The sequence below is a fragment of the Gymnogyps californianus genome, chromosome 3 (assembly GCF_018139145.2).
Source record: "Gymnogyps californianus isolate 813 chromosome 3, ASM1813914v2, whole genome shotgun sequence".
Taxonomy (NCBI): domain Eukaryota; kingdom Metazoa; phylum Chordata; class Aves; order Accipitriformes; family Cathartidae; genus Gymnogyps; species Gymnogyps californianus.
Genome location: NC_059473.1, coordinates 111,759,219 through 111,819,819, shown reverse-complemented (window position 1 = coordinate 111,819,819; position 60,601 = coordinate 111,759,219). Strand labels below are relative to the sequence as shown.

Sequence of the window (60,601 nt, the reverse complement as noted above, 5' to 3'; positions counted from 1 at the left end):
CTCTTCATCTTTTTGCTGTCTTTTAAACTCGCAAAAATAACGCAGAGGCCATTTGTTTTTACTAAACACTGACTGCCTTTGCCAAGTCTGAAGGTTTTGGAATAATTAAAGAAACTTTTAGGAAACTCTTGTTTCTGGGACCTCCCTAGGTGCTTTATTTAACAAACACTCACACAGTGCAGGAGTCTGCAAGGTAGCGATGCTTCCTCCCCTGCTGATGCTTCTTCCTTGGTAGAATATAGCTGTGGCTTTTACTCCTTACTAAGTCTTGAGTTTGCCTTACGTTGCCTTAAGCTTCGTTAAGATATTGGGAGTGTTTCGTAGGTTGTGTGGAGTAATGTTCTCCAGAGCCTTCTAAACCAGACATGCTCTGAAGGAAACAAGTGTCTAAACACTTCGAGTACCTGCCTTTGAGTGGCATCTCTGCAAGTGGGAATTTAACCCCCTCATAGAGTACATGGTGCACCCAGTTCTCATTTTCCAACTGAGTGGTCTAATCACTATGCTGTCATGCAGCACTTAGGCAATCTCTCCTATTACTGGTGTTTTATTTTCGTCAAAAGACAGTGCATTTTTTGCTCATGTTTCTGTGTATCAAATGTAAATGAAGCCCCACAAGAAATCAAGCAGAAGCATGCTCTTGTTTTTCCACATGATCTGTCCTAAGCTGAGAGAGTTTGAGATGCTGGGGCCAGGCAGGTCTGGTCACACACAGAAGCAGGGCTCTTGACACTTCCAAGAACCTTAAAGGAAGACCCCTAATGGGTTTAAGTATCTCCAGCACTAGGTAGAAGCAGCTGACGGAAGACATCCTGAATCATAGCCTTGGACCTGGACTGTTCCATCTAAATCATGCTTTAGGTAGCTAACGTGCAGGTCAAGGTCTTAGACTCTAAATTTATAGACTCTTTAGATTAGCCAAGGATTCATCTTCCTTTGCTTCTCTTTAACATTTTTAGTAATATATAAAAAAGTAATACATGTGTGGAGGAGGAGAGTCTCTACTGAAAGCTCTCCAGAAAAAGACACTGAGAAGATTTGTAGCTGAAATAACCACTCTGTGGGGTTTTTTTGCTTGCCTTTTTTGGTTTATTCTTTTTCCTTTCTAGGCTAATTAAACATTCAGTGCTTATAACTGCAATTATTCTAGTTCTTTTCAATCATGGTGTCCCCTAGGGCACAACAAAGGACTTTCCAGAAGTTATGCAAAAAACCTAACATATTGATGTGTGTGATGGCATTCACAGAAATACTGATTATTGTCTGATCTTCCATTTATTTGTTTCTTTAGACTATATGTTTTAATAATGCAAACATCGAGTATGTAGATCATATATTTCTACCCACAGACTAGTGGTCTGAAAGGTACAGTAAACCTCATCACCTAGATAAGGCAGTTCATTCCCATCTCAAACCAAGTACAATTTTCACTGGATCCTTGCTGCAGTCTCAAGCTATGGAAATGCTTTGCGTGATTAATTTTAGAAATGTTACATTCTCGTAAGCTTCTTAAATATAGAATTGTGTCAGTTGACCCTAGTGTTAACAGACAAGAAATGTTACTTGCTGCAGTGGCGCTAGCTGTTGGGGATGCTTCTGTACACATGGATATTATAGTGAATAAGGTAAAATCCAAGCTGAAGGGCTGTCATATTTCTAGATTCTACAATACACGCTATTTCCTTCCTAAATGTTTTTATTGCAGCAATGTCACTTTTCTTATTTTTTCATATGGAATCATTTGCTTTGGCTACTGTTATTAAAGTGGAAAATATTATGCCACTTCATTGTTTTAATAGAAAATTATCAAGGAAACATGATGGTAATGCCTAAACAATGTCCTACTGAATGTTTTCTGTTATCACAGTCTCTGGTTTTACTGTAACTTTTAAATCTTTTTTTCCCCCCTTATACTTTTTTTAGGCTGGATGAAGCAGCAGTGAAGGTGGAGGACGGAAGGAGCATGCAGCACCACATGCTGTGGGACATGGAGAGTGTGCTGCACACTCTGGTGGTGACACAGCTATGACAGCTCACGTCTCCCTGTCATTTCCCTGGCTGGTCCTGCGTGTGGTGCCATGTGATCTGAAAGCTGTCTAATTCCCTCATGATCATCATGTGTCTTTCTGCTCCCTTTGATCCATCAATGCAATGAACCTTTCTGTGACTTTGCCTCTCTCTCTGTTTATGAATACTTCTTCAGCTGTCACAGTAAGGAGCAAAACTCTGCCTCCAAACAGTCATTAAGAGTACTGAAATATCCTACCTGAAGTATCTCCCAAGGCAAATTTCTCTAACAGATAACCAAAATTAATTACCTAGACAATTATGACATTGATACTTGATGGGAAAGCTTATGTTTTAAGCTTGCAAAACAGCAACCACAGAGCTGTAGTTCTCTATAAAACAATTTATATGTCTATTATTATGTGCATTACCTGTTTAGTCTTCTAGTAATGTGGGGGGTGGGCGGGGAGGTTCCCTCTGTTTAGAAAGAAACTTTTAAATCTTCTTTCCTAGTCCTGTGTGTTTTATTATTATTGTAGCAATGTATTTAAAATTATAGTCTAAAATATTTCAATGAAGGAACTCTTAAATAACTTGATAACGGATAATAAAATATTATTTAAATGAAAATATTTTTCTGTGTACTTTTAAGGTTAGTGTGCAACATATAATTCCTTAGCTGTGTATCTCTGTCTTAATTATGTTAAAGAATATTGGAATATTGGTTATTCACTCTCTCTGTACTGTGAAGTGCAGCAGAACCTTCCTGATGAATTGCTTTTATACACTGAACGTGAAATGCTGTTTAAATGTGAATGTACCTGACAACTCGTACTTAACATAATCATATGTATGTATGTACTGAAGGGGCACTGTCTAGTTGTCATTAAAATCAGTAAAGGTAACATTCAGTTTGCTTATCACCATGCTGTTTCAGAACACTGCACCACCGTGTCTGTCACCAGGTAATGCGCACAGCAAATTCTGACACTAGAAAAAGAAAGAAAAAGCAAGCAAAATGATTTGCTCTTGGTTGAAAGCATCCTATATCACACCTATTTGCAGTCAGTCCGCCTACATGCTCATCTATATTCGTTTGAATGGAAAAACCAGAAGTATATCATTACTACATGCAACAAAGATTCATTACATAGAGGAAGCAAAATGCTTTGTCAAAGCTTCTCCTGCATCATTCAGATCCTGACTTTTTAAACTCTGTAGTAAGTGTAACAGGCAGATTTGGCTGCTCTTAAGTTATGTGGATTGAAATTTTAATAGTCTACAGTCTAGCTGATCTCTTCCCCTTCGATTTTCTAAGAAGTCTTAAATGTATGACTGGCCAGGCTCGGATTTATCAACTTTGCCTGAAAACTAAATTTGACTGAAAAGAACAAAAAATTAATTTCAAGCAACTTGAAATAAAACAGTTTCCTGCTGTGCAGCCAGAACCTCTGGGTTCTGCCCCTCTTTGTTTGCACTGTGGTCATTTAAATGCATCTAGAGAATGGACAAGAGGGTCAGGAACCCTTGGGCAGTCTCACCTAAAGAAAGTCACATAATTCTCCAGTCAGTAAGAATCTCCAGTGTTTTACACCTCTAGGAATTCTTTGTAGGTTCAGTCCTCCTGACCCCACCTAATGCCTCTTGAGGTGCCCTGGAGCATCCTGTTGGGCCTTCAGCTGCTGTTCCAGGATGACACTGGTCTTCTGCACATCTTCCGTCACACCAACCAACCCCCTGTGGATGTCTGGGATTCCTTAGGGCATCCTGAATAGCACAAGACCTCTGTGTGTGGACAAGCAAATTCAACTTTAAATGTTTATTAATAGCTAGTGGTGGGCTAAGTAATTAGACAGTGGGACCCAGAACTGATTGAGCTCACCCCAAAGAAGACACCTAGCAGCTACTGCGCTACATTGCTCCTCAGGCCTCATTAACTGCATTTACTAGGGATGAGATGCAGCTGCCTGAGCCTGTAGTGCCACTTGAGATGTCCTTGCACATCCTGCCTGGCCTCCAGCTTATGCTGCAGAAGGGCATGGGTTTTCCGTAGATCTTGTATCAGCCTCATCTGGGCGTCCTGGATACCATACAGTGTCTCAAATGCCACTAGACAACCTACACTTAAGCAAGTGAAGCCTTAGCTCTCTGAAATGGGAGCTTAGACATCTAGCACCCACATAGGCACCTATATTCAGGTGTGTTGATCTCCCATGAATCTCAGCTATAAGGCCCTCTAATACAAACTAGAATAGAGGCCTTTCTAGTCATGATATTGGCATCTTGTTGAGACACATCATCCAGGGAATACCATACGTAAGACTTGCTTGAAACAGCCTCAGTTTGCATCTTGCACCAGAGTTATGTATTGTTGTGATAAGAATTTAGTTGTGATTTTCATTGTTTCTTGAAGATGTATATAGATTGGATACACATTATTTCAGTCCTTGTCATTGCTCTTGTAAGCTAGAATAGGAACGGTCAGAATTTCGCATGTCTGTTCTTTTTTAAATGGTGATGCTACAAAGCAATAAAAACGGGTCTTTTTACGTTTGCTGGCAAGGTTCTGATCAACCAAATCCTGGATTCATTGTTTTCCATAGATAACGGACATGGTTTGCTGCAGGGCGAGAAAATGAACCTCCTCCACCAAGCCTGCAAAAGCAACTCCTGCCTTCGTGATTTAACCTTAGGGCCGCCCTGCATGGCACCACAGCCTGCCTCACAGACAGACAGCGGTCTTCATGGTTGGATGTTACAAGATGGGCTCTTGCCTACCGAGGAGGAGAGCCGCGGGCTGTGCGGCGCAGACGGCTGCCCGCGTTCCCTGCCGCCTCCACAAATTCCGCCGCCCGGCAGCGTCTTGCGCAGGTGCTTTTGGAACGCTAGACACGAACGCCCGGGGAAACCGGCGGTGGCTGTTTCGCTACGGGCAGCGGCGCTGGCAAAGCTTGCTTTCCCATGGATTTGCTTCCTTCCCTAGGAGAAGGATTTGCTCCTTCCCTATGAGAGGGAGGGGGCCAGAGCCGCCGTCACCCGGGCTGCCCCCTGCCCCCGCGTACGAGCGCGGCCCGCTCCAGCCCCGCCGCCGGCCCCGCTGCCCTCCCGCCGCCTCCCGGCACGCCGCCGCCGCGGGCCGGAAGCGAGCCGCCTTCCGCTTCCCTTCCGCCCGGGAAGAGGCGGGCAGGGCCGCGGCCATGCAGGTTTCCAGCCTCAACGAGGTGAAGATCTACAGCCTCAGCGCCGGCAGGAGCCTCCCGGAGGTGAGGGAGCGGCGCGGGGAGGGCCGCCGAGCGGGGCGAGGGGACGCGCCGCGGGGCCCCGGCCCGCCCGCCGCCGCCCGGCCCGGTGGGGCCGCCCGCCGGTTCCTGCAGCAGGAGGCTTTACAAGCGTGTTGGGCGCTTTGGGCCTGAGCTCCGGCCCGGGCCAGAGCGGCTCACTGAGCTGCCCCTTCCCCATATGCCCTTGTGTGGAGGGTGGGGATCGTTAACTAAAACCAGCTATAGGTATTTTTTGAACTAAAAATGCAGTTTGAATGCGTGCATCTCGAACTGTAGGTGTGTTACTCTACAGACCCTTAAAAAACACGACTTTGTAAGTTTTCTTGGTGTGGAATGGTTAAACTTGCCAGTGGAAATTTAAAAATAATTAAAAAGAAAGAATTAACGGCCTAAGTGTCTCATACTTCCAAATTGGATAAACTTCAAGCGATTTTGTAGTTCCATTATGAATAATGAGGTCAAGACTGATTTATGTATTTTCTTACAGTGGCTCTCAGACAGGAAGAAAAGAGCTTTACAGAAGAAAGATGTGGGTGAGTTTTCCCATCACAGGGTCCTCAGTAATACTCAGCTACACATATATCCCATGCAAGTGCAGAGGGAGACATTTTACTAAGTGATACAAGGAAGTTATGCATAGCTCATATTTTAAAAACTACAAAATTAAAGCTATAAATAGTTACTTCAACTTCCTCTATAGCTTTATATGAACAGAATATTGCCAATATTGTTTTAAATTTCAGACATTAAATCTTGGGGTTGTAGATTGTACAGAAACATGATGGATGAATTCCATGTATACCTTACAGTAAAGTCCAACTACAAACTCCTCTATGGTATTATGCTAAACTTAGAGTGCAGGGGCATCATTTTAGCCTAAACTTGTTATACAAAATAAAAATGGCGATTTACATACCAGGAAGTGTTGTATAAGAAGCGCAACCAACAAAAAAATGCGTGGAGTTAACAGGAGGATGGACTACGTTATACAATATCCTAGCTGTGTAAAATGTGTGATAAATCTTTGCTACTACATTATATAATAATTTGTTACATAGTTACCTCAGAGTAGACATCTATTTTGCATGGAGGTAGCCTGCTTCTCAGGGTTAACAGACTGTATTAATCTGCTTATAACGTGTTAATTATACTTAAAAGATCTTTATAATTTAAAAGATCTTAAAAGATATTCCCTATATTCAATTAACGTGCTTCCATAAGAAACCATTACAGGTTTTTGGACTGATACAATTGTGCTACCTTTACAAAAATATATTTTTTTCTTTATAGATATCCGTAGAAGAATTGAACTTATTCAAGACTTTGAAATGCCCACGGTTAGCACAAAGATTAAGGTATCAAGAGATGGACAGTATATTATGGCAGTTGGTGAGTTAACAAAGTGTCTCTCTGTAGCAGAGGCCAAAAGTGCTAGAAAATCTTGACTGCAGAATGACTTAGTACTTCAGGTAGAATTGATAAGCATTCTTTTTAAATGTAGCATTGAACAGAGTTTTAGAAGCTTACTCTTAAGATGTTATAGAGTGGCTGTCTTGATAGTGGTATTGTGAAACACTTTTTAGAATACAGATGTTCATAGAATCATAGCATGGTTTGGGTAGGAAGGGACCTTTGAAGATCATCTAGTCCAACCCCCCTGCCACTGGAGGTTTATAATACAATTAAAACCTAAACTGTTTATAATACAGTTAAAAACTAGGTTCTTATTTTTATTGTATGTACGTAAATTTGCTTTAAATAACTTCTGAACATCATTGTTTGAGTATTGTTTTAAAGGGTAGAGGATAATGCTACGTTTTTTAACTGTCAAAGCAGGATCCAAACAGGAATACTTTAGTAGGCATTAATAGCATAAGGAGACTTGGTCTTTCAGACTTACTGGAAGGTACTATTAAATTCCATATGATGTATCTGGTAATCGGAAGAACCTACATACAAGTAGGGTGCTTTCAGGCACCAAAGACAAAACCCAGGCCGTAAGGTTGTGTTACTAAGAGGAATGTTTTTCCAGTCACAGAGACTTTGGTAAGATCAGAATGCTTATAGTTGAAATGCAGTCAAGCCTGTATATGTAAGACATTATGTTTAAAAAAAAAAAAAAAAAAAAATGCTTTAGTGTTATCTTTTTGTTTAATTTTTTTATTAAAGATCAAATTATTCTTTCAGGAACTTACAAGCCAAGGATCCGCTGTTTTGATACCTATCAGTTATCCCAGAAATTTGAAAGATGCTTAGATTCTGAAGGTTAGTATAAGCTATGGCTGTTAGTACAAGATATCTTTCATATATAATTCAGGTTGGACTCAAGTAGAAATTTCCCTCCCTGTGCTGAGGGGACAGAATGTACTTTGGGGGAACACAAGAATCTAGAGTAAAATGTCACCTAGTCTTTATATTTTTCCCTTTTCCTCCTCCTTCAAAGTTCTTTCCTCTTGGAGCAGTGTGAGGAATGTAAGATTTACCTTGAGCCAGTAAGCGTGGGGCTCAGAGACTGAATGTGGCTGAAGTCTGCGCTCTGTTTGGGGAATGCGATGCGGGTACAATGGCTGGGTAGTGGCCAGATCTCGCTTCTTTCCTCTTCTGTTGAAGCAGTAGAGTAGGAGAATGCACTGTGGTTGCACTATTGTTACTGAAATGAGTTCTCACTCTTTTCTCACTGGAGCCCAAGCTCAATAGGTGAGTTACAGGGTAAAGAGAATTCCCTGAGAGTGGGGTGGGTGGGTTGGTTGGTTGGTTTTTTTGTTTGTTTTCTTGGAAATGAGGTACTTGGGGATAGATGGTAGCATGGCCAAGCCCCTAATTACACCTTGTTTGCTACTAATTTGGAGGGAGAACAACTATGGTGAGAAAAACAAGGAGCCATCTAGACAATGGGAAAGGGAGAATCTGCTGGCAGTTAGACTAGGGGAGGAGGTCAGAGCTGCTGTGGCTCTGAGTTTTAGGGTGCATAGATTTGGGGAACAGTGTGTGGGTTTTTTTTCCTTGTTTGGTTTGGTTTGTTTTTTGGTAGAAGACTGGGATGTTAGAAGACTGATGGCAGAAAACTGCGATATAGGGGTGACCAAAGCAATGAGGGGATGAGCATAGAGTGGCAGAAGTCCTAAATCATTATGAAAGAATGAAACTGGTCTGACTGTGATGTGTGGGAAAGTGATGTGAAAAATAAAAACTGAGAGCTACTGAATTAGGTCAGGAAAAGGGGAGCAGAGCATGGTGGCGTTTCTTTACCCTGTGCCTCAGGACTACAAGGAGTCACACAGGGTGAAGGGACAGTGCTACAACATAGGAAGAGGGGAGGTGGTAGGGGCAGGGGTTCAGAGAGGCTGGGGAGAGGAAGGTATGGCAAGAGTGAGACCCGCTTTAAAAGAGTAGGAGTGATTGTAATAGTAAATGTTTGCTGGTAATTAGAGCTTAAGGTGAAATTTTTTGAACTGGCATCTTACTAGACTGCAAAAGTATGTTTAATTTGAAATGTAGCATAGAGTCACTTCAGGTAACTTTAAATGAGCTACCTCATTTAAATGGAACCAATTTAGCTGAAGCAGCTGCTCCCTAATGTTCCTAACCCAGCTCATTTAAAACTAGGCAAAGTTTAATACATTGCAGTGTTCAGCATGGATAGTAGCTTTCAAATTTGTGATTTATTTTTTTTTTAGCCTTAAAACTTTTTCTGTGGAAGTGCTGACCCCTTAGAAGGATCGCATGTGCAGATTTTGTGTGTAGTACATGTATGTCCGAACTCATGTAATTTTTTTGTCATCTTTGACAGATTACCAAAGGTCCATGGACCACACACTCACTGAAAACCATTTGATTAGACCTTCCCCAAGCCAATAAATACATGGTTGAGCATTGTATTGAGGAACGTGTCAAGTATACAAGAACGATAAAAAGATTACAAGATGCTTTGTATGTTTTTAAAGTTTTAGAAAACTACTTACTATTTTGCAAATAAAGTTGTATAATTAAAGATTTTATCACAATGCCTGCATTATGCATTGACACCTGTGGGGAATACTTATATGACTAAAGGTTAGCATGAGTGTAAATGTTTTCAGGATTTATGCCAATGTTTGCAAATAAATTTGCTTACTTAGTTGACTTAAAATTCTCTTGCTCTCTCCTCTAGTGGTTACGTTTGAGATTTTATCAGATGATTACTCAAAGGTATGTTTAATATTTTCAATGTATAAGTGAAAAAATTGTTTAGTATGTATATTAAAATGCATTTTCATGTATAGTAGAGGAAGTCAATCAACACAACTTTTGGAACAGAAAAGTTTTTAAAAAAGCAAACAGGTTAAACATTTTTTGTATCTTCAAAATATTTGTTTTCTTTGTCTCTTTGTATTATAATTTGCCTTACTACTTTTAAAGTCTTTTGTCTGTAGTAGAGAAAAACTTCAAATAATGATCTATCCTACAAACAAAATAACGTGAAAAATGGAATCAGTTATTCTTTCTAGGATAACATTTAGTCACAATCCCTTGTGACAAGAGATACACAGATGCACCATTTTTGAGAGGTGGGATAGCTATAGGTAAGTTAATAGCCTGATTGGTCAGCATTGTTGTAGCCCTGATGATTATAAGCATACGAATGAGGCAAAAATTGTGGAGAGAAGTTATGTCCTTTTTTTTTTTTTTTTTTTAAATGAAGTGCTGTACCTGGAGGAAACAGTTGAGTTCTTAGGACCATCAGCCCTTTTTCAGGCCCAATACAGTTACCGCTTCTAATTGTGTTTCACACCTGGCTGTTTTCTTCAGCTGCAGCAGTTGGTGTAATAAAAGATGTTGCCTCTTTCTGTAAACTTTGCTTTGCTGATTCATCAAGGTGTTATGTTCCAAATTAAATACAAAATTTAAGCATATAATTTTGCTAATTTCATTAGGACAAGCTTTTTTTTTTTTAAACTGTTTATTTTAATACTTTTTTTCTGAGAAGAGACCTTAGCGTTTCCAGTAAAGGTTTGTTTTAATAAATATTTCTATTTGATCAGGGACATTATCATCTAGCCTTCTAGCTTTAGTCTTTTCAAAATTTTTCCCATGTGGCACTTCCAAGAATGTGCATGAATTCAAGTAGCAGAAGAAGGCGACTGATACAGTACAGTAGCCTCCCACTTACCTGTATGTGGGAGAATGTTTCTGGTTGTACAGACCAAACAGTTATTTGGGAGACTGAGGAACACATTGTGTTCGCAAATATGTTTGACTGGTTACGAAGAGTGAGGTTTGTGTATGTTTTCAACTGAAATTGGTACTGTATTTCAGACTGCAGCCCTACTTTCACAACTTAATACAACCTTATTTTCAATTTTATTTTCCTAAAACTTACCAAATCATTAGAAAGAAAACTAATTTCAGGTAGCTGTCATAATGTTTTGAAGATGTTAGAAAGAGGGAACAATATTTGAGAAATTACACTTGAAATGCTTAGAATCATAAAAATACTGATTGGAAGGGGACACTCAGATGTCATTTAATGCTTGAACAGGACTGTCAAAAACTGCAAGCATGGCGGTTCCACAGATTCACTGAGTAAATTGTTGCAATGCTACACTACCTCGTTGTAAAGAATTTTTCCTTCCTGTCCAACCTGCCCAGGAAAATCTGAAATTTTCATTGTTGCTACTGCAAAGAGTTTGACTCTTGTCATTTTTGTAACTGCACTTCAGTTGCTGGCTGCTATTAGATTGTCCTGCAGGGTGCTCTTTGCCTGACTAAACAAGCTAAGATTCTTCCAACCTTTCTTTGTCTGTCTTGGTAGCCCTCTTGATGCTCTCAACATCCTTCTTGAATTGGGGGGCCCAACACTAGACATACTGCCTCATGCTTTAGTAGCGCAGGGAAAATAGCTTCTCCTCAGTCTGGTCCCGCTATCCTCATAAGGTCACCTTTTGAAGCTTATTTGCATTTTCACAGTGAGAGCACGCTGTTGGCTTTCATTCATATTGATATCCATAAGGCCAGTTACACTTTTGTGCTCTCCTAAGTTTTAGACTTAAAAGTTTTAGACTTGGACTAAGTTTCAGATTTAGGAGAGAGTGATATCTTTTTTCCTGCACCCTTTTGCAAAAAGACACATATTTCCACTTAGTATTTTTGCCACACACTGGGGGCTATGCTTTTGCTACCCTGAGGTTGTAGTTTTCTGGTAGTGACTGAAATTAATTTAGTATGAAGGAAAAACAAACGTGATTTACAGTGAGTTGTATCCGCTGCTAATGAAACAGGACACAAATATTTTCAAGTCCAATATTGTAGAAATTCATCTTAAAATAGAAAATTATTAGAGGTAAGGCAATCATTAGCAGAATATTTGGTTGCTTTTGGCAACTATCAAAAACTTTCTAAAATCTTTTTGGAGGTAGGGTGTGTGAGAAGAAAATTCACTTTTCTCACTGAAAGCAAACTGCATCTTCTCTCTTCCTGGTAACAGGTTTTTGATGGCTTACGGGTAGTGAACTAAGAGAATGTGATACTGATATTTTTAAATTAAATATGGTTTAATTTTGTGTTCTCATAGTTTATGTAGTTTACGCATGAAGATGCAGACATTTCTTTTGCAGTGATGTTAGTGAAAAGATTTGATCTGGGCATTTTTTCAAACAGATAAGTAAAAAGCTTTCCTTGTTGTAAACCTCCAGTTAAAAGCATAAAGGCATTAAGCACGCAAAGGATTGATTGGGATGTATATGAAAAACATCACTGTATAACATCAACCGTGCAGCTGCATCTGTAATCTGTTTTAATGAATATAATGTAATCATAGTTACACTTCTGAAATATGATACTCTACTTGGTCGTGGGCCAAGGTGAGTGAGCCCGTAAATAAAAGTTGAAACACTAGGGTTTCTGGTATCAGAAAAAGCATAAGTAAGGGGGGACTTCATGATAAAGAGACATGAAGTACTAGCCCAGGTCAGTACTTTCTCCATGTCTTGTAAGGGAAGAATTTATAGATACATAAATAAAGACGACAGATTCAAAATAACTTTTGTACCTCGCCTTTCCTGAGCTTCTCATCCTTATTTGCGTTGCTAACAATGTAGTCCAGCAGTAGGAAATTTAAAATCTTCATTATCTACTACTTTTAGAAGATGCATGGACTATACATGTTCTAAACTAAACTAGCACTTTTCTGATCTAAGCTAAATAGGGATGAGACTCAGAGTCAAGAGTTAGCCTGTGATTATCCATATCATTTAATTGTTTGCATGCATCGTGGCATGAGTTTGGGCCAGGCCAACTGTTCCTCCATCACACAGTGCCTGGGCATGGTTTGAGGTACAGCATGAGTGTAACAGATGGTGTGGATGACACTCTGTTTGGAGTGGGGAGAGTTCCTTCATATGGAAATGAGTTGTGCCATGTTAACTTGCCATCAGGACTACACGGGCAGGTTCTGGCCTATTTTATTTACTAGTATAGATCTCGCCTTCTTGTAATGCCTCCCTGTGGGCTCTTCCAGGACTGAGATGTTTGTCAAAGTTTCAGAAAGAAACCATGTGCTTATTCAATTGGCAAACAACAAAAAAAAAAGTGCACAAAGGTCGTTGGTGTCATTTATTGGAACGCTGCCATGCATCAGGATGTATAATTCATGTGCTTAATACCTATGAACATATTGGTGTCTGCATGGCATTGTACCTGGAAGTAATTATTAACTCCGGTGTCTGAAAGAAGTACAAATGTTAATTTTGGTGCAGCACACCACCAAGATGACTATGCTGCTTCTGGTTGCAGAGTCACTTTCAGGGTGTCAGACACACTCTTGTGAATATTCATTTAATGTTTATTAATAAAGCTCTTTGCTGTGGCTAGTGAGAATGATGAAGCACTAGTTGATTCTATCATTTCAATAGAAATGGTTTAAATGAGTTGTGATGAACCTGTGTGAGCTTGAAAAAAAAATCACTGGAGTTTGTGCTGTAAGACAAGTTGAGGAGATTGTCATCTGCTTCTGTATGTTTCAGTGCTTTCTATTTTATTTTCAGATTGTCTTCTTGCAGTGTGACAGGTTTGTGGAGTTTCATTCGCAACACGGCCATTACTACAGGACAAGAATACCAAAATTTGGTAGAGATTTCTCTTATCACTATCCATCATGTGACCTGTATTTTGTAGGAGCAAGGTATTGATTAAGTGGATTATTTTGTTTCACTTTTGTTAGCAATGTTTTCCAAGAAGAAAATGAACATTAAAATGCCAGAAAAGTTAAAAATTGGAGGAAGTGGCAATTCCTTCCAAATTAATAATGGAGACTGTTTGTGAAGAGTGGAAAATAGGGGAAGACTAAGATTAATTCAGTTTCCTGTACTGTTTTAAGACTTTTTTTCTTTGATTTTTAAACTAGGTACATCATGTATTTGCAAATTTCTTATAAAAATTGCAATTCAGTGTACTGTTTTAAAAAGTGATTAGCACCTAAGTAAGGAAAATCAAATAACTTTTTCTATCCTGGTTGGTGTTTTGTTGCTGTTAAAGTGTGAGTCAAATCACGTAAAATAATTATTTGAACTTGTGAGAAGACATAGTAAAAATAAAATTAGGTCTTTAGGGTTTCGAACAAAATAAGTAGCAATTCAAGATGTAATGTAAATCATAGGAAATGATCTTAAGAAAGGAATTAATGCATCTTTTCCCTGGAAAAAGAATAATTGGTAGGATATTGCAGTGTAATAAATATCTTTGGTCAACATGCACATTTTTCTCTATTTTTAACACTGAAGGATAGATTTGCCTTATGTTTTAGATTGAGAAGTCTGAAAATTGTATATTTGGTAAAATTAGGCTGTCAGCAAGAATTTTAATAACTCCTCCTAAGTTACAACAGTATTTTTCAGTATTCGTAAGAGAAAGAAGTAATTTCAGATTTTTCCTTTGTAGTTCTGAAGTATACAGGCTAAATCTGGAACAAGGAAGGTTTCTGAACTCCCTGCAAACTGATGCTTCGTAAGTTATCTGTAATGCATGACGTCTATCTGTCTTCTTTCCACCAGGTGGAAGCAAACTACTAGCATGCTCACCATCAGTACTGTATCTGAGTACTGCCCAAACACATTGCAGAGTTGAAAAAGAACATATACCGAGACTGAGCCTCATTTTATTTTATGTTCTGTAATTCTTTGTTCTAGTTTTTTTGCTTTAATTGAGTTTTCTTTTGTGGATATTTTAAAATTGCTTAATATAGACTTGTAATAGGTATTATATAACTTGATCTTAAGAGCATTTCATTAAAACTTTTCCATTATTGCTCAATTTAGCCATCATATAGAGATCTACCCACAGGGTACGTACTTTCCCAGGCTTGTCTTTGTCCTTCTGTTCTTGGAGTAGCCCAAAGAGAATTTTTGTATCTCCAGCATGTGTCTGATTCTTTTGAAAACCCTACCAGAGCAGGAGCTGGACTGCTTTTATGTGGGGAGAAGCAGATGAGAAGAGACTTGACTAGATAAAGTGGCTAGTTTGTGGGCAGCAGCTGGTGCTCTGTGGGTAGGATAGCTTAATGGACGAAGCAATATTTGGGAAGGCACAATACAGAAACTGTGTGTAAAATCTGAATTAGGGAGATGAGACTTGAAGCTGTGAGAAGGTTGCGGGGGGGGAGAGGAGTTGGATGAGTTACAGAATTAGAGGTGGAAGGCTTTGAATGGAAGAAGTTGGAAAGCGCCAGGATGAGTGGTGTGAAGAGAAATATTTGTACTTTGGAAGAATTGTTGGAGAAATACAGGGCTCTTGGGTGCCCTGTTGAGAAATAGGATACTTCGGTGAGGGAAAGGAAGATGGGCCATTCATCAGAATATGTTGGAGATGTAAGCTTCAGAACATAAGTAATTGGGAAGACCTTTTGACATAATTGAGTTGTGTAAGAAAATAGTGGAGCAGAGCGATATGGCAAGGCTTGGTGGTAGGTATGGGCAGAGAAACGCAGAATCATTCAGGTTGGAGAGAACCTCAGAGCCCAGCCTACTGCTCAAGGCATGGTCACACTGAATTCAGATGAATTTTCCCAGAGGGTCTTGAAAACTCCAAGGATGGAAATTCCACAGCCTCTGTGGGCAACTCATTCCAGTGCTTAATTATCTGCATAGCATAAAAATAGTATCCTTACATCTAGTTGGAACCTTACCTGTTTCAAGTAATCCGCACTGTCTCTGATGGCTCCAAATTCTTGGTAAGCTCCTCTTAAGTATGGGAAGCTGCTGTTAGGTGGCCATCCATCCCTCCCCTCCAGCTTTTGCTTTTCCAGGCTGAGCAATAGTGTACGTGATTACAGAAATCTTTTTAGTTGTTCATGTGTTAAATTACTCTGAGGTCATTAAACTTGCTCTTTTTCTGTTTTAGTGAGAGTAATGTCTGTGACATAAATCCGGTACACTTCTTGTTTGCTATGGGGACGGCTGAGGTAAATGTTTGCATTCCTTTTATAAAAAGGGCAGTAGTGTTTGTTTCTTTTTTGTATTAGTTTGCATGAGGATAAGAGGAAATCATGACAGGAACCTAATTAATTAATTTGATCTCATTTGCTATGTTAAGTATAGATCTGTTAAACACGATGACTTTTTAGAGCGTAGTGCAGATATAATTTCTGAGCTACCTTGGTTGCTGAGATGCTTGAGATTTTGCAGATGGGAGAGAAAATAATGTTATCTTGCTTTACATTATAGCCATCTGTAGAAATTAGCTAGCATGTGTATCCTATTAATCTTTGGAAATTTAGTGTTAATGATTTTGAGTCAGATCACAGTTTTAAGAAATATAAATGAAATGTGTGGAGCTTGTATGGCATTATTAGAACAACTCATGTCAACCTAGGAAATTTGATTAATTATTCATAGATTAAATGATTCATAATTTTATTTAAACATTTTCAGAATACCAGTCCTCTGTTGCATAAGCTTGAAACGTATTTTCTGAACTGTTTAGGGTAAAGTGGAATGCTGGGATCCTAGAACTAGAAATCGAGTTGGGCTATTGGACTGTGCTTTAAGCAGTGTGACAGCAGACACAGAGTGAGTAAAGGCTACCTTTTCAAAGTGTGTTCTTCTGTTTTTTCGGAAGTTTTGCTTTTAGAAACAAATCCCACTTTGCATTAAAATGAGCTGCCCATGGTCTTCTCTTCTCATTGCTAGTGTGAATAAAGGGTTTTCTTAGTCATAATTGAGTCTCTTAGTTATTGATCTGAGTAGTAGTGGCTAATTTTCTATACAGCCACAAGTTGTGAATGTAAACAATGCAGCTTTTTGAAGTAGTATTTCTGAGTGATATCTATAAATTAATTTACATTAATTATCTTAGCTATTTTTCACATTTAAAAAATTATTTGCAGCCTTTATTGAAAGAATGTGTAACTCTAAGCATTGTGCTTTGCAGGATAGATGGTTTACCATCCATTTCAGCACTGAAATTTGATGGAGCTTTGAATATGGCTGTTGGAACATCTACTGGGCAGGTAGACTTAACTTCATCTACAACAGTTCTTAGGAGATCTTGTTCTTGCAATTGCCAGTCCAAGTCTATCATACATTGAGTGCACTTGTTGTAATGTAAATATATATTAATACAAGTATTTGTAAGAGCATAAATTACATGTATAGAGTAGTAGTAGTCATTCTTAAACTGCAAATTAATTTTGTCAAATGGTCTTGCTCTTCAGAATACTGTAGGGACCACTTAAAATCATCACAACCTACATACTATATAACTTCAAATTCTGCAGTTTTCTTATGACTTAAGAGTCAAGTATGCAGGGAAGTCACTGCTTTTTGAGACTCTGTCAGTACCATCTCAATGCAACATATATGCTCTCCTTTATCTTGATGGTGGCTAAAGAAGCAGAAATGATTGTCTTTCAACTATTGTTTTTACTGTGTTATCTTCCTATAAGGGATCATTTTGATCTATTCATTGTTGCCATCATATTTGTAAAATGGAATATGGGGATTTTTTCCTGCCTTCATCAGTCTTCTCATGGGTTTAGAAAACTCTAGCTTGCTCAAGAGCAGATACGTATGTAAGAGTTGTATTTGCGATAATGTTAGTATATGTCAGACAAGTTTTATTGGAGATTATATTTTTTTATTAAACAAACTGATAATATTTTTTCCCCCAAATTATTAGTATTCAGACTTTGCATGTGAAAGGTTTAGTGTCTTTCTCAAGTTCCATAGGAAACTTTGGAGATAAAAATGCAGGTTTCTGGAAGACAGGGCCTGTACTCTCTACTTTCCTTAATATAAAATATTACATTCTGTGGTGTTTCACTGAGTGAAAGTGAAGGGAGTCTGAAAATGTACATCTTGTAAGAACACCACAAGAATCTGAAAGTGAAATATTAGTAATTAAGAAATACTAAGAGCCTTGAAAACAGTTCATTTTTTCAGTAGAAATTAAAAAGACTTTAGAAGGATGGTGAGCTCTTAAATTTGCTCTTAATTTTTCTAGACTGAAGCACGTTGAGGTTAAAATATATTGCCAGAATAAACTGGGCTCAATAAGCTGTTTTCAGAATTTAAAATGATTTTGTTTATGTAAATCCTGTCCATGTATTTAAGTAAAAATCTCAAGTTTATTTAAATCTTTAGTGAAGATCTGGTGTGTGTGACTTCCTCTTGATCTTACAATACTGTAAGTTTAATCTGTCTCTTATTCTTCAAGGTTTTATTGTATGATCTCCGGTCTAGTAATCCATTAATAGTCAAAGATCACCATTATGGCCTGCCTATTAAGTCAATTCAATTTCAGTGTCAGTTGGATTTAATTATCTCTGCAGATTCTCGAATCATAAAAATGTGGAACAAAGATACGGTAAGTGGTTTTATGTTGCTGCATTTAGATTTTTTAATTTTTACTTTCTTTTTGTTTTTTCATGCAGCTTGAATAATAAAGCTGAAATTCAGTGTAGGAAGTTGGGTTTTTAATGTGTCCTAATTTACATACGTTTTGTCCTGTCTGACTAAATAAACCAACATCTGGGAAGTTATTCAACAGCCTGTCAGGTATAAATATACAGTCTTAGGTATTTTTTTTTAGCTGTTCGTACATGTCTGCCTAAGATGCTTCTTTCAGTAGAAGGATTTAAACATAAAAAGTAGTATCTTAGCCATTGCCCTGGTTTGTGTATTTCTCACAAATGCTTCTCACTGGATGCTTGAACACATCCAGTTACAATTTTCATCAGAGAAAACATGGTCATTCGAATTCCCTGCTCAAAGGGACCAGGTGCTGCTTATTTTCACAGAAACCTATTTGGATATTGAAGCAGATACTATGCCTAGATCCAAATAACAATGTGTATTATGCTATATTAATGGATTATACTGCAGTAGGCAATGTCTTTATCCCTGCCTTTTGCACCTCTAAGTGAAACTGAAATCTCTTAATTTTCATAACACTTTCTTTCATTATATTATGCTGTTCTTTTTCTTTCTGTCAATGAAGCTTGCACAAAATATGTTACCCCATAGATTCGTAGTAATATTGCTGTAACTTGGCTCGGTTTGAGGGGCTATCTTTAGTCATTATATTCCTTCTAAAAAACGTGCTCCATCTATGCTTTTCTAGCTTTATAGTGAAACGTTTCAAGAGCAGTTGTAGTAGTTTAGAGGCACTTTTTTCTGACTGTTTCAGGCAGTCATTTCTCTATTGTTGTGCTTCTTCATGAACTTTCAACAGCCTTTTTTATTTTTTCTGTGATCGCAACCAGTTTTTTGTAAGCTCCTCTGCAGTTATTTTTTTATTGTTTAAAAGAGCAAATAAATTATTGGTTATTATTTGAAACATCTGCAATGGCCTTTCTCCATTTTTCCTAGGTATATGTATTTCCCTCATTGAGAATGAAACACTGTAAGGTTTGTCAGGTGGCCTCTGCAGTGGGAAAAGGGAGGGTTTCTTACTGCTGGAAGGCAAAGATAGCTTTGGACTCTTTCCTAGAGTATGTTCCAGCTGGCTCCGACTCTCCCAGATGTTGGTTCCTGACTATCTCTGGCTGGGAACCAACTGCAGAGGCAGACTGCGGGGTGGAGAGCATATGGCTTTGATACCAGAATAGCCCCATGCTGAGACGTGCCTTGGGGTGGGGAGCATGAGGCTTTTGTCTGCTAAGACCGGGGTGGGGGAGGACTCTTATTAATCATCGGGGAGAGACCAGAGGTGGGTGGGGTAACAGCATATAACTGGGAGGGAAAGGAAGGGCCCGGAAAGGTAGGTGGGATTGCTGCAGGGAAAGAAAAAAGAGGAACAGGATCAAAATTTGCTCTGTTCCTGTCCCTCATTTAGAACCGTGTAGGCATGTACTCTCATGCTTCAGATTCTGTGGCCCATTTCTTAGAGACTCTTCCTTTACTGGCTGTCTTGTGTGTTGGCTTGTAAGAGCACCTGTATTTTGTCTGGGTTTTTCAGACTCTGTTCCAATTCTTATTTTTTTGAGAATGTTGTTTCCTGCTTTTACCTCTTTCTTAAATAACCTTTATAACTTCAATTCTGATCTAAGCTAGATACCACTGGATGCTTTTACTACTTTTATTTTATATTTAGACCTCTTTAGTACTGAGTTTATAAATTATAAATAAAGTGCTGAGCTATATTTCATTTCATGTAGACATAAGCAGGGTAGAAGAACCAAGCTCCAGAATCGAATTCCACTCCCAATCCATTGTTTCAGCTAATAATACTTACCAAAATAAAATGATTTAAAACTACCACATTCAGAGTTGAACAAAATGAGGGTTACACGGACAATGTGCCAGGAACTTAGGGACCTCACCCGCTCTTTTGCATAAAATAAAATAAAGTAAATCTGACACATATTTTCAACACAGAAGTGTCAGCTGAGAAATTAAAGGTGCCGCTGTACATTGCTGTGTCTTCAGTAACCAGTAGGCTATACTTCCTTCTAAGAGATAGGATCAGAGACAAAATACAATACTGAGTTCCTTGTGTTATGTTCAGATACTTCAATAACATTTTACTGTTCTGCAAGATCTGTTCCATCTTTATTCCATCATATTTCTTAGCTTCTATAATGGCTATTCTTAATGTTTAGATTTACTGAATTTAGTTATATTGTTTGGAGTTCTTTATAATATATTTTCTTCCTACAATTTCAGGGGAAGATATTTACTTCAATGGAGCCAGAATATGATATCAATGATGTCTGCCTGTATCCAAATTCAGGTACGTTAGATATATTAATGTCTTATTAAGTTCAAAAGGGAAAGCTTGTGTTAAGCCAAGCTGTGGTCTTTTTTTCTGTTTAGGTGATACGAATTAGGTCTACTTTCCTCCTTATGACAGAGCTAGGAAAAAATGGTTACTTGTCAGTTAGCGTCATTGTTTCCTCTGCATCTGTATTAAATCGGAGCCTCTTTGCAGTTAGAAGCTGCTGTGCTGTCAAGAGTGATTGACCTCTTTTGCTCTTTCAAATATCTGAAGTGTTTCATTTCATAAGATCAGGAATTTTGGCCTTTTGTCTCAGCTAAGTCCCAGAATGAGTTAGAGCTTGCTTTCTAGAGCTAGGAAAAATATCTTTACAGCGAATTTACAAATTTTCACAAGTGTTTACAACTATTTGATCTTTCCTTGTTTTAGATATAGCATTTACTGTGCCCTCCCTTAGCCTGAATACTTTGGTTTTAAATGTAGATTCCTAAGTGCACAGATTTGCATGCTTTTTGTGACTGTTTTCAAATTTGTTATGTGTCGTAATGTTAGGTTTAGAGGTCAAAACTGAGAGTCACTTTTAACCAAAGTTTCCAGATCCCGCCTTATGAGTAAAAATATTTTACAAAATGGTGCTTGTATGTGCACATATGCTTTGATTGTACCTCAGATTGCAACTGGCCTTAATTTTCCCTGCTTGATCTGAGTTGCTTAGTTCTTAACTACTATGTGACACTTACTTCCTTTTTAGAAAGCAGAACTGAAAAAGATGAAATAAAAATTAGGGCCACTAGGATGGCACAGGGCAAAATTCTTGATCCAGAGAATGCCTGTGTTGCAAACTCTGCTATTATCTTAATTTTAGAGAAAGGTAGGAGCGAAGACAGAGTGACTTGCACTTTGATTCATACTAGCAGCTCAAACTCAAGATTGTAGATAAGTGAGTTTGAGATTTCTAATGAGTTAAAACTGACCTTGTCTTTTCTGCTAACTTCAGTTAAGAATGTGTCCTTTTTTTTTTTTTTTTTTTTTTTTTTTTTTTTTTTTTTTAGATGAGCACTTAAATACTGATGCCTGCTGAGGTGGTGGGCATTTTTGACCTTATGCAGCAGCAAAACTGATGACAGTCTGCAGGACCTTGCTGATGAAAATACTAACTCGCTTCCATGCTGCTCAGGTTTAGCCCCCTCTGAAACAGAATGGTGTTTCACTACTTAGGAATTGGGCTAGGTTTTTCTGGGCCCTCAAAGAGACATTGATACCATTTTTATTTGTGTTCCATATATTTGTTTTTCCTGGATCAAAGTGCCAGAAATAATGTAAGCAAAGAAATGAAGTCTGCCAAAGCAGGGACTTTGTGGCGTGGTGTTGAGAGTACATCTCGTGTGTCCTGATTGTATGTATGAGTTCATTTGGGTGTATTTGAGAATAACTGTGTGGTAACAGTGTGGACTGTGCAACGTGGAGGTAGACAAACCTCATCTTCTCTCATCCATAGTGGCTACAGAGAGAGGTCATTGGAGTGAATTATCTGTAGCATTTCATCCAGGTTTCACCTTTGACCTTACTGATTTGATCCAAAAGAGAACCCAGGAGTGAATTAACATCCATGCAGCATTGCTAATGAAGGGCTCATGGCAGGGAGTGAAACAGAAGTAAGTTATTTGACAGTGTAGAATCTTAGCATAATTTAGGTTGGAAGGGACCTCTGGGCGTTTTATATTTCCTGCTCAAATCAGGGCCAAACTTGAAGTTAGATCCAGCTTCAAAGTCTGATCAGGTTACTCAGGTCATAACCAGTCAAGTTTGAATATCTACAAGGATGGACATCACTCAACTATGGACACTCTGTAGCCTCTGTGGTATGTAGACATGCCTCAAGTGCTTTTGCAGAAATGATTTTCATGAGACTCTGCAGGATGAATGTTGTAGCACAAAGAATTGAATGCACATATCTCCCTAATGTTGCTTATTGGACATTACTTTTTCACGTGTCTGTGATCGAGATCGTGCATTCCAGTCCTGTGTCTCGTGTCGTCTTCTTAAGTCAGTTCTGTTTTTTTTATTGTTCTTTCTTTGACCATGTCTGTAGGGGGGTAGGCTGTTGTCTTTTGGTAGGAACTGTTGTGGGATGAAGACTAGGTTGTATTTTATAATCATATGGAGACAGGGGAAAAACTAGAACATGTTGCAGTGGAAATTAAGAGATTTAAGGTAAGAGGTGGTGCATTGCATGTTTGTCGTAAATACTGTTGCTCCAGAATTTAAGATGCCTAGCGCCACCTCATGCACATTCAGAATTTAAAGAATAATAATGATTGAACATCTGAAAACAAGGAAATAATTTCAGTAATATGAGCTTGCAGTTGTGGAAAACTGGAGATATTATTTAAGTACCAGTATAGCTATGGCTCAGTGCTTTCATTGGTGTCCCAGCATTCTTAGAGCACCGCTGGGTGTTTGTGAAGCCAGCATGGCACAGGAAACCCAAGAGATCTTTGCCTAGCTTGTGTTTTAACACTTCATGTGAAACTGCTGCTCAGAAAGCCCATACCCTGATGTCACCCTTATGAAATAGTTTTAACACTGCATTGTCACAGTTACAAAAAAAATTTAAAAAAAAAATAATTGGAAAAGCAAAACTACATTGTAACATAAAACATTCTGAAATATTTCTGAAATGGTGACTACATCAGTGGACAAGGGAAGAGCTATGGATGTCAGCTATCTGGACTTCCGTAAGGCCTTTGACACGGTCCTCCACAACATCCTTCTCTCTAAATTGGAGAGGTATGGATTTGATGGATGGACTGTTTGGTGGATGAGGAATTGGTTGGATGATTGCATCCAGAGGGTAGTGGTCAACGGCTCAATGTCCAGATGGAGATCAGTGACAAGTGGTGTCCCTCAGGGGTCTGTATTGGGACCAGTACTGTTTAATGTCTTCATCAATGACATAGTGGGATTGAGTGCACCCTCAGCAGATTTGCAGACGACACCAAGCTGAGTGGTGTGGTTGACATGCCTGAGGGAAGGGATGCCATCCAGAGGGACCTGGACAAGCTCGAGAAGTGGGCCCATGTGAACCTCATGAGGTTCAACAAGGCCAAGTACAAGGTCCTGCAACTGGGTTGGGGCAACCCCTGATATCAATACAGGCTGGGGGAGGAAGAGATTGAGAGCAGCCCTGTGGAGAAGGACTTGGGGGTACTAGTGGATGAAAAGCTGGACATGAGCCAGCAATGTGCACTCACAGCCCAGAAAGCCAACCATTTCCTGGGCTGCATCAAAAGAAGCATGGCCAGCAGGTCAAGCGAGGTGATTCTGCCCCTCTACTCCGCTCTGGTGAGACCCCACCTGGAGTACTGCGTCCAGCTCTGGGGTCCTCAGCACAGGAAAGACATGGACCTGTTGGAGCGAGTCCAGAGAGGGCCACAAAAATGATCAGAGGTGTGGAACCCCTCTCCTATGAGGAAAGGCTGAGAGAGTTGGGGTTGTTCAGCCTGGAGAAGAGAAGGCTCCAGGGAGACCTCTTTTCTCTGATCACACGTGCACAGAATGGGAGTAGGGGAAAAAAGGTTTACCACTTACTGAGTAGCTTTGGCTCAGCTTCAGTTAAGTTGTAGAATATAAATGAAACTTAACGGCATCTTCAGTGTATAGAAATCTGTGCCTCATTTAAGTTAAAAATTTTCATTTTCTAAAACTGCTTCTCCCATTTACTACTGCTTCATGCTCATGTTTTCATTTCTTCAAATTGGTGATACTGTATTGCAGACCACTTTCCAAAGATGGTCTTATTAAAACCTCTTCTCTGAAAAGAGTTCTTATTTATTTCCCTTTTAAAGTGATCAAACTAGGCTGCTGTGTAGTTTGTTAGGGTGTGGTCTCTCTTCCCATAAAAATTGGTTAAAATAACAAGCTGAAACAATGAAAATGCATGCAGTAGACTTCTCCTTTCACAGAGTGGTTCCTTTTTTTTATTCTTTTATTTCCCCTGTAGTATACGCCCATGTACTGTTCAGAAGTCTGTTTTTCCCTCCTTTAATTATTGGTGGAAGACTCTCAAAGAGGAGGTTTTCCCTTTACTGTCATCTTTGAAGCACCTGCAGAATTAATTTCTGTCCTTTTATCTCTAGTGATTCATATTCAGTCAATGGAGAAATGCTTTGTATCCTGAAATAGTAGTAAGCATGCTGATATGTTAAGGGAGCATGTAATCTATATACTATAGTACATTGTGTGTGTGTGTATATATGTATATACTATAAATTCTTGCTTTTTCCTTAAATTGCCTGCAAACCTTTCCAGATATGGTTTTTAGCCTCAGTTTGCTGACTAAGCTTTCACAAATTTCTTGCTTTGCCAGAAAAGCAAGCCCCCTTTTTTCTGACATTGTAAGTCCAGCTGCTTTGTGTATTTTTAATAAAAGGATTAGGTAGGAAGGATTACTCCACCCATGTTAATTGCGTTCCTCTACTTGGGTGTAAATTGTATTTCTACCCTCTGGGTGTGTAGTAATTGACCCAATTATTCATAGTCTCAGTGGCATGTTACAGTACTTTTAGATCAGAATGTTATCTAACTTGATTGCTCTTTTCTTCTTCATATTCCATCTCTTGTATTACCTGGTGATCAGCTACGTTGGAAAGACAAAATTGAGATAAACGTAAAAGTATATGCCAAATGTCCCTATTACTTTCTTATGTAGAAGGAAATTGAGAGTATTTCTCATCTTGAACTTAAATGAAGTCTTGTGGCAGTTGGAGATTTTCCATGGATTTTAATATTTCTACAGTAGTTTTTTTATATTCAGAGTATTTACAACCCTTATTCATGGTGTTTCTTAGGTATATTCATAGATATTTCAAATTTTACATTTGCCCTGGTTGGCTAATATCACTCATATTACTGCATTTGAAGCCACAATATCCTGTCTCTCATTTTGTGTTGAGAAGCTACTGTTGTGTTGATTTCCCAAGATGAAATATGAATAAAGGTGTAAACCATGTAATGATTTATGACTTTGTTTAGACTATAGGTGTGTGTTTAAAAACAAAACAAAAACCCCAAACCCCCTCATATTAATAATACAAGTTTATGCCCAAGGTAGGTTTTAAGTGCAATACTAACTGGGTTTGTTCTAAACAGTATTATGGGATGAACTATTTAAATTTGTTATGAAAATTGGCAGCCCGCAGTTGTCAGGACTTAGTGTTGCTTCAAGCGGTGCTGAACAGTTAAGGTAGAGGACAAAAGGGGATGAATGTCGGAAATGAAGCTTTGTTAATTGTGCTGCTGTCAGACCTTGCTTTCCTTAGTATTTGATGCAACAATTTATTATGGGTCCCAATTAGCTGTTCCATTGCAGGCCAAGAATATGTAGCGTATGAGCTACAGGTAGTGTGATTTCACCCCTCCTCCCCTAACGCATGAAGAGTTCTTTCCCTACAAATACTCAGGTTGCCATTCTAATTTTTTTTTCTTTGTGCCAGCAAATGTTCCATTTTTTTTCCATTTCTTTCATTTCTTTTCCTAGAAAGATGTTTAAATCCTATGTACAAATCTAATTCATGTGAATTAAATGCCTCATATATATATTTATTTTTTTTAAAAAGTAGTGTTATGCTCTTGTGACCAATATTTTTAAATGTGGAAATCTCTTTTTAGGAATGCTAATGACTGCCAATGAAGCCCCTAAAATGAATATCTATTATATACCAGTAAGTAATACAAACTGTTGCTGATATTGCTCTTTTAAAACTCAGTTGTTTGGTGCCATTCACGTATTCATGTTGGAAAATTACTTCTGCAAATTCACGTCTACATTCTCTGACTTTTCGTGATAAAGTAAATTTAAGCTAACCATCATTTATTAATGTAACATATTGAATTACTAAAAAAAAAAGCCTGTAATTTGCCTTTTGCTACCAGTTCCAAAACTGGCTAGTGGCGGTAGGAAATTCAAGCGGAGCTTTGCCGGAAAAAGGAGGTTTTTGATAGCTGATCAGAAAAGAATTCTTAAATAGGGACTACATAGCTTACTTTCAAGATAATAATTTTGCTTTGTTGTGAAATGGTTCATTACTGTCTTTAATAGGTGGTATATAGTGACATAGTCATGGCAGTAAATATTCTTCTCTGTTCTGACAAAGAAATGTTATTGTGTGGCTTCAAGTATGGCTCTTGGCTGTAACTTCTGCTCAATGCCCTACTTGAATTGCAGCTTTTCACTTGAGAAGCTCTTCACTTGAAGAGCTTAACTGTAGGTTAACTCTGTTGTATCTCTGCAGTTTGGTTTTAGGGAGACTTAACAGCAAGCCTTCTGGTGTTAGGGAATGGTACAGAAAACTACACCTGCATTTCACTCTTGTTTTGTTTTTGATTCTACAGTGCATTCACTAGGGGTTTTTTGGCCTGGTAGGAGATAAATAGTAGGATATATAAGCGAATGTTACATGCAGAATAGCTGACCAGACTCTAAAAATATGTACAGTTCTTAAGTCATTTTATTCATGTTCTGGACAAACTATAAAACTTGTTAGTTTTGAAATGTATTTTTAACTGTTTTTTAAATTGGCCAAGAAGTCTTCATTCAGATAATCAATTTTAAAATTAATTTTAATTTAATTTTCTTTAGTTTATTTCTGGGTCATATCCCTCCCCCCTTCCCCCCCCGTATGATCTTGACTACGTTTAAGACAGAGATTCATCATTTCACATTTTTCTTTGTGAAATAGACGCTATATACCTGTTGTATGTACATGTCTAAACACAACAGTATACCCCTCTAAACAATTCTATAGTCTGGTTATATTTGCTTGTATTATTAGGTTTTTGCATTTAAAGAAGGGTAAAATTTTATACATGAGTTCTTTGTGTGTCATTTATGTCAGGTTGTTCTTTGGATGTAAATTATCTATTTCTCTAATTCAGTTCTAACCATCTTATATTTTGTTAACTAGAGCTGTTCCATGCTTTAGATAACAAAGGGCAGGGGGACAACAAATATTTTTGTATTTAAGATGAAGTATTAGCTGTAGTTAGAAGCTGAACACTTTGTTTCTATTTACCCTGTCCTTTGTAAGGTTTAAAGAGTAGGTCTCCAAGCATTTTTTTGAACTATCGTCTTTTTAATTGATGGATTGGGGAAGACGAACTCCCATATTTTCAAAGTCTGATGAGTTTTTAAAACTTGAATGGACTAGTTATTCAATTTAAGTAATTCAGATGGAAAAAGCATTCCTTCTGTCAATAAGGATAAGGTTCAGCTTCTTTCTGAACATTGTGCACTGAGATTTTTTTATGCAGGTGTGCATCATATATGAACTTTACAGCTATAGTACATTAGAGGTGCATATCCAACGTTGCCACTTAGCCAAAAAATTATTTCATTGTCTTGATTGTCACCAGCAATGAATGTTTGTTAGAACTTGTTGTAGCCAGTATTAGAATATTCTTGCACATACTGTAAATCAAAATGAAAAATACTTGTTTTTTACTCTGTCAAAAATCTCTCTCATAGAATCCTCTGTGAATACTGAATTAATGTTTCTGAAGTCAGATAAGTAATTTTTAGCTAAGAAATACAAGCACTCTACATTAGATCTCAGATCATGCTTAACAGACATTATTGCAAACCTGAATATTGAGTAATACTATCTAGTATTTTTGCAGCATGCAGGCTATTCCAATGAAAATTAACACAAATCTTTCCTTAAACCATCTTCCTTTGTCACCGTTCTCTGATTATTGGTACCTGAGTCTGCCTGAATTTGTTTGGATCGTACCTTTTTATGTGTTTTACATTGACAGTGGCACATGAGTATGCAAATGGACCCAAATGATGAATGTTAAAGCATGAACCCAAATATCAGTTCTATTTTTTAAATACTGTTGTGTATAAGAAAATTAGTAAATTATCTTTTGGAATAAGCTAAACTTCTCCAATTCGCGTCAGTGGCTTAGAGTTTGAAGGCTGCTGAAGGAATCTTAAATACTGGCATGACTTTTTTTTTAGTCAGCAATCTATAGTTCATTTCAAAACATGAATTGCTTATTTTAGACAATAGAAAAGTTAAAGGTAGTGAGAAGAAGTTACTTTGAAATAGAGACAGAAGTCTCACACTCTAGTAACTGGCTTTTTTACCCTGTCTGCCTTTTCACGGGCAAGACTGAAGGGGCTGTCCCAGATAGTGTTGTATAATTGAAGGGTTTCTTACTGTATTTCCTAAAAATCAAATATGTAGCTCCCTAAATCTGTTTTGGTTGGCTGTTTTGTTTTTTTTATATCTCCTTTTTAAATGAAGAAAATATAAAATGGAGAAGTTTTGTCAGCCTTAAGCTGCTCCAGGGCATTTGTGATTAAGGAAAACTCAATGCTATTAACGTGTTCATGTTACAGTTCTATTCCTTGATCTTTTGGGCTAGTTATTTGAGCTCAGAGATGCACACCTGTCCTTTGGTTTCTATGTCAGTAGATCATTAAGACATGGGTTTTTTCTGTCCTTGGAACACTGAGTAATTTCCTTGCACAGGCAAAGATGAGTTTAGTTGCATGTGTCTTTGGAGCAAAACTTTAAAGAACTAGTGATTTGCTGTATTACCTGATCTCTTTTCATAGTCTCGTTTTCTGGCTTTTTCTAAGAACTAGGATTCACTGTTTTTCCAATGAATAGCTTAATTTTCTGTTTGTTTACTTTGAGATAGATGTGAATACTACTTAAAATGTGTCTTCTAGTTTTGAGATGTTGACAAGAACTGAGTTATAATTCTTGAATTCCACAACAGAATAAATGCCTGGGGGAAATGCAACTACTATAAAGGACAGTTGTGTTTCAGAGCTCTTGGAAGTACTTTTGTGTAAATAGAATCCATTCGATTACCCTAGCCCCTCATTGCCCTGTAGTGCTAGTAATTACTCTCTCTTTTTAAGTCTTCATTGGAACAGCTACAAGGAATTACCATGGCTATGGTCAAGGAGGATACTTAAAATCTCAGATGTATGGTGCTGTGCTCTAGCCCTCTAGTTTACAACATAAGAAAAAAAATATTCAGAAGAAGAGATGCACAGAAGTCGGAGTCTTATAGAGGAGGAGTGCATATGTATGGATGGGTGCAGACAGACCCAGCATCCTCTGTCCTTGATTGAAGTTGGCCAGACAGTGTAGGACTGTGCCCAGCCTAATATACCCTGCCTCTCAGCAGGTTTTATTAGTGTGGGCACAGCGCTGTGCTAACACAGCTACATGACTTGTGAACTAGAGCTGGCTCGTGTCCGGCCAGCTTGGAGTACGGTCTGACTGAGCTCATGTCTGACTGAATTATCTGTGTACATGTGCCCATTCTCTCCATTGTTAATGCCAAAGCTAAATTTCCGTTGCAAAACCAAAAAATGACTGTCTCTTGAACTTCAGGATTATAAAAGAGTTGACAACGGGTATCATAATATTGTCTGTAAATGAAATTGCATGCATCAGCTTTTCCTGCAGAATTTTCAACAAGATAGGTATGACATTTGAGACTAGGAATGTCTGAGAGAACTATGCGTTTCTTAAAAAAACAAACAAAAAAAAAATCACTGCAGTTGTTTCTTTTGTGTGCAAAGCTGTTAGTAGAGGGAAAAGAAGGTGATTTTTGGTTTACTAGAAAGGACAGGCAGGTTTGCTTTTAAATGGCAAGAAGATGCCTTATGCAGGTACACAGTGCAGAGAGTGGGTAAAAGCCAAATTGAATCTGACCGTTAAAATGAAATGCTTGTTTTACATAGGTAACATCTTGAGTTGCTTAGCTTAGAGACTTTGTTTTTGTTTTATTTTGTTGGGCTTTAATGAGGGCAAGTGCCTCTGACTGGAATTGGGCTGTTTGCCAATAGTTTAATAGTTAACTTGCAGTTTATGCAAACATTTGGAACCTACTTCTTGCCAGCTGGCTTCCTGGTATATCACTTTGATGTGTGCCTCGGGAAGGTTGAAATGAAAGTTGTGTGTGCCTTGGGATACTTTTCAGACTACTGACTCAGAAACATGAGTTGAGTCAATAGTGCAACCAGGTCCTGGCCAAAGAAGTGAAGAGAGGAAGAAGCTCCACCGACACATGGTGGTCCACTGGACTGGGATCTAAGATGAGCTGGATTCTCTTAAGCTTAATTGAGGCTGTCAGCTTCCATGACATACAATGTTCTCGTTTCAGGTTGTACAGAAAAAAACCCTACATGTTAGGTCCTGGATGCTCTGGGTGGAAAGCAAGGGGCATAGGTGTTATTTATTCTGAGTGTTTACTACTAGTTACATGAACATGTCTGATCTTAGCACAGACATTTCAAATCAGTCCTGTCTCCTTTATTGGACTTGAAACTTTGGGCTGCATATACATACTGAAACTGAAACTTGCTCTATTCGTTAAGCTGTTAAAAGAAGAAAGCAATTAAGCCTGTAATTAATTGAGTATAATATTCTGTGTTCTGGATTTTTTTTATTTTCCTGCAGTCTTGGCAGAAAACTCCCTGTTGAGGCTAGAAGCAATGTACTTTTGGTGTAGAGAAGATATTAAGCTCTTTAAGAAAAAATAAATCCTGGAGCGTCTCTGGCTTCTTTTCAGGTGGTTTTGGAAAATCATTTGATATCCTAGCACTCTCCTAGTTCAGGGTTGTTGGAGTTATAAACTGGAAATGTTTCAAGGGCAAGTATTTCTTGCCTACTCAATGATTCAGTTTCTCCAAGAATATCTTTATAATGAGTCTGGTTTCTAATACAATACCCGCTTTGGATATGTGGATCTCTTTATTGCTAGAAATATTTATGAATTTTGTCCTCTTCAAATTGGATGGCTTTTCAACTAAACCAGCCATTCCTGGTACTTTCCTTTCAAACATGCTATTTTAAGTTATTTCATTTCTCCTTTTTTTAGGTCCTCTCCTTGCCTGGTTTAATTACTCTTTATCACCATCTTCTTGTTTTGAATATGCCTCAAATATGCTCATTCTTAAAAAAATACTTTTTTTCCTTAGATTTAGGAAAAAAAAGGCTTTAGAAAAATGGTAGAAAAAGCTAGTTTTTCCTTAGTAGTTAACCCTGAAGTAACATAATCACGGATTAAGGCACCAAATTCTACTACCTTATATGTTTTCCTTTAATGCACTGGATATTTGATGAAACAAATCTGTAGAGGGAACTTGTTATTAAGTTGTTGTACTGAAGGAAATACAAGTGAAGGCAATTTTTTAAGGCCTTAGTTCACCCCCTTTATTTCTTTCTTGATACTAGTTTGGAACAGTTCTGGATTGTAAATTAAGGATGAACATGCTTTGGTTCAAGTGTAGGCTTCCAGGTTAGCTGCTTCTAAACCTACTTGTGACTGAAGTGACCAAAGAGTTGTGTTCAGTGCACTCACAGACAGAAAAAGCATTTATCTGAAATAGGTTAGTATTTTCTGTCAGTCTGGTTACAGACTTAACTTTCTCATCTTTTCATTATTTTGGGATCTACTAATTGTCTTTTTTTCTCTCTTGGGTCTTTATATGGTGAGGATACAATTAGAGAAAAACACCTACCCACACCTTGTACTTCATGCCATTAAGACTGATGTTCTGTATAGTCAGCTGTTGTTCAAATGGTTTATGGGTGCTGTTAGAGGTACAGCAAGATCTTCTGAAGTGATTTTTGGCTTCTGCATGGTAAAAGCTATGAAGCAAATGATGGAATTCTTTTTATATTTGTGGCTGGCATTTTGACACTAATAGAACAGATTAGGACTAGAGCGTGAGATTTTGATTTCTTTTAGGATGTTTTCATGTCTTCTGGTTGGCAGTATTAGGTCATTCTGGATTAATGCTGCCTCAACTGTCTTCTTGAAGATTGTATGATGAGGCTGTATTTTTTAGAAGACAGTTCATCTCCTTCAATACAGCCCTTACCTAAGAAGTTTTAGGTAGAGCGGAAAGCAGCCATGAAACTGAATTGTACTAAGAGATTTTTTTTTTTCCTATCCTGAAACAATATATAGTGTAGAAAAACGTTTCATTCCCTGGGAACAAATGTTGTAAAATAGAAATACAGTAGTTATGATGTAGAATGGGAAATGCTGGTCTTAACCTTAGTTTGCTCATTTTGAGAACTGTGAAATGACTGGAAAGCAGAGTTGTTATGAAGTAGCATATTACAGTTGTGCTTTGAGGCTGCCAAGTGTTAAAAGAAAAAAACTTTCCATTAATAAAAAGACACTTGAGTGCATCTTTGGCCTTTAAGCTATTTCTGAGTTTTGGTGTATCAGTCTTTTAGAACTGTGTTTTCCATCCAGAACAGTCTAATCCTTTATACAGAAAATTGTGCAAACAATATAAAAAGAATGTCTGGTGAATGATACATTACCTATCTCACAGTATTTACAAGAATAGGAAAAAAGTTGTTTATCTTCACAAACAGAAATGTGAGCTTCCTACTTTTAACCTAAACACTTTCAAACTGAAAAATAACATGCTGGGCTTATTCCCAAGAAAGGATATCCTCCATTTCCCATGCACTGGCTGAGAGACACTGTACCACTTATCACACATATATAGAAGGAAAACACCAACGTGCGATAATCAGGAAACAATTTCTGATCTTCCTGTAAAATTTGTTTTAGATGTTTTTTGGTGCTAATGATGTAGTAGTTCAACATCATCTATAGATCATGAAGGTGTAAGATCCTTGCTGACTGCTGTTGTGGATGATAGGACGATAGGCAGCACTTCTTCATTTTTTTTTAATAGATAGCAGCATGCTGACTGTTAAGTCCATACTTCCTTATAGTTTACATCATACCTTTCATAGAGCAAAGGAGAAAACTCTTGAAAGCAGGAGTTTTACTGAATTATACCGGGTGATTGCTCTGCCAGTTGATAGACTCACATGGTTTTTAGTGTTGTGACTTTCTTAAGCAATTGGTAGTATGGGACCCTCTGTTCTTGAGTTCCTATTTTAAGAAAACAGGTTTTGAGGGGGGAGCGTGCTTTCCTTTTTAAGTGGTAGAAAATTTAAGCCTTGAGTATCTGAAATATATGTTTTATTTCTTATGTTGCACTTGTTCCTTCCTTTGGGCCATCTGTTCTTCACCTGGTTTCTGAAAATTTAGAGATGCAGTTGCTCAGCTTCAGTCAGTGAAGAGAGATGCAGTCACAGATAATGAAAAGACGTAATTGCTGAAAGGAAGTTTTATACTATACTATGGTCTATCAGCACGTAATAAGAATTAGTGTCTTTTTTAGCTTTTGGATCAGAAAAGACAAAGTACGTGAGAATTTTCTCTGTGATAATTTCAACTAAGTCTTTATTTCATTATATTTGGAAGCAGAGGGAAGTGACTCTTGTGGCTTATCTGTATTGTCATCTTCTGTGCTGCACTCAGTAGTGAACCAAATGTGTTGAGAGTTATGACTATTTTATACAAAAATAGTAGCAAAGTTGTGAGGATTTAAGATTTCTATCACACAAACCTGAGAGATAAATAAAACCATCAAATATTTGAAAGCTTTCAAATATATATTTGAAAGATGTTTCCTACTCAAAGAAAATTATTTTGTAAGTTATATAAAATTTCTTCTCTCTACCATTATGCTCTGTAAAGAGTAGGTTGGTTTATGCTGAAGTTATCTTCATTATCTGTCTGGAGGAGTTGCACATTCCCAACAGGTAGTTGCCTTTCCTTCCCTTTGTGTTGTCTGGCAGTAGTTGTATAAACTCACAGAGCAGTCCTCCTCCTAGGTTTGCAAAGAGCAATTAAGCTGCCATGGTAGGGAGTTATTAGAAGCTCACACGTTCCCTGATTTCCAGTAGTTTGTCAGATATGTAAGGTAGATGTACAGATGGATTTGCCATTACCTTTATATCTGTAGCATCCCTCAGATTTCCCTAAAATGCAGGTCATGCTCTGAACTCCGGTACAGTAAGTTTTGTTTTCATGACTGTAAGGATACTTATGCTGTAACGTTCCTTGGCATCTGGCTTGTACTATGAAAGCCCTGTTGTTCCCCATCACTTAAAAGCACGAGAGGCAAGTCCCCACACAGTGTGACAGTTGGGAATTTTCCTGTCCCATCAGAGAAATGGAGAAGGGGACTTGCCGGGATTTTGCATTTCTGGCTTCTTGGTTCTTCTTACTTGTTAATTTGGACTGCAATCAGAGGCTATTATGTACGTACTAAAATCAATGCACATGTTACTCTCATCTCTATTATTAGTGGAAGTTTTGTCCATTGATGGCCCGTGCCCTTAGTATTGCAAGAAATGCTATTATATTTTGAGAAACAGATTTCTGACCATGTTGGAACAGGTAGAAGCTGTGTAGAAGTTCTCTCCTTGTGTAAGAAAAAGGCCAAGGCAGTTATGAAATCTCCTATTTGCCATTGCCTTGTCTGTCTCCCCTGCAGTCACAATTGTAAATCCAGGGGGAGAGCTTTGTGAGGGATTTATTCTTCAAAGAATGTTGTGATAGGGTGGGTTTTTTTCTGTTAGACTTCATATGAAATGTGGAGGTGTGTTTGTGAGGGAGGTTGTGCTGGTTCAGTGACATTGAGTCACTGAACAGTAAATTGACTTCATGAAGGGTTTAACAAATACCAGAACCTATGCAAAGGAATTGGTAAGAGCACATAGTCAGATGTGGTAGGGAATGGGAGGTGTGGATGGCCAAAGTAAAATGTGGTTGCTGCCTTTTATCATCAGCAAGGCATTAGATCAGCTGATCATACCTGATCTGCACCTTTTTTTCCATGGATAAAGAAACAGACCATCAGCAGATATTCACAGGTAAATAAATCCTGTGAAGCGAGTCTCAGCTGAACTTATTGCACAGTATTTAAGTAACTTACCTAAGTGCCTCTATTATTACAGCAGATATGCTATAGAAGCTGCTATATTAGAATAAGAACAGACTTTCAGGAACTTTTAATTCATTTCCAGCTGATATTTATGGGAAAGTTCTTGAAGCAGGTCATGCTTGTAACGCATGCTTTGAGAAGCCACTCTCTTCTTACTTCTTGAACTTCATTTGATTGGTTGACTTAATGTGAAAGTAGTAGGTTCTTGTACTATAAGTTTCTGTCTATTTTTCTGACCTCACATTGTCTCATCTCCAACTGTGTAAAGACCTAAAACATGTAGGGAGTCTGATAAATAAAAAGATCCATAGCAATAGTGACGAGTATTTATCTTTTATGTATGTCAGCATGTCAGAACACGATAGGGACATTGGTGAAAGCATCAGACTCCTTACTCTTAATGCCACGGCTGATAAGTTACAGATGACTTGTGAGAAGTGTCCCTTTTTCTTCCTGTCTTGTGAGGAAGAGAACTATTCTGCTAATCTTATCTACAATTTTAAGGAGTAACTTTCTTTGCTGAAAAATTATTTGCTCTTCCTATCTTGGAGGGTATTTTTTTCCCAACTTTATGAGCAACAGGACCGTTGCCTCCTTCGAAAGATGGTGGCTTCACCAAGAAGACACTCACAGTGAGAGCAGACCTGTCACTGGTTAACTGACTGTAATACCTGTCAGATCAGAGAATATGAGATTTAAAAAAAAAAAAAAAATACCCACTATAAAGCCAAACTGCTTAGGATTAGAAAAAGGAGTACTTACTATCTGATAACTACCAGGGCAGAAAGATTTAGTATCTCATTCCTAGAAGATGTGTGCAAGTTCCTGCAACAGTTTTTGTTTAACACTGGGAAGATCTTAAAAGCAACGTTTCCTTTAACATGCTCTCTAAGGAGTAAAACCTCCAAACTGTTGATTTGGCAGCTTCCATAGCATAGTGAAACGTAGGAAAACCAACCTCTCTGATTAATGAATCTGCCAAAAATGTCTGGATATGCTGGAGTTAGGATGAGAGAAAGAGCCAATTCGTTGTATAGTTCAGTGAAATTTATGAGTGTGTGGGCTTAAAACCAAATGCAATGCTGCTGTCAGTAGTATGCTGAAAAGGAAAAATGTGCTATTCAGTCTCTGTTGGTCATAGCTGTACTCCAGTGAACTACCTGATGGCCATAAAAGCATCAAATCTACACCATATACTGTAGAGTGAATGAAAGCATGAAATTATGCAAAATGAAAATATATGAGAGATTTGTTTGGAGTTTATTCCCAAACTCCATTTAATTTAGAGAATTAAAGAATTTTATTCAGTATTTAAATGGAATTACTCATGAGATTAACAGGGCACAATTGGAGTTGATTGTAGAGCGTTCATAGGGAGAAAGTAGATTAGGAAGGAATGGCAGAATAAAATTCAAAATCACAAATTGTTCGGAGCACGTTGGTTGCTAAGGGAAACACTGTACATGGAAACATAGTAGATAAAAACATAACACGGTAACATGATCCCAAGGCTCCTTTCTAACAGGAGCTAATCTCCTGGGCTCTCTGAAGCTCTTGGGCTGGGTATGACTGAAGCCCAAAAGCATAGAAACAAGAATGGAGAGCTGCAGCTTTTCATCTCTACAAGCTAGAAATAATCCATCTGATTTTTGAGAATTACCAATTGCAATTGATGTAACCTTAACTGTTAATGAGGTACAAAAGGGTGTTCTTTCTTCTCTTGCCTTTCCAATGCATATAGATGGAAACTTTTCAAAGTTATTACATATTGAGATCTGTCTAATTCTTAAAATTAGAGAACAAAACATTGAAAACAGTACTCTTAAAATGAATAGTAATTAATTACTCATGTAATTGCATTAATTAAACTTGGCTATGCAATTAGGGAGCTAATTATGTTTAAAATGCAATTGCACATTTCAATCACTGCCCACACCCTGGGGATCACCCACTTTTTTCTCCTCCCTCATTAGACCTTCTGTAATCTCCTTCTCCTGTTAAATGGTGTGATTGAAGCTGAGAATATGCATGCTTAGGTGTGCATTTGCTTTCTCCAGTAAGTGTGTCCTGTTAAAAGTTTAAAATGCTTTTTGTTGTGCAGTTTTATTAAAAAAAAAACCCACACACACCAAAATGAAGATTTCATTATTATTGTCTCCTCCAAAGAATTATTTTTGTCTCATACAGGTAAATATGTACATGAAGTCATTGAGTCATATGTATAAAATATATTTAATTTAAAGAAATTAAAATCTAGAAAAGAATATCTCTTTGTTAAAGTGCTTTAAGTTTGGGTTGGTTTTTTTTTTTTTTTTAAATGGGAACAGAGGAATGGAGGCACTTCCTTGGATCATGAAGTCCAGTCCCCTCTTATCCCAGGCAATCAGATTGTGTAATCTTTTCCATTAATATGTCAGATTTCATCAGAAAATTAGTTGTTTGTTTCTTCCTCATTATCTTAATTAAAAGGCTGTTCAAGAGTCACATTCCTCTGATGCTTAGCTAACTTTTCTAATTTACAGTGTCACTGTGATAACTTTGCATGTATTGATTCTTGTGCAAGCATTACTGTTTCAGAAATCATCCTAGCAGCCTTTCACTGTACGTGCTACAGTTTGAATTCACGTATCCTGAACATTATTGCCTGGAGTTGTACGAGATGTCTCCACTGAGTCATCATTCCTATCTTATACTAATACAATGGCCTTATATGACTATTTTATTGTCTTGTGATCAGTTGGTGTCATTTTTTCCTATTCTGTTCTTTACAGCTGATAGCAATTGGCTATACATTTCATCCAATTTCCAGCATCTTAGTTTTCAAGGTAGCTTTTTTCACTGAGAGATTTTGACCCTACTTGTGTGACAGTTTGTCATCAGCAGATTTTATTGGCATTTTCCTACTATATGTGGCAGTCATTACTGAAAACATTTAATAGGATAGTCCTTGGAGCTTCACTTGTAACCTACTTTCTGTGCAGTAACACCTCTATCAGCATAAACTGGTTCTCATTAGCAGGTTCCTATCTTGCCTTACAGTTATCGAAATTTTTATCTTAGTAATTTTACAATACACTGTACCCAGAGCTCTGCTGAATGCCTTAAAAATATGCTATTTTTGTTGTAATTGACATTATTCAAATAGTATGGCAGTGAATGATTTAACTAGTACATTTTTGCTACCTGGTAAAGGTCTTACAGTCTAACCTAAAATCCATAGAAGGTACCACAACAAACAATTTGAAGATTTTTGAAAGAAGGTTTTACTTCTAAAATACATTATGAAAGAGCAGTGATATGATGTATTTTCATACTTATTTGTTATTCACTGTATTACTATGGTATGGCATGACATGGCATTACAGTGTTAATTTTTGTGAAACTGTGAAGTTTCTGTGAAACTACATGTTGCTGTCTTGTACAGCCACGGCAGCTAATACTTCTGCTTTCCAAAGCCTCTGGAAGTGTTTTGTTGAATGATGTCCACATACATTAAGTTAGTCTTCTAGAGGGAATTCAGGCAGTGTAAACTTTGCAAATTCTAGTTAATTACTTTCAAATCTGATTTATGCTGTCTGTGAACATTTAGCATATTTTTGATTGCTAAAATACATCAATGAAGGTTGGGAGGAGTTTCTGCTGATTGAGTCTTAATATATTTTGACATCTTGTTTACAGCTGAAGAGTTTATCACTGCCTTGTATGAAATCTTCCAGGGACTTACTATTTAACATCCTGAAAAGTAGATTTTGGAACCTGTTTTGACTCCCTGAGAAGAAAAGAGCAACTGTTCAGTTCACTCGTGTAGAGTTGGTCCCTGAAACCTTCAAACAGATACTTAACAATACTCATCTGTATGTGCATTCAAAGTTGTTTAGTTTAAATCTCGTGACATCTGACTCTGGAAGCTTCTGCATATCCTGGGCTTCTTTTAAGTTGTTGAGCATGTTTAATACTAGTTAAGATTAGACCCAGTTTTTCTGTCGCTCCAAGGGCTCTGCGGAGCTGACTGTCAAATTGTTGAGTGGCATTTAAAAGTGTGCAAGTGCTGTCTGGTGTTCCAGATTGAAGATAAGGAGCATCTGTTGTGGGTTGGGAATAATACCTACTCTGTCCTAGGGTTCATTAATTTCAAGGGAATTACAGACCGATGACAGGATGATATTTTCTACAGAAGTGCTCAGGAATTAGGCATGGCCATAGGTACAGGGCATTGCAGAGCTGTTCCTCGTAAGATTTGTGGTGCTACAGGACTATTAAGTTAAACATCTTGTAAAATAGAATACAAAGAACTGTGTTTTTTGAAGTTATTTTACAATATTTAAAAAATATTTTTCTGTCAACATTTTTCTCTTCCTTTTCTTGAACACTTTGCACTTCTTGTCTCCGCTCGGTTGCATGCTAGATTACTTATCATATTTTGTGTTTTCTGTGTCTAAAGTTAAAAAAAAAAAAAGACATTCTAATGTGTACTAACAAAAATTTGGCATTAGATGGCATGATACTGATAATTATAAAGTCCACATCTTTACTTCTTGTGGCTTGGTATAAGACACGAAAGGCAATGGCGAGATGTCTGTATTACCTGTGTGTCGTAGTGGGAAGCCTCCTGTGGTAAGTCCGGCCGCATGGCTCACCCGTGGGGAGGAGAGGGCCACGCTCTCTGGCTGCTCCTCGTCTCCTGCCCGGCGTGACCCAGCTGCCACTCTGTCCTGCAGTGTGGTGGTGGGACACAATGTGGGATAACTGCATTTTGGTCACCTCATGGGTGCTATTTCCAGTCAGTTAAGGAGGAGGGTGCCGGGAGAGGAGGAGAGCAGGGAGCAGCCCACCCAGCTTGCTGCCAGCGGGGCGCAGCCTGCAGGTGAGGCTCCTCCGTTGATAGGCAAAAATATTTTCAAAGACAGTCTTCTTGTCTTTCACCAGCAGTTGGTGGAAATTGTCTCAAGAATTGGTTATCCTGCTGAAAACAGAATAATAATGAAAATAGCAAAAATACTGGTTCGATCACTGTTGGTGATGATGTCTGGTTTTCCTATGCTAAGAAATATTTGAGTAAAAGCTGAGTGTAGATGTGCACTCATTTAATAATGATTTTCCCATTAGCTGTGTGCAACTTTTCTAAAACTTGCAGAGAAACCTATTTGGTATATCATAAATATTGTAAAAATGAGATCTGTCAGTTTAGTTGCATGTGATTACCTACCTCGATAACATTTTCTTATTCTTGCTGTGAATTCCAGTGCATTTTTCTCCTTTAGATATGGTAGAATTGTATGTTCCCAGTCTAAATTGGCAAGTATATTAATTAGCCTACCCAAACTCCACAGCTTTGTGGCTGTTTTGTTGTTTTTGGCGGGGACTGCACACCAGGCTGAGGTGGTGCCAGTGCTGGGTGGCAGGAGCTCCGAGGGGTCCCACCTGTGCTGCTGCGCGCCCACTGTATGGAAACCCCTGAACTGGGGGGGACAGACAGGTTTCACCTACCCGCCTCATCCTTGGTGGCCCAGTGCAGACCAGCCCTCTGAACTGTTGCATTTGTACCTGGGCACAGGAATGGCGGCGCCTGCCATTTCACAGTGCTCTCGGCACCATCCTGAGATGTCTGTTGGTTGACAGTGGATGACGGAGGAGCATTAAACTCTGCAGTTAAAATGTAGTGGCAGTTAAATTCTGTGAAGAATTACTATTGCAAGAGAAGGACATTTCTTGTTTATGTTTTTGTCATTGTGACTGGTATTGTTTGCCTTTTCTATTTTTAAATTTCTTCCTAAGCTTTAAAAAATCTTCCATTTTAACATAGAAAGGAAAGCTCCTAAGGTGTCCTAAATAGGTAGGCAAGTGGTTTCAGTAGGGTGGGAGAGAGGGAAATAAGGCAATAAAACATACACAGACATCTCTGTAGGGTTTTCCTTTTTGTCAGTTTACCTGTGAAATTTGAATAATGGTTGGACTTTCTACTTTTTCCTGGTATTCTGCCACTGCTTTTTTTCTGTTAATTATCTCATTTCCCCCCCAACTTGTTTTCTATGATCTGATCGTCCAACTCGCTCCGCAGATTATAATGAATAATCGGGTCTTTTGGCTTTATGTGTTTCATGGCACAGGTTACATGCCATGAAAGGTTTTACTCTCAGTATCAGGTTTTGAGTACAAGGATACTTGGAACAGTGAGTGGAGCTACGGCTGAAAAGCAGATAAACTGTTTTCCCTTATTTGTGAGACTTCTGCTTTAGTTACTCGTTCAAAGATTTACACCAGTCAAGATCCCATCGGGGGATTACCCTAACTGATTGGAATGGCCTGAGTTCTAATGAGTAATGTGCACTTTGTAAGGCTTGAGCAGATAGTGTCGTAGACATGGAAGTGATGAAAAAGGTTTATTGAAGTGATAGAGATCTTTACATGATGTGTCAGCAAGATGGAATGAAGGGGAACTTTTTATTTAATGGGAATGGACACGCATCAAGGATTCTCTAATCTCATTTCTAATAATCTTCAGCAGAGAAACTTGTACTTAAATTTTATTACAAGACAAGTTTTGTTTAGTTAGTAAGTAACTTTTTTTTATAAGAAGGACAAATGGTTTCATCCAGAACAAAACTATAGGTAAACTTTAGAGAAGATTCCTCCATCCCAGTCATGCTTTGATGGTCATGCTTTCATTACCAGTGAAGCACAGATAACTGATTTCTTGAATGGCATGAAAACCAGTGGTACATTTAATATATCTAGACTGCTTTCTTATTAATTCTTGGCGTTTAGATTTGAAGAAGTGGGTTTTGGGGAAATAACTGAAAAATTTAAAATCTGGATGGAGACAAGAGGGAGACAAAAGCTTCTGCAATGTTGGCAAGAAATCAATATGAATGTTATATAGTGTTTATATAACATTCAGTCAGTGGAGCAGACATGGGGATTTGGTTAATTCATTAAGTAGGTAAAGTCTTTCCTGTTAGTGACATCTTAGGTCTTTCCTTGGAAGCTCTTACTAATTGGAATAAAATATGCAGCACTGTAAAAAAAGTGCAGTTTTTCATTTGGCATGTTATGGTTCTCAGCTAGGGTTGAAATTTTACAAAGATAAATCATACTTGATACAGAGACAGTAGTGGTCTAGAATACAATACTATTGTCTGGAGTGTTACAGTCTAGAATATTAGCAGAATATTATGGTCTACAATACAATTTTACAATTTTTTGTGTATAGTTGTCTTCAAAAGAAGACTTTGAATGAGTAGTAACACACTTTTTAAATGAATGGCCTTATCTCATACTGTTACCACACTATCATGTTAAAACAAACGGTATGTATTTTATATATATAAAATCACTTCTACTTGTTTCCATAATCGAATGGGATCTTAAAATGTTGTTGTTGAATCACAGCCATTCCTATGGTCACGTTGACTGCGGAGTTTTTAACGTAAATTTTTAGCAAACAAATCAGAAGCTTCATCAAAAGTCCCCCTCTAGGAGTTAACTGACAGTTCTAAAATGTCAGCTGATTTGCTCTAGAGAGAAAAATATAGTGTTGGATTTTTCCATTCGGCTAACTCACCTACTAAAATAATAGCACTGGAACAGTTGAGTATGGCTGCATGCATCAGGATAGAGAGGAATTTCAATCAGAACAGTGGGAGGCAAAAGTGAAGGGAGCTAATTGTTAACTTGGGAAATTGGAGGAAGCTTATATGGAAAAGTACATTGATAGTGCAGCATAATATTGTTCAAATAAATCCTTTGCCTCATGGTGGAAATATGCAAGTTTTTTAATATTTCCCATTATCTGTTCATACAGTCTGGGTTTATGCTTGAATAAAAATATGTGAAACATACCTGTGGTGTTTTAATTAAAATAAATAGGGCAGAATAGGATTTAACATGATTGCGTCATGAACGTAATAAGTTCAAGATCCAACAGTGCTTTACAGATTAGTTGCTATCTAGTGCCATTAGTTCATAATTTTATCTATAATGTTTGGCTCTGAGCTTTTAATAAATTAATCAGTCAGACTGGGACCACTTGAAACAGTTAAACTTGAAACCTCTAGATTGTTGGTCTCAAATAAATGACCTAAATGAAAATAACGCTTACATGATCTATAGTACTCCTTATTGGTAATGCAAGCAATAGGTTTAATTGTGTTCTCTACCTGCTGTTGCTCTTAAGGTCTGTTTTGATTTCAGAGGGATTCATTTGTTATTCCATTACAGAGCAGTAGCCGAGAGCCTAACTGTAGTTTTTTTCTGTAAGAATATACCATGTTATAACTTTCTATAATATCCACAGGTTTTAGGACCTGCCCCAAAATGGTGTTCCTTCTTGGACAACTTGACTGAAGAACTGGAAGAGAATCCAGAGAGCACAGTTTATGATGATTACAAATTTGTTACCAGAAAAGACCTTGAAAATTTAGGTAAAACAGTTGAATATCCTCTTTAGCTGACTTCTTTGTTCAGCTTTTGATCATTTACACATGTAAGTTTTGTAATTCTGATGTGACGTATGAGGACTGTTAGAAGTTCACTGGCAGTAGTTTCCTCCAGTCTTCTTGGTTATTAATATACCAGACTGATGGCTTTATGTTCTTTGGTTCCCAACCAGTGCAACACTAGATATTTGTGTTTCTCAGATTTTTATCCCATGAAGATGATTGATATTTGCTGATTTAATATGTCTAGGAATCTGTTGTGTGTGCTTTCAGACATTAAATGGAAGGCATCGGAAGAGAGGTTTGTTTAGTTTTCAGAATATTTTTGAGGCGCTCAAATAGTATGTTGGAACTCGCAGCAAAATCTGCCAAAGGCTACCCTATTTGAATGTAATTTCCAGAAAATACAAATCATTCTAGGGCTAATAGAAACAGGGTTTCAAGGAATTGGAATGCTGAAAATTATATAGCAGAGAAGGTAAGCATGCTTCTCCGGAGGTAGTTAGTCCTTTTTCTGTCCATTACATGTTTTTATTGCAATGTTTTGCTCCAGTTTAATTTACCTCTGAATATGGGAGTTGGGTTTGGCCTGGCAGGAGGCCATACAAGGAGGTGGTCATCCAAAGCACCTGCATCTTCAGTGTTAGAGTTCTAGAGTAGATGGTCTGAATGTAATCTGCAGACCCCTATCCCAGTCGGAAGGGCATAAGGCAAGGTAGTGTTATCTACACAGAGACTTGACTGGGAATACTTATTCTGCTTTAAATTCACTATAACTTAGTCAAATTCATTTCCGCATAAATGGAAGCTTTCAAATGAAGAACCAGCTTAAAGGATATTTTGTATTTCATATGTCAGGGTTTCTTTCTATTACTAGCCATTAGCTGGAGTACTCTCATTTTGCAATATGCAGGAAGATTGCTTCCTGGAAACAGTTAAAAAAATTTTTAGAGACAACTTTGCTTTCTGAGGTGCACAGCAGTTTCTCACTTTTTTTTTTTGCCATTTAGTTCTAGAAGAAGTTTGTTAATTCTTAATTTCTAAAGATTTGGGGTCTGTAGAGGATATTTTGCTATAAAAAGCTTTTCCTTTTCTCAGTCTTGGAATATTGTGAAGATACATGGAAGGAAAATCGGAGCTCTCTTAAGTATTTTCATTCTTACTTAGGTTAGGGCCTAGGGTGACAGTTTTATGACCTGATGTGGTACTGTATTTTTTCAACATGTTGATTCTTCAAAGATAGTGACCCAAGGCGAAACTCTTTAATTAAAAACATCTCTATACCACACTAAAAAAGTGATTGTCAAACTTCTACGGACTTTCAAAAAAATCCTCTCAAATTTTTCTTTGTAAACTTTTATGGACTGTAGTGCATGTGAGCATTTTTAAAAAGTGCACAGTAACATGTAGCATGACAAGAAAAATGGATTTTGTTGCTCTGAAGCTCAAATTTCTTGCTGGCCAAACCGATTTTTTTTTTTTTTTTTTTTTTTTTTTTTTGCGGTTTTACTTAGTCTTGATGTAATGGATGTGACTGTTAGATTGATGTGTTGCGTTGGCAGTGCTTGTTTTTCTTGAACCAGGTAAGTGAAGTGGCTAGCTTGGAGTAGGAGTTCTTTATATATGAAAGCTCTTTGAAATCCTCTGTAACTTTTTTCCCAGGCCTTGCTCATCTCATTGGATCATCGTTGCTCAGAGCATATATGCATGGCTTTTTCATGGACATAAGACTTTATCATAAGGTAAATAAGGCTGATCCTTGTCAATTTTTACTCTTAACAATAAAATACGTGTGTTGGGTTTTTGTTGGGGGTTTTCTTTGTGTTTTTTGTTTTGTGGGAGTTTTTTTCTCCAAATAATGGACTGTGTCCTGTATTAATAGTATTTTCTTTTTACTTCCTCCTGCTTGTTCAAAGGCAAAAATGATGGCCAACCCCTTTGCCTATGAAGAATACAGAAGAGAGAAAATAAGGCAGAAGATAGAAGAAACACGTGCACAGAGAGTTCAACTAAAGGTAAATCCTGTATACAATGAGTATGCTTCTGGGAAAACTATTCATAAAGAGTAATATATTCTTAAGTGTATCTCAGAGATGTAATGACTTAGGATTTGATTCTGTTTATCATCAGAGACACAAAGTAATTTATAGAACTTTTTGAATGGAACCGTAAAATTCCCATGCGTGTGATCCCCGTAGATGAGAGAGGCTGATACCAAACTGTATCTCATCACATTTGCCACTTGGGCAGATAACCTACTGGTAAAACTTGCAGTTTCTACTTCTGCCGTTAAACTGAATGACTTAAGCCATTAAAACATAATACTCTGGAAAGAGATATATAAAAATAGTATTGTGTTTATAACTAGTAGCTTTCTAGATTGAATTTGCTCAATATACAAGGAGAAAAAAGTGCTTTTAAAGTACTAAAGCTGATGCATTACAAGGAAAAAACGATACAGAAGTTCTGCTTAAATTTTCTTCAAGCACTAGTACTTTACTAGTACCTAGAAATATTTGGAACCAGTCAAGGAGCTTTTCAGCAAGAGTTATAAGAATGAATAAGAATTCTGTCTTCACCACACTTACAAATGTAAAGCATGTAGGTTTTTGCATGTATAAAAAAGTAATTTAGTGATTAATTGCTTTCCTCTCTTTAGAAACTTCCAAAAGTCAATAAAGAGCTTGCACTCAAACTGATTGAAGAAGAAGGAGAAGAGCAACAGGTTACTAGAAAAAGGAAACAGAAGGTGGGCTTTTGATTTGGAGACTTCTCTAACTGGGAGCACAGAAATAGTAATGCTTACAGTATTGATTTTTTTGTTGTTGGGGTTTGGTGGGGTTTTTTTGTTTGTTATCTGGCCAAACTGATTCAAAATTCCATTGTTTCTGTTTCTCATAAATAACTTATTCTAGTAGGTGGCTTTAAGGTGGACTTCACTGTAGCTGCAGCACCAGAAAGGCCATGTAGTAACTTAGAGCTTAAAACGATTAGATACTCACTGTGAAGATGATATGGGCTGTGTAGGACTCCAGAAGCTAGTTAAATGCAGAGTCAATACCAAAGTTGTTTGAAAAAGACCTGTTGTTTGTATTTGTTGGTATTTTGGTGGTGACCATGACAAGATAGTTGTCTGTAAAACTGAAGATACAATTGCCTTTCTTTGTGCGCACAGTTGACTACATTTTATAAAATAGCCAAAATGGTTTGCTCTTATGCAACAGGAATTCTTCCTGATGTTGAAAATAATCCATTTTTATCCTAAATGAAGTCTAAAGGAAAAAATGAGTTAATGTTTAGTATCGGGGGGGCGGGGCTTTCTATAGGTAGCACTTCATAGGTGTTCATTCTCACAGGAATATAGCATTCATGAAAGGCAGGCATTAGCTTCATGTGGCTTCTAATGAAATCCTCTGTGTTACAGTAGGAAGCATGAACTACTGAAAAAGTAGGTGGTGATAAAAACCTTAAATGCAGGCTGTCTAAGCCAGTGTTACGATGGAAATATGAGTTCAATAAATGGGGGCTTATTTGTCTAGGAGTACATACAGATTGTGTTATTAAGTGGACTAAAAAGAGTATACATAAAAATGCAAGTTCTGGTTATTTTCTTGAAATGGCATTAGAGTCTTATGAAGAACAATTTATTTTAGGCTTTGGGATTTAAATTTTAGCCTAATTTAAATTAACACATTTGCAATAGTTTCTGTGTTTGAAATTTGCACTTGTTTTCTGTATCTTCCCCCCACACACACACTTCTTCAGTAACAATGAAAATTTAACACTGGGGTGGGATGAGTGTGCTGGTATAAGTTTGGCAATGTTGAAAGATCAGCTTTTTATAATAAAAAGTTATGTATTCAATGATTTTAAAATGACGAAAACAGGTATTCACATAAGCTGAAATTTTAGCTTGAACTGTTCCTATTTAAGCAGTAGCATAATTTACACTGAGCTAATTTTACTTTGACATGAATGAAGCTGCCTTTGCCATCCTGTGTGCGAGGGCAGTGAAGAAAAAGTGTTACAAGATGTATAGAAACACTTACTTTTGTGTATTTACAGTAAAACAGTAGTAGCATTGCATAAAGACATGTTTACCGTGATAATTTGTTGTACATGTTGTAGAATCATCCCCGTCAGGCAGAGTATTTGCCTTGGAGGTACTGCTGATTAGTCAATAGATATCAACACGTCTCCAGACTAGCTGGCTGAATGTATGAGAAACATTAATTCAAAAATATTAGTAATTGTGTATTTAAGGTGTCTATAGTGTGCATAAAAAAACCTGTCTTGCTTACAGGTAGCTTAGAATGATACTTATTTGATCTTTGTGAAAGTAATAAAATATAATAAGCATAAATCTTGATTTTATATGACCTGGAAGGAACTGGCATTTCACATGCTGGTTTTGAGTTTTGTTTAATTAAAAAGGTGTTACTTACTTTACCAATGTCTGTTTCTGAATTTTATAACTCACTTGTGCTTTGCTTCTTTTCTAGAATCTGCCTAGCCTTCTCAAAGATGATCGTTTTAAGGTCATGTTTGAGAATCCAGATTTCCAGGTGGATGAGCAGAGTGAAGAATTTAGGCTACTTAACCCACTTGTTTCTAAAATAAGTGAGAAAAGAAAGAGGAAACTAAAGATCTTAGAGGAACTGGAAGCACAAGAACAGGTAAAATATTTTCCATTTGGATTAGGAAAAATCCATAGGGTTTTTTTTTTTTCTTTATTTCAAGCATTCAGATTTTTCACTCTAGAAAGAAGGAAAGATGGAGGCAATGCAAGAATGTCTGTATTAGCTACAGTAATTAAGTGTAATTTATAATGTTATCCTAGTTTTTAGATGTGAACAATATTGTATCTACATGAATATAGGTTTGAAAAACATAAAATATGTAGGTGGAAACAATTTTGTAATATATCTGCTTCATTTGCTGTTACTGCTTTTGTTCAAATTTTAGTTCTCTTCAACTGTATCTATGTAAAAGCTGTCACGTACTCTAATTGCAGGAATGGTTTGAAAGGAAAATTAGTTGATGATTTCTCATTTTATACTATTTTTGTCTGCAGGAAGAGGAGGAAGAACCAGAAGGAAAAGCAAGTGATGCAGAAAGTTCTGAGAGTTCAGATGATGAAAAAGGCTGGGTTGAAGAGGTCAGGAAACAGCGCAAGCTTCTACGCCAAGAGGAAAAAGTAAAGCGGCAGGAAAGGTTCAAGGAAGATCAGCAAACATTACTGAAACCTCAGTTTTTTGAGATTAAAGAGGGAGAGGAATTCAGAAGCTTCAAAGACTCTGCCAAAAAACAAAAATTAATGAAGTAAGACTAATGTTCCTATTTTAATAGCTGGGGGTGGGCGATTCTCAAGTATTTCTCTACAATGCAGGCCAGTGGCACTTTGGCTTGGAACCACTTACTAGTAAAGCCACATCTGGTGATTCAGGGATGTAACTTAAAGCGACATAGTTGTTGAAAGCTTTGTTTTGTAGTTAAACAAATACAATGTTTAAAGTATGGCAGAGACACAACACAAATGAGATGAGTAGGAGATTAATATTTTGAGCCAAATTTGGGGATCCATTATTCAGTGTTGGTGAACTGCTGCTTTCACAAATAACAACACTGATGTCTGTGAGACTGATTGTATTTCTCCACCAGTGTCAGTATGAGGTTTTCATCTGGCCCTCTAAAAGGATGTAGAATACTGTATGGCTAGTCACTATTTTGAGGGTAGGGTCAAGGTGGTAAAAGAAAAATTGTTTTGTCTGGGTATTTTTATGGCATCCAGAAACTTTCAAAAAGCTATGCTGTCCTTATGTTGTCAAGTCTTACTATTTGTGTTTTTGTTTTTGCAATACAAAAAATCAGACTTTTTTTTTTTTTAAATTTGCATTTCCTTAAATTGATGATCAACTGAAGTAATTGAGTACTGTATAAAGAGCACATCAAACTAAAGGACTTGGCTTTAAGGTGCTTAATGCCTGCAAATATCATTGATTTTTTTTTTTTTTTCCAGAGGTGAGTTGAGCCCTTCAGAAGATGAGATTTAATAGCCTTTTATTATTTGGCGCGCAGACACTAATATTAAAACCTTGAAAGACAATAGCTTCAAAGTTTTTGCAGCACACTGGATGCAGAGCAGAATTTTGACTAATGTTGGAAACAAGTTGCTGGGCTAGATGGATCTCGTAATAGCCATTGTGTTTTTACTTAGAATGTAATGATACAGCCAAAGAAAAGGAAGTGAATAATATATATAATGGGGCTCTTTCTTTATGTCACTAATGACTGACTCTACAACCTAGTTGTTTCATGATGGAAATTTTCTGGAGATATGTAAAGAAACATTTGATAAAAATTCAGCCGGTCCCTTAAACGTGCGAGTTTTTAACTGGAATTATCATGTAAAATGGTCTTTAAGTATTACTGAGACAGTGTTTCTACAGTAGTCTAGTAGTCTATGATTTCCATGTTGTACCTGTAAGACCTCTTTAAATAGAAGTAGTAGTTTTTATAAATTGGGATTTATAGCAGTTCAGCAGAACTGATTCCCATGTTTTCCTTAGCTGTTTTTTATCAGCAAGTGTTTTCACACAGGAATTTTTCTTTGTATTGAATATACCTACTCATTCTGGACTCTAACTTTCTTACATTTCTCCATCAACTTTCTTCTGATTATTTTTCTTTCTTTCTTCCAGAAGATGAAGCAACTTTTTACTTGTGTCAATTTTTCTTTTTTGTCAGGAGAAAATCCACTCTGGACACTCTGACAGAGTATTATAGGTTAAGGATATTTTTTACATTGTACTTAGATTTATAGTCGTGTTAGCAAGTGACTTGAAAGGAGCCTGAGACACTGGTCAAATGGCACTGTATTCTCATTGCCATTGAAATACTTCCCTAAAAGGCAGTATGGCGGTGGCCTACTCGCATATTGTTCTTTTACACAAATTCAGTTGCTGACCTATAAAGGAAATTCTCAAGGACACTCAATTTGAAGTATTAAGACTTCATTTTGTTCAAAACATGGAAGGCTTAAATGTGAACAGGGATACTGAAAGTTAAGTAAATAAGCCAAGACAGGTGTAAGGAAGAGAAACATTTAGAAAAAATTAGCACAGTGTGACACAGGACGAAGTAAGTTCTTTCATCTGTTGTAAAAAGGCAGAAAAATCATTGCTTCAGCTTGGGAAAAATGAAAGCTGATACCACAGACCTGTCCAGTGGATGGAGGAATATCAGTGATGACATAAACCATGGAAAGACTTTTAAAAGACTGCTTTTAGGGAAAAGAGAATCTGTCTTAAGATTCGCTGCTAATTCTCTGCAGAATATTTTGCAAGGTGTGATGTGTAATTAGGGTGGCTTAGGTTAGATACCTCTGTGTGGTAGGTGCACAGATGGGATGTGATGTAAAATGTTAAAAAAAAAAAAAAAAAAAGGAGAGAAAATTGAGGATAGAATAGGATGACAAAAAAAAAGGATGTGACAGCATTACATTCTTTATGTTTTTCTGAGTTGCTGTCATTGAATTGTCTTTCCCTGATTTTTTTTTTATTTTTGTCTAAGCAATTAGCTCTATACTCGCTGATCCCATTTGTGCTCATCCAAGCATTGTTCTTAGTATGGAGTTTGATATTCTGCAAGTTCTTAGAAGAAATTAAAAATTAACAGCTGGTATCTGTTTCTTATAACGTATAGCTGATGTGATTCTGTAATCATAATGACTTTGTGTTGTGAGCTAACTTGTTTGGTTAATAAGCATTTTTACATATTAGAATTTTCTGAAGAAAATACTTAAATATGTTTTCTGCTGGCCTTACTCAGTGATAAGTAGTCAGCATAAAAATAATTAATTCCAGTAATGTACTGAAAATTGGAAAGACTGTAGTGGCATGTACAATCTGGTGAGGCTGGCATGTTTGTCTTTGATTTGATTTATCCAAGTTATGGAATGATGGTCTGTGACCAATATAATTAAGTACCTTAATACCTTCACTATGCATTTAATGGCTAGGTGTTCTTTTTTTCTCTAATCATATAATGTTCTACCTGAGGAAACAGTTTATGACTTATATAAAACTGGGTGTTTCTTTCAACATGTTCCTGACTCAGCACGGCTCCAAGCCCAACTTCTAAAGCAGTGGTGCGTACTATAAATTTCTTCATAGACCAACAGTCTACGCATTTCTTTACGCAGGAAAGCTGCAAAATTTACTCATGGTTGTAAAAAATGCCTTGGCTCAAATCCGTCTACATTTTGTTTTCCCCTTTTGCACTCTTGTGCTTACACATGAAAACCTGCAAAACTTTGCTTTGTTTACTTACTGCGTAAGTTCCTTACACAGTAACTTAAAAGGAATCCATAAAAGGAAAGAGTTTTTATCAGTGTGCTAAGAGCTCTTTTGATTTTCTTGATGTCCCTTTAAAAGGTTTGTTATTGAAGTTAGAGCATGTCAAAATTAAAAACTAAAGTAGTCATACTTTATAAAGTATGACAGTCAATGTATATATCTTCAGAGGTGGCCAAGAAAGTCAACAAAAGCATAGTTGACATTCCTAGGTATTGCTAAAGTAATACAGCAGGAGAAGTCCTGAAAAACTGTTCTCTTTATAATGGGGAAAAAAGAAGTGCCTGGGCAATTTTTTTGTTTGTTTGTTTTTTTACCATAGGGCAGGGGAAGTTGCTTTTAATAACGCTGTTAATGTATCCCTTGAATCAATTTGTTGAAGATGATTTAAAAAAAAAAACAAAAAAACCTAGCTGTTGTGTTTGTGTATCAGTGTGTGCAATTCACTATCATTTGAGGTGTGCACATTTTCAGGTAAATATAGCCATACCTGCAATTAATTGCTCAGTAAAATTGCAACCCCACAGCGTTTTGCTAATATCTCCTCATTTTAATTTTTCTCCTGACTGAAGCAGTATCTAGGCAGTCATGCTAAATAATTGCTGGGTAGTAGCCATATTTCTCCGGTTCACTTTCAAAGGGGACAAAAATGGGACTTCACTTGAATGTAGAAATCCCACCACAATGTCAGTGACTGATCTTCTGCCATAGTTAGCTCTAAGGCTTAGCTTGTCTTCCCGATTCGCACAGATGGAACAAGTTTTTACATGTACTCAATGAAAAATATACTACAGAAAAAAATACAATCAAAGTACCCAGTCATGAGAAATAAAGTAATTCTTGACAGTAATTTTTCATTGTTAATCTGGAAAGTCTTTGTTACATAAAATGGCTCACTACCAAAATTCAGCGGACTTCAGCGACTTCATGCATAGGCCACAATCCATGAGCCCTTCATCCATAGAAATGCCATTCACTTTGATGGCTGCTAATCATCTGTATTTTTATGATGACTTATTTTCCACTTTAAAACTTGTACAAAAAATGTCTCAGCCTTCTTCAGAGAGCTCTAATAAGGCACTAATAGCAGCATCTCAAATTGCAGGAACTAATTTTGTTTACAGTTAGGTGAATGTTTTCTAAGCGCATCTCTGAGTTTGATCATACAAGCCATGTCATATTCTCAGGTGGCACTACCTACTCATAGGGCCCACATTATAGAAGAAGGACTAGCCATCTTAGGACTCCCAGGTGCCTTTCGGGAGGCTGGCTGAAACCAGCACCATCCCTGCCTGCCTGCCTCACCCCTGTGCTGGAGGCTGTGCAGGAACAAGGTGTATTTCCACTCCTCAGCTGTTCCAGTTTACAACCCAACTTACTGAAGTCAGCAAGGGTGATATTAAATATCAGCTCACAACCTGGAGCAACTGGGACACATCCATGTGTCTTGCTTTAGTAGGGGCATTAACTTCCAGTGAGGGAGAGCTGAAAGCAGTATCAGTTTCGACCACAACAGCTAGCTCCTCCGTAGAAATGCTGGAGTTCAGTGCCTGAGGGAGAGGCTCTATACCAGCTTGCTTACAGAAACTAACTGATGAGTACCATGCTTGAAGGCACATACTCATGTGGAGCTCCTCTCTGGGGTCAGGGTCTGTCTTATTTATCACATTCATTTGTTTGCATTGTTCTTTTATTTAGAAAACTATTTGCGTTAGACTGTTAGGGGCACAGTGTCCATCCAAACAGTCATTTGTATTTGGACTAAGTAGTTTGTCTCTGTCAATGAAGCGATTCATTCGGTGATGAATTCGTTCTGATGTATAGTCAAGATTATTTCCTTTCCTCAAAAGTGTTTCCAATTCAGAAATTACAAGATTCTAAGAAAACTGTATATATCTAGCCTTACTGTTTTTTTGTTTGTGTCGGTATCTATTACTGCAGCTGAATGTTCCTGAATTTTTCTGACATTTCATAGAAAACTATAGCAATAGAAGGGTGTGGTTTCTTTCTCAACTAGAGTCCTGTTGCTTTTTTAAAAGAAAAAACAGTGAACTTTACAGAAATTTTAAAAGTGTTTCTACTGAAAGCAATATCTGGAGGAAATGAATTGAACTTGTCTTTCTTTTCTGTTTACTGAACATTTATTTTTTTTGAGATTTTTTAGAGTTATGGCATTTCAGGGTTTCAGAGAAACTGAGATTAGTTTTGACTGCATTATCAGCCTTTATTATAGTAAAAAGATGGCAAGAATAGGGACTAATGTTAATTATTCTCTGCAGGAAAACTCTTGGAGATCGTTTAAAGCTTGAAGAAAAAGTTGGCACGCTCAATGTGTCTGATACCACAGTAGGCAGCAAACAGGCAACATTCAAATTAAAGAAGGTGAGCTATATATATAATTTTTTTAAGATAATACACAAGTAACTTTAGTTTTTGCATGAAAGAACAGGAACTTTAAAACCGTCAAACAAATGTCCCTCTTCATTTCTTTATAAGCTGCCAACTCTTCTGCTTCTTGCCAAGAGAATGAAAGCCTCCGGTAGTACACTGTGTGTTTATACCCTTATAACTCAGGCAGCACTCATAAAATGTTATGTTCTGGTGGAAAATACTGGCTTCCATCTTTTAATAGTTTATTTGCAGACATACCATCAGAAGCTTGTGACCTTAGCTGACGTCTGTGCCAGGACTGATCAGATCTTGGTCTGCAAGTCCGAATGCAACCAGGATGCTGTAGGTGACAGGCTTTCTATTGGTTGATAATGTTGCTAGTTTTCAGCATGATAACAACAGAGCTCCTAACCACCTTTGTCATTGAACTTGTGTAACACAGATCACAAGAATGAGCTCTGGTCCTGTTTACTTGCCAAATTCCATTTGAAGTGTGTAGCTGATTGCTGCCTATCTACCTTTCCCAAAGGGTTTTGATTTCCCATCCTAAGGAATTTTGTAGATTGCAGACAGATGATTACATTATAGTGTGGGCAGAGTTAAATGCATGTGTGCATCTGCTACTGCTGTAGAACACTTAAGGATTTTTTGCTAGAAAATTGCTTTAGAACTGAGGAAAGGACACATTATAAAAGCTGAAGACCCATATTAATTGATACTTGAGCTGACAAAATGTACTTCAGTTAAAACTGATTTTCCTCAGGTAAGCCTCTTTGCTATAATACTTTTCTCCTTACCAGTGGCCAAATATTATTCTCACCGGTAAAACTGCTGTCACAAGAATGGCTAAGTAGTTATTTGATTGTCACATTGGGTATGCCTGAAAAAAATTTTTAAATAACCAAATCTTATGGACTCTACCTTACTTGTTTTACCTGATTATTATCCTTTTTCATCTGTTTTTGATTTCTGTATTGCTGGAATTTGAAATGTGTTGACTGTGGAATAAGTCACAGATTCCTCTGCAGTGCTGTGTAGGATAACCATTCTGGGGATTTTACCAACTGCTGTAACTGATATGTTAGTGTCTTGCAGGTAATCAAATGGGCTTTGCAGGGCTTTGAAAGCAGTCTTTTTTTATAGTAGCTTTAAATTAGAAAGCACAAAGCCACAAGGTTTCTTGCAATTGATGGTGAACAATGAACTATCACCTTTTGCTAACAGTTTTGTGAAGATTTGGGAGTAAGGTGGAAGAAGAGAGATACGGCAGTGGTTCGGAATGCCATTTTTACTTAATTCCATCAGATACGCTATAGCTTTGAGGTTTTTTTTAATTATGTTGCTGCTAATGTATATGGATTTTTTTTCTCTTGACTATTAACTTGATGTTGCTTTATTGAAATAAGTATGTTGTGCTCATTTGCATTAAAAAGATTTTTAAAAGACTAATTAAAAGAAAAATAATGCATCTACAGTGGAGATCTTTTCTCCTATCAACAGAATAGCAAAATAAGACTTAGAAGTCTTGTCTCAAATAAACAGACCCTGTGTGTATATTCTGAAGTCCCAGGGAATGGAGCAGGGAGAGCTAGGAAGAAGTCACGCTATGCAGTATGCTGTGTCTTGACACTCCTTTTGAGAGGATGCGGAGATGAAGTTGGCAAGCCAAAAGGGATTTTAGTGTTACTCTGATCATCAGCTTCTGCTTTGTGATGCCCTTGCCTTAAAGTGCAGGTGTATTTAGGAGTAGGTAGAAAGATTTAGTGGGGGAGAGAATTGTGCTTCTATAGGATTGGTACCACTCGACCTTGTAAGTCAGTGGAATTGAGACTGAACTTGGCTGCTGCAGTTGTGGTATGTTAGCAGCCTCCCAAATGCCCAGCAACGACTGGCAGATCCAGCGATGAAATTGTTTGTCATTGATATTTCACAGTTTAGTTTTCAGGGGATTTTAGTATGGTTCCTACAGTGTGGCGTCCTGTTTTTCAATTTCAGCATGCTTTATGATAACAAATAGATATAACAAAATAGCAGGGTTTCTAAAATACCGAAGTACTTACACTACTAGGGAGGTATAGAGAACATTTTTTTTAAAAAAACCCCAAAACTTCAAATGCAAATCAAGATCATTCAATTTAAGTACACTAACGGTAGCAGTCAACATTAAGTTGACTAATCAAAGTAAGATTTCTCAAGACCATTTCAGACGAAGTCTGGAGACAGAGAGAAACTACTTACTTTTTCAAACAGTGGGTTTCTTGTTTCCCTACTTGCAATGGAAACAGGAGTCAATAAATTTCAACGACATCTAAAGACCACTAGCTTTTACTGCCATGATACTGGTATGGGCTTATTGCTACATTTAGTAAATTGGTTCATATCTCACCTCAGCCAAAATGTTGTCTACACATGCAAATCTCTAGCTCAAGTTTAAATGGTACTTTAATGGGAGATTCAGGAAGAGATGGGCTGACGTATGAATGCTGCTGATTACAGAATTAGATGCAGTGGGGATACAGCTGCATATCCAGTAATTCTGTCGCACTGTTAATGCACTTACCCTGGGCTGCCGTTGAAATTGCTCTAATTGCTGGAGTATTTTATAGCATGGACAGTTGCCTGAGCTTGGCTAGTTCAAGTCTGCTGGTTCCAGTTTATGCTTAGTTTGAAGACAAGCCTTAGTCTTCCAAAGAAAATAGTAGTTTATGGCTGTAAGAGCCATTTCATCTATGTGGTATGTAAATGAAACCCTTTCAGCATATTTTTGGTGAAGAGGAAAAACATTAATAGAGCATGTGCCACAGGAGCAGAGATTTTAAATTATTTTCACGTGGAAAGTCTTTCTAGAATTGCATACAGCATATCAAACACTTTCAAGAACTTCTAAGAACACTTTTTAGAGAACCTGTATGTTTCAGCAAATTTAACTAATTGTTCTGTCTTTTTAAAATCCATTTGTGCAAATATTAAATTTGGTAATACTAGTTAACCAAAGTAGATACTAAATAGCCTCAAATTGTGCTCTACCTTCTTAAGGTCATTAAAACATAAATTCTGGATAGTAATTTTACAGTCTATTGTTAGACATTGGTTTTCATCTGAAATATGTTATTTTATTCACTGTTTTTTGATTTCTTTGTCTTAAATGTTTGCTCTGAATTACTTGGAATGATAATGCCTAGGGATATCCAGAATCAACAGGTATGGTATAAGACAAGATGGCATGGGACCATTTACAGTAACATTTCCAGATTTCCCTAATGGAATTCTGACTTGATATACAGCTACTTGAACAATGAGGTGATATGTAAGTTTACAAGACCCTGAGTCTATTTTTGTTTTAATATTCCAGTCAGAACAGCAAAAGAAACAGCAGGAAGCTGAGAAACGACATCGTCAAGAGAGGAGAACTCTTAGACGTTCTGCTAGTCATCTCAAGAGCAAACGTGGAAGAGGACGACTGTTTCATTGATTTATTTTATGTTGTTTTTTTAAGAAACTTCTTTTATCTCATTTTTCATTTGAAAAAGGGACTTGTTCAAATTGGGACACAGTACCAATGTATTTGTATTTTGATTCATTGATGAACACAAAAACCAGAACTTGCTAAACCCTGTGTTCATTATTCAAAAGTTCATGAAAGTAGAAGTATTGACCAAAGGACACTACGAGTATGGTGTGTTATAAACTCCAGCGTGAACTGTATTTGTGCAGAAATCACCAGCAACTGGTTCTTGTGTAACCCTGGATGTTTTCTATATAAGAATTTATGTATACAGTGAGGCTGCCTGTGTTTTATTTAACTTAAGAGCTGTGGGTTTTTGCTTTCTGAAATCTTTATTTGTGACTGCTTAGATAGAAGATCAAGGGTAAGTTATTCTGTCTAAAAACTTATCTTTACAAAGGCACGACAAATTTTTCTTTTATGGTTCTTGAAGGATGACACACAATCGTGTTTTTCAAAAACTGACTTTGGCTTTATATTCTTGGGTTGCCTTAGTAGCCAGGAGGAGGTACAAATGGTCGTCATGAGGGCAACTGAGAATGCCTGATTTAGGTTCCTCTAAGTCACTCTATAAGGAAACCTCTCTTCCCACACTGATGTACAAAGGGGAATCTCAGAAGGATAGTCTTAAATTTTGTGAATGTTGCCTTTACTCAGAATCCTTAGGACCAGGTTTAATATGTTTTGGTAAGCTAGCCATGGTTCAGTAGATCAAGTGGTATATGTTCACATAACAAGCACGTTAAGGTCATGCCAGTAGCCTCCTATTCTTCAAAAAGTTAGTCTAGTTAAATAACTTAAGAAACTAGAACCTACATTAAGGAAATGATTGATTCTTTTCTATGTCTTCTTTTTGATTCCCAGAAGAATGCTTGTTGTTAACCAGGATACAGCATATCTGCTTGATTTTTATCTTGCAAACCCATCATTTACTTAAGTAGTTCACTACTTAAGCAAAGAAATTAATTTTTACCTTTGATCCTAAAGGAGCTTTGTTTATTGCTTTTTAAGAGGCTTTATAAATTGTCTTTCTGCTAAATCCAAGAAACTGTGAACTTTGGATCCAACAAGAATCAGTGAATCTTCCCATCACTGTAAATCTTTTTAAGAGACTTTGAGGTTCTTAAGTGTTTTGCTTTATAAACCAGAGAGTTTATTAATCTGCTTGGGTCTCCTGGACAGTATTTACTGTAGAATTTTTGCAGTTGCTTCAGTAAAAACCTTCGTTTCTCATAGCCTGATGCTTTTTTTTTTTTTTAAGGTGGTAGAATAATCAGTCATATGGTTAAATTTATTTTCTTCTCCTTGATTGAATTTTACCTGCTTTAATTCCTTGCTTCTGTTTTTAATTATATTGTTTCCTTTAATTTAAAAATGCCTTTTGCACCTGGTATTTTCATCTTTAAAACATACATTGTAATCACTTCTCCGTCCTTGCATTCAACTAGAGGATGAGTCTCTCAATACCTTTTTTTTTTTTTTTTTTTACTTCTAGCTGTCAGATTTCTGCATTGTCCGTAAGCTTCTCATGCTTTCTATTTAACACAGAACTGTCCAGTATTCAAGTGTCAGTCTCACCCATGCTATATATTAAGACGTACCATTATTACCTCTCTTTGACCACTGTAATGCACTTGTGGTTGCTCCAGGGTATGTCCCTCTTTATGGAGTCTTGTTTTTTGATAACATTCAAGCCTTTGAAATCCAAGTGCAATGACAAGTTAAAGTTTGTACTAGTGCAACATCTTTCCCCTGGAGCGTTGTGTTATCTCTTAGAAATTATCTCCATGCAATTCAGGTGCGTTCACTTCATATACACGGCTATACTGAACGTGGAAAGATTAATGATGGAAACTTGCCACCATTCTGGTTGATACAGGGAGAATTGGGGAGTAGGTAGACAGAACTGGCACTGTAAGAGCAGGAATTCAGAGGAGTTTGCTCCTTCTCATGGTAGGCCTAAATCCCATTATGTTTGATCAAGGGCTAGAGGTGCATTTATGGTTTAAGGCATCCTTATTTCAGCAGTGATTCTGTTGGCTGTCAAGAGCAGTAAAAAAAAAAATCTGGTTCATCTGTGGGATAATAGTGAACTGGATTTGAAATGGTTAACTTTCAGCTTAAAAAGTGTATTTCTTCTGTTTTGAGATTCTCATGACTGACACTGGTTTAGGTCAGTGTATGCTTTGTTTTTCATGCACTTACAGAGTACCTCATTATGATAATACTGATCATGTATTTAGGCTGGAGCCTGTACAATTAGAGGAATATACTTCATACTGCTAGAGAGAAGGCATGTGCAAACTGTACTTAGCACACCTTTTATTTCACATAGAGGATATCTGGGATATACTTTAAACAGTGCTTAAATATACTAGGCATAACCAGTGAGATGCCTGGAAAGACAGGACTGTGACTGTGATTAGGGCTAATTAGAGTGTAAGTAATAGATACCAGCCATTCTGGAGAATTATCCTGGAAAATTGGAGGTCACAGATTGCATTTGTGAATGAGAACATTAGAGTTGGCTCAAGAATCTGAATATTCGTGAACGGCATACGTAACAACCGGTTGTGATGTGCCCC

At 37.4% G+C, this 60,601-nt stretch overlaps 1 protein-coding gene across 3 annotated transcripts; it reads left to right on the top strand.

Annotated features, from left to right (window-relative positions):
- The first annotated feature begins 5,204 nt into the window (after positions 1 to 5,204).
- On the top strand, positions 5,205 to 58,289 carry NOL10 (nucleolar protein 10). 3 transcript variants are annotated; one of them, XM_050894558.1, is made up of 21 exons: positions 5,205 to 5,270; positions 5,776 to 5,821; positions 6,579 to 6,677; positions 7,476 to 7,553; positions 9,439 to 9,476; positions 13,310 to 13,446; positions 14,202 to 14,267; positions 15,660 to 15,720; positions 16,242 to 16,327; positions 16,689 to 16,767; positions 17,973 to 18,122; positions 20,423 to 20,489; positions 26,145 to 26,197; positions 43,625 to 43,751; positions 45,429 to 45,508; positions 45,683 to 45,781; positions 46,426 to 46,515; positions 48,269 to 48,442; positions 48,841 to 49,088; positions 54,400 to 54,502; positions 57,864 to 58,289. In XM_050894558.1, the coding sequence occupies exons 1-21, from the start codon at positions 5,205 to 5,207 to the stop codon at positions 57,981 to 57,983; spliced, it is 2,067 nt and encodes a 688-aa protein (XP_050750515.1). In that variant the 3' UTR covers positions 57,984 to 58,289. The 3 variants fall into 3 exon arrangements, with proteins under 3 accessions (XP_050750515.1, XP_050750516.1, XP_050750517.1); XM_050894559.1 differs by lacking the exon at positions 7,476 to 7,553; XM_050894560.1 differs by lacking the exon at positions 17,973 to 18,122.
- Positions 58,290 to 60,601: the final 2,312 nt, after the last annotated feature.

Excerpts from the sequence above, each read along its gene's own strand:
- NOL10 (XM_050894558.1), top strand. The coding sequence starts at position 5,205 with ATGCAGGTTTCCAGCCTCAACGAGGTGAAGATCTACAGCCTCAGCGCC. Across the intron at positions 16,768-17,972 it reads TTGGAACATCTACTGGGCAG|GTTTTATTGTATGATCTCCG; the intron begins GTAGACTTAACT and ends TTATTCTTCAAG. Across the intron at positions 20,490-26,144 it reads CTGCCTGTATCCAAATTCAG|GAATGCTAATGACTGCCAAT; the intron begins GTACGTTAGATA and ends ATCTCTTTTTAG.